The 72,089-nt window shown below is 41.1% G+C and overlaps 1 protein-coding gene across 1 annotated transcript; it reads right to left on the bottom strand.

The window, feature by feature from the left end:
* Positions 1-42,478: 42,478 nt before the first annotated feature.
* nt5c1aa (5'-nucleotidase, cytosolic IAa) lies at positions 42,479-68,826 on the bottom strand. Its single transcript, XM_026155869.1, has 7 exons — positions 68,172-68,826; positions 64,124-64,168; positions 57,929-58,096; positions 57,701-57,830; positions 51,777-51,899; positions 45,998-46,182; positions 42,479-45,027 (listed from the first exon to the last, which is right to left on the bottom strand). The coding sequence occupies exons 1-7, from the start codon at positions 68,325-68,327 to the stop codon at positions 44,671-44,673; spliced, it is 1,164 nt and encodes a 387-aa protein (XP_026011654.1). The 5' UTR covers positions 68,328-68,826; the 3' UTR covers positions 42,479-44,670.
* Positions 68,827-72,089: the final 3,263 nt, after the last annotated feature.

Genomic DNA, 72,089 nt, shown 5'->3' with positions numbered 1-72,089 from the left:
CTGATGTACACCAGGTATAATGCTCATCATTTTTGTTTATCATTGCAGTTTAGTGTCTAAGCTAGCTAAGAAGGCACACTTGATAATAAGGGCTCCTGATGCTTATGGGAATGACTTTTTATAGACAATTTTATGGACAAACTGAAGGTTAAAAAAGCATAATCAAAGGTCTGTGGACTGTCAAAAGTTGTATTCAAGACAATAGTTTTTGAATGTATTTCACTTATGGTATCCTCATGTTGGTTATAGAGGAAATTTCATTCATAGGTTCCCAAATAGATATAGCGCTTTTCTACTCTACTCACTATACACAGTCAAAGAGCTGCACGTGGGGCTGCAAGGTGTCAACGCGTTAGCGCGGTTGGCTCGTTAACGCGTTAGCGCCGTGGGGATTTCCTAATGGGGATTTGCCGCGTTAATGCGGTTATGATATTAACATCATATTAATGCTGACAGCATATATGTGTGTGTATGTGTGTGTATATAGGATAGAGAGATGGGCTGTTCATTCAGAGAACCTGGGTTACAATGTAACCAACTATTCAATACAGGTTTTAAGCACTGATATGCAGTGTGAAATGATGTGTACTATGTACAGATGCAATTGACATAAGCATTTCTTTTCAATAGAGCTGGTAGAAGACCTCCTTCAACAAGCCACAAGGGCCGCTAGTGGTACAGCAGAATAAGTGCTGGTATGCTGCTGAAAGCTCCACTTCTCTCTGTTTGAAGGGCCATCGAGGGAATCATTCCCACAGGCCGTGGGATGAGTGAGGTTTTCACCCGGGTTTGTGTGATCTGTTGCTGGAGTACTCATGCAGATGGAATAAAAGAGGTTAAATGATCAAGGCTGTTACCAGGTAGAGTTGGAAAAATGTCTGATGGTTCTCCTAAAGGACAGTCACCATCTGTCGTGAAAATCAGGCTCTGGAAAACACCTCTGCAGTGGGTCTGAACAAACTGTGTTTGCTGTGTTGATGTCTGATATCTTCCACACCTCATTTATGGTCTTATTCATTATATGTTTAAAAAAAAAGGGGTTCAAATGCTCAATCCCAGTCACACCATTTGCAACAAGATCCTATTTAAATTGCTCTAGACGATCCATAATACTGATCAAAAAAACAATGATATCCTCTTTAGTTCTCAATTACCTGAACATCATATTGCACAAACATTACACATGATCTATAATGCCATAAGTAATATACTGCATATGAGTAAGATGGTTAACACTTTGCCACAGAAAAAGAAGGAAATTATAGTATAAATCCAGAAATGTTATGATATAAATCTATGCAAAGATTACATTAACACAAGCAGTTGCCTCAGGAAGTATACCAAGATTCCAATTTCCCCTCATGTTGAGGTGGCGTATACAGTGCTTTACCAAGAGGGATAGAAATATTCAGAATTCAGAGGTTGTGTCTGTTTTATTTAGATGTTTTCAAATAAATAAAAAAAAACACAAATAAAAAAATGTAAGAAATGGAGTAAACAGACAGTGTTTACTGTTGGTAACAGTACTAATAAAGGGAAAAGTCTGATGATGTTGTGGGATCTAAGAGAGGTCCCGATGATCTTCTCTGCAGTCCTCACCACTCTCTTCTTCTCTGAGGCCCTGGGGCTGCCAAACCAGATGGAGATACAGCTGGTCAGCACGCTTTCAACGGTGCCTCGGCAGAAAGTGGTGAGGTTGGGAGGGGGAAGGTGTGCTATCTTCACCCAGTGCAGCAAGTGCAGATACTGTTGAGCCCATTTAACCAGTATTGATGCATTAATTCACCAGTCCAGTCTGTTAGTTATATGTACCCTTAGAGGTTTGATGCTTCTGACTACCTCCACAGCACAGTTGGAGGTAGTCAGTGATGAGTGGGGAATGACTTGGCGGTTTTTGTCGGAAGACGATGATCATTTCCTTGGTCTTCTTGATGCTCAGAATCATATTGTTGACACTGCACCACTCCACCAATCACTTCACCTCCTCTCTACAGGACAGGTTGTTGTTGTCCCTAATGAGACCCACCACTGTTGTGTGATGCAGTGCTGCAGTCATGTGTCAGCGGCGTGAACATTGCAATCAGGACAGAGCTCTGTGATGGAGAGTTAGTCACAAAGTGTGAAACCCAATAGATCTTTGACATTTAAATAAATCTTTTTTCTTGCATTGCTTGTGGCTGGCAGCTGATCTCTAACAGACACTCCAGGCTTGTAGGTAACACTCTAATTCATTAACAACCTCGTCAGCTATTTCAAGAATGAGACTCAAGGTACACAATGCCAAGTTGAAAACATTTCACACAAGTCAAGTTGCCCGAAATTCACAGAATTTATAGAACATGTGAAAATTTTGTGATATATATATCATTGTCGGGACGATAAATTTCTTATATTGGGATATGAGATTTTGGTCATATTGCACAGCCCTAATTTAAACATGCGAAGCGGAGGCTGATTGGCTCATAGAAGGTGGGTTAGAAGATAGTTGGACTAGATTAATGACATTAGTATTGAGACTGATAGCGTGGGAAAGCGATAGACATGAAAACAGAAAAGCAGCCGAACACCCAGGAAAGCAGGCAGATAAGCGATTACGGATCTTCCTCATTGAATGTACGCCTAACCTCATCAGTGAAACTTAGCAGTCCCTACCTGTAAGTTGAGGTCAAAGTTTAACTTAGGACCTGTTCACTTTGCATTGCTAACGGCTATTTTCTATTGTGTCCCTAAATTTCAGTGATACATGGTGACTGCTACATTGTTCATCTTTAGCTAAAGAGCTATTTAAACACCACATGATCCTGGAGGTAAAAATTGAATTTACATTTCCCAAAGAAAATGCTATGGACTTGACTGCCATTCCCATTGAACATGATCAAATGAGAGCAAAAAAGAGCTAAAGCATAAATTGTTGATAAAACGAAACATACAGTGTACAGTTTAAATCAGATAACATTTGAATTTTGTGCTAAATGTAACAGAACTCTGCTGCTCTGGTGCCAACTTTGGTTAAAAACTTCAGTGTCAACTCATTTAAAATTCTGATTTATCTCAGCTGATCTCTTTGTCACGACAAGCACAGACAAACAAAATTATATAAGGTATATGGGTATGATGAAAATAAAATTCTCAGGAATGTTTTTCTTCTCTCTTGTATCATTCAATTGTGGTGGCAGCTTTCATTTTTAGCTACCATCCAGCTATATCATCCAAACTAGACAGTTATACTTTGGTAGATTTCTTTGTGGAATCCGTCGTGTGGATTCATTTCAATCCACCTGGCCACTGGTGCTGTCTGATTTAAACTGCTTTAAACTTTCTCTGTTTTAACAGTAGTGTGACATGGAGCAGAAATGAGTACAGAAATTAGTAAATGATATAAAAAACTAAAATTGGAAGCCATTATTGCTTGCTCCGTCCTAACAGGCCACCATGATGTTCGATTATGTACAGTGGGGCAAAAAAGTATTTAGTCAGCCACCGATTGTGCAAGTTCCCCCACCTAAAATGATGACAGAGGTCAGTAATTTGCACCAGAGGTACACTTCAACTGTGAGAGACAGAATGTGAAAAAAAAATCCATGAATCCACATGGTAGGATTTGTAAAGAATTTATTCGTAAATCAGGGTGGAAAATAAGTATTTGGTCAATAACAAAAATACAACTCAATACTTTGTAACATAACCTTTGTTGGCAATAACAGAGGTCAAACGTTTACTATAGGTCTTTACCAGGTTTGCACACACAGTAGCTGGTATTTTGGCCCATTCCTCCATGCAGATCTTCTCGAGAGCAGTGATGTTTTGGGGCTGTCGCCGAGCAACATGGACTTTCAACTCCCGCCACAGATTTTCTATGGGGTTGAGGTCTGGAGACTGGCTAGGCCACTCCAGGACTTTCAAATGCTTCTTACGGAGCCACTCCTTTGTTGCCCGGGCGGTGTGTTTTGGATCATTGTCATGTTGGAAGACCCAGCCTCGTTTCATCTTCAAAGTTCTCACTGATGGAAGGAGGTTTTGGCTCAAAATCTCACGATACATGGCCCCATTCATTCTGTCCTTAACACGGATCAGTCGTCCTGTCCCCTTGGCAGAAAAACAGCCCCATAGCATGATGTTTCCACCCCCATGCTTCACAGTAGGTATGGTGTTCTTGGGATGCAACTCAGTATTCTTCTTCCTCCAAACATGACGAGTTGAGTTTATACCAAAAAGTTCTACTTTGGTTTCATCTGACCACATGACATTCTCCCAATCCTCTGCTGTATCATCCATGTGCTCTCTGGCAAACTTCAGACGGGCCGGGACATGCACTGGCTTCAGCAGCGGAACACGTCTGGCACTGCGGGATTTGATTCCCTGCCGTTGTAGTGTGTTACTGATGGTGACCTTTGTTACTTTGGTCCCAGCTCTCTGCAGGTCATTCACCAGGTCCCCCCGTGTGGTTCTGGGATCTTTGCTCACCGTTCTCATGATCATTTTGACCCCACGGGATGAGATCTTGCGTGGAGCCCCAGATCGAGGGAGATTATCAGTGGTCTTGTATGTCTTCCATTTTCTGATGATTGCTCCCACAGTTGATTTTTTCACACCAAGCTGCTTGCCTATTGTAGATTCACTCTTCCCAGTCTGGTGCAGGTCTACAATACCTGGTGTTTCCTGGTGTCCTTCGAAAGCTCTTTGGTCTTGGCCATGGCGGCGTTTGGAGTCTGACTGTTTGAGGCTGTGGACAGGTGTCTTTTATACAGATGATGAGTTCAGACAGGTGCCATTCATACAGGTAACGAGTGGGGGACAGAAAAGCTTCTTACAGAAGACGTTACAGGTCTGTGAGAGCCAGAGATTTTCCTTGTTTGAGGTGACCAAATACTTATTTTCCACCCTGATTTACGAATAAATTCTTTACAAATCCTACCATGTGGATTCATGGATTTATTTTTCACATTCTGTCTCTCACAGTTGAAGTGTACCTCTGGTGCAAATTACTGACCTCTGTCATCATTTTAGGTGGGGGAACTTGCACAATCGGTGGCTGACTAAATACTTTTTTGCCCCACTGTAAATACCCACGCCTGCCTGTGTTCTCGGCATCTTGTTTGCAGTAGGATCACTACCGCTCTGAGATTTTGGATGACCACTTTGTGCATGTACGGAAACATAAAAACTTTATTGATCCGAGTAAAGACATGTCTCAGCTCTACAAGCCTGCGCCGTGCATTTAAAACATACTGGACCCTACTGATCAATATGCTCATCCAGGACAAACACCAACATCGACTCCCTTTTTGTCAGAAGATGTGTTCAGAACTAAAGGGTCAGATCCCAAAAGGTGTGAATTTGTTGAGCTGTTTGTTTTCACAAAAAGCGAATGCGGGGTTGAAGGAGAAGCACTTAAGACTTGCCACAGATGCTTGTTATTTTTGCAGTAGCTCCCATTGTGAGAAAAAAAAATCCAGTCTGCTCTGTGGTTTGACCTGTAATTGGACTGGTAGTATAAACTCTGGCTTCTCTTGCAAGCACAGCTGTTCTCTCTTCCCCTGTCTCCTGAAGAGGAGTTGAGAAGTGTGGTTTCCTTTTTTATTAGCAAAAAACATTGCATTAAACACCCACCCCATGTAACGTCAATGATGGAGGCAACCAGCGCTTGTTCAGTTCAATTCACTTCTACTTATATAGCACCAATGCACAACAACAGTCCACTCAGGGCGATTTAAATTGTTAGGTAAAAGTAAAATAATGTCAGAGTGTGTTAATGAGGCTGCACAAAAGCTGTAGCTGTCTCGAGACTATAATTAATGAGCCACACTCAGGACAACAAACTCCAGTCTTAAAGGTTCCCGGGAAACTGGAGTGAATTACCTCTGAAAAAAGTTAATTTCATTTTGGTGCTTTCACTTCTGTACATAGTACAATTAGGGGTGTGGATGAACAGGGACATGTAGCACAGATGTGTTCAAACAAAATGAATTTCTTGACAATTAACAGCTAATTAACTGCTAAATGCTTCTCTATGTTTCCACTGTGTTTACCAGTTGATCTCTGACTGTGTCTTTGTGGTATATTTTCCTGTTTCAGTTCAGCTAGCCAAACAATGAAGAACCGCTTACCACTTAAGAGAGTAAAGGTGGACAGTATATCATTATTTTTTTTAAATAAAACTCATTGCTGCAGTCAGGGGCAGATTAAAAGTGATTGTTTTTTAGGTTTAGTCCCCTTTTTTTCCACTGAGTTATTGGTTCTGTTGGCTAGCTAGCTAACATAAGCTAATGTAAGTCAACTAGTCAACCAGCCAACCCAGTGGCGTCATGTTCTGTACTCGATGGCACTAAACATGCTCTAAAAACTGCAACTTGAAACACTTGTAGACATAGACAGTGTTAAATCTATGACCTTTCATAATGGCGCAGGGCACCATTATGAAAGTTAGTCTCTATGAATGTAGCATTTCATGTCCAATTTAAGTATCAGTATCAGTTAGTATCAGTATTTGAATGAGAAGCTGATAATACATCCTATGTAGAGTGATGCTTAGGAGACTGACAATAATGCTACCAGAGATAATAATCCTCTGAAGGTGGAACTTGGCTTGTAGTGGTGGTTACACAGAGGGAGGTCTATGCTCACTTTCTTAAATTGCTGCACCATCCATCTGTGCATTTATGCATCCATTTTATATCACTTATCCTAATGTAGAAATAGAAAATGGATAGATGGATGAATAGACTCATTGAATTTTTAGGCATATTGTGAACCAGAACTCAGTACATTATGTGTCCACATGTTTTTTTCTGAAGTCAAAACCACTGAGAAAGAATGTTTGGATCAGCAATCATAAAAGTCTGCCTAAAGGGTAACTTGTGTGAGTAAATCAAAATATATTCCTGTGTTTTTCTTTAATACCAACAGAGCTTTGATTTTCTTCAGCAGGCATTAATACCAAACATAACAAGCAGCTTTTGTGTAAAACAATGGTAGCTCGTAAAAAGTTACGCGGTTAAAAAAAAAAAAAAAAAACATCCTGAGCAGCAGACCCTTTTTCAGGCTGATACACTCTGTCGAGACCCTACTGACCTGGGTATGGGCCGAGTGTGTTCGTGTGGGTGTTTGCTGCTTCCTCACTCATCTGTTATGTTTGTGACAGGCCTTTGGCCATGATTGCACTAAGAATTTGCTACCAGGGCCCTGTGCTTCGTACGTCGCTTACTACATCCAAGATCAAATGAAACATCCAAGACCAAACCATCGCGCTAACCGTGAGCGCGCTAATCCGGTTCCCCGAACACACCTGCTGTTGACGATTAGTACAGCTGGATGAAGTAATGTGCGATCACTGGGTGCCGTAAAAGGGGATACGCATCGATAGCAGAAACAGTGATCAGCAACCCTCTGATTGGTCGGCGAAAATGTCGAAGGAGTGCGCTCGGCTCGGTATTTTTCGGCAGCAGAGCAAGAACTCCTGAGTGAGGGATTTCAGGAGTTTCAGAGTTAAATCAGAACGCAAGGGAACACTGCAAAGGCTGCAAAAGCAAGGAGAGAGGGCTGGCAGAAAGTTGCTGACAAATTAAACTCGTAAGTAATTTAATAATAATAATAATAATAATATATTGGATTTATATAGCGCTTTTCAAGGCACCCAAAGCGCTTTACAATGCCACTATTCAGTCACTCTCACATTCACACACTGGTGGAGGCAGCTACGGTTGTAGCCACAGCTGCCCTGGGGCAGACTGACAGAAGCGAGGCTGCCATATCGCGCCATCGGCCCCTCTGGCCAACACCAGTAGGCGGTAGGGTAGATTTATTATATTACACTATATTATCCAATATTATATTACATTATATTATATTGTTATATTATATCCTCTTTCACATTAGAGCCACAACAGGACCCACTAGAACATGGGAACAAGTAAAAGTGAAATATAAGAATATTCTACAGAATGGTAATATTGATCACTTATATTGCTTTTCGTCTCTTGGAAAGAGACCCTGAAATAATCTGTTTGTTTGTTCATAACAGCAACCAAGAAAAGGGCAGAGCAAAAAAAGACAGGTGGTGGTCCTGCACCCCCTCGTCAACAAGTTGGTTAAGTAAATAATACCCTCACGGGGAAATCGATATCTCTCAATGAGCACACTGTCGCGCTGAGCTAAAGGATCCTGTCTGTCCCGCAATATACGCTAAATTCTGAGGACTCTCCTTATCAATCTTGCACCTTCCGCAATGGGTGGCTCGCGTAAACGGACAGGATATGACTGCGACAGACTTCCGAAATCCACCTTGGCTTTTATAGCCGTGGTCTCTCATCTTGATTACACGAAGTAATTTACAATTACTACTCTGAAATATGAATTACATCTGTAATAATCACATACATGTAATAGAATGTTAATAGTACATTTCCCTTTTTTAGGAAATGACCTGTATGTATCTGTGTGACATCAATAAAAGGATCAGGTGCTGCATTATCTATAGTTACATTGATGTTATTTATTTATGGTGAAACAGTGGTGGAATATCGCTGTTGCTTTCGTATAAATGAAGCGGACATACCTGCGTGGCCGCGATCTAATCCTGTTTACATAAAGTGAACCTGCTCCCGAGCAGGTTTACGCTTACGGCTCTGTTGCTATGACAGCAAGTCCCGGATGAGCTTCGGGGAACCGAACGATCCAGGATCACGCGAAATCGTCAACAATCTAATCCAGCTAACTTACTTAGCGAGGTACGAAGAACAGGCCCCAGGTGGCTTTCAGGGAGAGCAAGGGATGCAGTGTAGCAGTGATGGAGTGAGGTGTACTCAAAGTTGTGTGTGTGTGTGTGTTGTTGGGAAATCAGTTTTACCCCGGTTCTTTTTTATTCCTCGGGCCTCCAGAGATGCACCGGACTCAGTAGTCATTTTCACAAAAACTTTATTCATCTTTATTCATCTTCATTTAAGCATGCATCTTCTAGAAGGGAAGACTTGCCAGGCCGGTGTCCCTCTGCAAAATCTTCACTCCTTAGTTACAGTCAGCTTTATAGAAGTGACCCCATCATAAAACCCCCACGGTGTGCTGCACACTGTGTCTATGTGCACGAGCACGTGAGTGCCTGTGTGTGCACGTACCCGTATGCCTATGTGAGTGCACGTGAGTGAGTGTATGCGCGTACCTGTATGCATAATAATAATAATAATAATAATACATTTTATTTAAATAGCGCCTTTCAAAGCACCCAAGGACACTGTACAACAGATAAAAACTGGAAATATACACAATGATAAAAATAAAAGATAAAAGTTAAAACATACAGAAATTTAAGAATAGGCAATTTTAAACAGATGAGTTTTGAGGGTGGACTTAAAAAGAGAGAATGAACTAATATTTCTGAGGTCCGGGGGTAGGGAATTCCAAAGTCGAGGGGCAGAGCAGCTAAAGGCCCTCCCTCCCATTGTGATCAGACGAGCAGAGGGAACAGAGAGAGAAAGAGAAGATGAAGATCTGAGGCAGCGGGATGGGAGCTTCATCTGTAATAAGTCAGAGAGGTACGGTGGAGAGAGAGAATGAATAGCCTTGAATGTATACAGAATTATTTTCAAATGGATGCGAAATTTGACCGGGAGCCAGTGAAGTTGCTTCAGGATTGGGGAGATGTGGTGGGTAGAAGAAGTCCTAGTAATAATACGGGCAGCAGAGTTCTGGACACGTTGGAGCTTGTTGATAGATTTTTGTGTAAGGCCAAATAATAATGAGTTGCAGTAGTCAATTCTAGAGATAACAAGATTATGGATGAGAATGGCAGTGGCGTGAGGTGTGAGGAAGGGGCGGAGGCGATTAATGTTACGGAGTTGGAAATATGCTGCACGTGTAATATTATTGATATGTGAGTTAAAGGATAATGTGCTATCGAGAATGACACCCAAGCTTTTCACAGAGGGAGAGATAGGGACCAGCGAGTTATTGATGGTGAGAGAGAAATTGTTAATTCTGGATAGCAGTCGTTTAGTGCCAACCAGAAGAAGTTCCGATTTATTGCTGTTGAGTTTAAGAAAGTTGGAGGAGAACCAAGAATTAAGTTCAGCTAGACAGAGGATGAGGGAGGGTGGAGGAAGAGTAGAGTCAGGTTTGGTAGAGAGATAGAGCTGGGTGTCATCGGCGTAGCAGTGGAACTGAATATTATATTTACGAAAAATATGTCAGAGTGGAAGAAGGTAGATGATGAAAAGAAGGGGCCCGAGGACAGATCCCTGGGGCACCCCAGTGGATAAAGGAGAAAGCTGAGAAGTGAAGGATTTTAATTGAATGAACTGAGTGCAGTCAGATAGGTATGATTTAAACCAGGCTAGTGGAGTGTGAGAGAGACCAATAGAAGCTAATCTGCTAAAGAGAATGGGATGAGAGATGGTGTCAAAAGCTGCACTCAGATCAAGAAGGATAAGGATGGAGAGGAGACCAGAATCAGCTGCTATAAGAAGGTCGTTTGTTATTTTTATAAGAGCAGTTTCAGTGCTATGTAGAGGACGAAAGCCAGACTGGAACTGTTCGTAAAAGTTATTATCAGTTAGGTGAAGATGGACTTGTGAAGCAACTATTTTTTCAAGGATTTTTGAGAGAAATGGTAGATTGGAGATAGGACGAAAATTATTAAAGTTGTTGGGATCTAGACCAGTTTTTTTCAGAATTGGGGTAATAGCAGCAACTTTGAAGGAAGCAGGAACAGTTCCAGTGGTGAGTGAAGAGTGAATAATAGCAGATATGAGGGGAAGGAGAGGGAGTAAGCAGGCTTTGACGAGGACAGTGGGGATAGGATCGAGCTGGCAGGTAGAAGGCTTTGATTTATGGATGAGATCAGCAATATCAGCTAAGGATGGAAGTTGAAAAACAGAGAGGAAGTGAGAAGGGGGAGAAGTTAGGACAGAGAAGCTACATTGAGCATTAGGGTCCAGGTCTAAGTGTATTTTATGAATTTTATCAATAAAGAATAGCATTAGAGCATCACAGAAGTTAGATGAATAGAGATGAGCAGGGAGAGAATCAGGTGGCCTGTTAAAAGAGTTGAATAGTGAGAAAAGGGTCTTGGTAGAGTTCTCACTTGAGCAGACAATAGCAGAGTAATAAGCAGATTTGGTTTGACTAATAGATTCCTGGTAAAACAGAACGTGGTTATTAAACATATCCTTATGAATAGTAAGGCCAGTTTTCTTATAGAGACGTTCAAGCTGTCGGCCTTTAGCTTTCAGTAGCCGGAGTTCAGGGGTGTACCAGGGTGCAGAGCGAGAAAAAAGTACAGTTCTGGTTTTTTGTGGAGCCAGGGAATTTAAAATACTACTAAGGCTATGATTATAAAAAAGTACCAGGTCCTCTTGAATAGCTAAGTTGTTAGAAGACAAGCAGCTAGAAAAAGCAGAGGAAAGGATATCAAGATTTATATTCTTGATATTCCGGAAAGAGATAATACGGGGATTGTTAATTACAGAGAGGGTCACGTGAACATTAAAGGAGAGAAGTAGATGGTCCGAAATTAGCAGTTCGTCAGCTGTACAGATGGAGGGGGTAAGTCCAGAACAGCAGACTAGGTCCAAAGTGTGGCCCTTAATGTGGGTAGGGAAGTTTATGTATTGTTTAAGGCTGAAGCTATCAAGGCAGGATAGAAGGTCCTTGGTAAGAGGATGGTCGCAGTTATCCACGTGAACGTTAAAGTCACCCAGCAATATTATATTAGGGGAGACAGTAGCTAGATTGGTCAGCAGATCGGCAAAGTCACTGATAAAAACAGAATAAAATTTTGGGGGGCGGTAGATGACAGCTATTACAGTTGGGGTAGGTCCTGAAAGTTGACAAACAACAGATTCAAAGGAGCTGTACGTAGGGGCGGACAGCGGCGAGACTTTCCAGTTCTCGCGATAGATTATCGCGAGGCCACCACCACGGCCGGACTCGCGAGGTTGGCAGGTGTAAACAAACCCCGGGGGGGTGGAGTCGTTGAGTTGCGAAAAGTAATTGGGCTGTTGCCATGTCTCAGTCAAGCAGAAAAAGTCAAACTTACGGTCTGTTAGGAGATCCTGGATGAGATGTCCTTTGTTCGTAAGCGAACGGATATTAAGCAGGCCGAAGTTGACAGAAATACTGTCGGACTGGATGAGAGTGTTAGCCGACCTAGGCAGACCAGTCAGAACATTGTGGTCAATAGACCTGCAGGGGTTCTGTTGAGAGCGACCAGAGGTGGACCAGAAGGACTGAATTGGTTTGGAATTATCCTGATGGAAATACCGACGGGAGCCTCGATGTACGTACTTTCGACGAGGGAGGAAGGCAATGTCCGTGTGGAAATGAAGAGCAGCCAACGGCGGAGCAGCTAAAGAGAAGCGGAGCCGGAGGAGCTCCAGTGCCGAGTCGGTAGATCGATGACATAAGGATCCAGACCCACACTGAAAGTACATAGATCCTGAAAGGCCACATCATGGACAGGAACAGCCGAGTAGGGACACCGGTGGGCCTTAGAAACAGGAGTAGGACAAAAGTCCAGAAGTCCAGAGTCCAGTAGCGTTAACGTTAGCGATAGTGGTGAGTGGCGGCCGGTGAGTAGCGGCAGCCAGTCGCGCCAGCGTTCACTCAACCGGAAATTGTGTGAGTGTAACAGTTAAAGCACTGTGTGTGTGTGTGTCTCTGCGTACGTGACTTCCTGGGGGTCATAAAAGTAACCTCACCCAAGCTACACCAAATTCCTTTAGACCACATACAAAACAGAGTTAACATATTACAAATATTGAGACCAGCACTCTGCATCCACTGGGTCGTTGGCCTCTTGTTGTCTCACATTTACAGATCAGGTGGAGAGTCTCCTGCAAACCTACTTCTAAGTTATAACAATTAGGAGTTTTTATTAAAGGTACAAGCTTCAGCATCAGCAACCCCCATCTGTTTCTTCCTGACTTCTTTTATTTATGACACCAAACCCCCAGTGTCCATAAATTCCTTTCTCTCTAAACAATTACACACACTCTCAGGCCACAGCTAAACCAAACTGAAACGCAGACCAATCCTTCCTTATTACTGTGATCTATACAAATTTAACACATTATATTCTAATAATTATTTTCTTGTACTCACAGTGTCTACAGCTAGTATGTGAATATCCATGTAAATGAATACATGCACTTAGTTAAAGTAGTTCTTTTGGAGTGACAGCTGGCTGCTTCATCTCCTCGCCTGGGATAAGACGCTGTCCAGTTCAGCAGGACAGAAGAATCACACCAGATCACAGCTTTAATCCATCCCCCGTTGTCTTTGACGCTTTCCATTTTTTGTTTTTATCTTTAAATCTGTAAACTCTGTCTGAAACAAAGGATTTTTTGGTTCCTTTTCTTTTATTAATGTTTTTATTGACCCTTAATTCTAGGACTAGAACAGCCATTTATGTTTGTGGTTTCTCCATACTGCCTCACACGGAGTCTGTAATGTTCAGAGTTCAAACATCAGGGATGTGCTTAGCGACACAGTTTAAAAGTTTGTACCCCTGACTGTGATTTGTGCTCTTGTTTAGAAGCTACGTGAGTGCATCACTGTTCAAATGCATTTCGTGTTTTGTTTCAGAAGACACATCAATAAAGTAATGCAGCGAAGTTCACACCGCCTCAGAAGGGCTGATTCTCGCATCATCTTACCTGTAACTTCACTTCAAGTTTACTTCAAGTCTCTTTAAGCCCTGGAGGTCTACTTTACTCTCTGGATTTAGTGAGTTCTTGGATTTTCTACTTTTTATCTGAGCTGTGTCCAAAGTCATCCCCTCGTTCTGTCTTCATTACCTCCATTATAATGGAAGGTTAATAGTAAAGTCACATGTGCAGTATGTTAGGAAATAAATTACAATTTCCCACCTGGCCACCACCACTGCAAAAACCACCGGCAGAGTCAATATATGTTTTTAATGCTTCTTAAAAACTTTAGTACTTTTAAATAGCGTATGGAGACAATTGTGACATTTGCATGTCCGTGAACAATAAACAAGCAAATCCCACAAGAATTTCTAGCCAGCCATGGAAAATATGTAGGAACACATTAGTTTTCATTTGACAAAAGGGAATAGCTCATCATCATTGTGTATGATGTAAATATTTGATAAAAAGAATATTTGCAGACACAGAGTCCAGTACAGTGATAAAGAAACTGAAAGCTCTTTTTGCTTGCCAAGAAATCCCTGATATAGTAATTTAATATAATGGATATCAGTACTTGTCTCAAGAGTTGTGGGATTGTGGGATATCCAGCATAAGGCATCATCATCAGGCTACCCACAGAGCAACAGTAAAACAGAATCTGCTCCAGGATTCTTATCTTGCACTGCTAGATGAATCATCACAAGGTTTGGAAACCAGCCCTGCTCAGAGAAAACTCAGCTGCTGTACGTGAGCATTGCTGCACAGAAACCCAAGTTTTCTCCAACATTAAGTTGGGATTGCAGCAAAATCGGGAAAACAGCAGCATCTGTGTGCCTAGTACAAATGGCTCTGCTAGAGACCTAGATAAGCTAAAATCAGGTGACTCTATGTCTTGATGCAAAGTAAATCCCCATAAGTTGATTCTGTTCATCTGGACGTAGTGTTTTTGGTCAGGGAAAATATTCTTTACTCATCACAGTGGTGTCTTCAGTCTCAGCTGACTGCAGGTTTCCCCAACATTTTAAACAGTATATTTGCATAAGGACTGAAACTTGTTATCGGTGGTGCTTTCAGCAGGTCGCGGGGGCAGCAGCCTAAGCAGAGAAACCCAGACTTCTCTTCCCCTAGCCACCTCCTCCAGCTTGTCTAGGGAACGCCAAGACATTCCCAGGCCAGCCGAGAGATATAATCCTTCCAGCATGTCCTGGGTATGTCCCAGGGCCTCCTCCAAGTGGGACATGCCCAAAACACCTCATCCAGGAGGTGCCCAGGAGGCATCCTTGTCAGATGCTCAAACCACCTCAACTGGCTCCTTTCAATACAGAAGAGTAGCAGCTCTACTCTGAGCCCCTCCCGGATGGTCAAGCTCCTCACCCCAATCTCTAAGGGAGAGGCCAGCCACCCTTCGGAGGAAACCCATTTCCACCGCTTGTATCTGTGATCTCATTCTTTTGGTCACTACCAACAGCTCGTAACCATCAATCAAAACATTAAATGTTTTGATTTTAAATATTAAAAAAGCTGGAAAAACTGTGTGTTAAGGTGTGTACACGTGTCAAACAGTAGACAGTGATTTCTTATCAAACAGGAAATGCATTGTGTCATTCATCGCTGTAGAGAGTACATGCGCGTAAAATCAGAAAAGACACAAAAAGTCAGAGGCCCATACTATTACTACTTCTGCCACACACACATACACACGCACACTGAAATTACTGTGTCTAATGTGTTCACATTAAGCCTATTAGAGAAAACATTATCTCTTTGATCAGCAGTGATTATAGAAGCCATATATCGGAGCTGCCATAAAGCTTTTCTTGTAAATTTAGAGCGCTTTAGATCATCAGAGGGTAGGGGACTGTTTCCTGCACCACTACAGTAAAACCTTTGGCATTCAACTGGCAAGACGGTGAATGGGCAAAGAATTTCACTTTCTGTCTGACAAACCAGCTGATAGTGAAAAGCATAGAGTGTAATTAGCCTGACTTATACGCCAGTGTTTTAGCACCAGATGGTATCTTGCTCTTTTTTCTCTCAGTAAAGGAGGTGTTGATTGACTCCATACTACTGCAAGTCATTCTAACTGGTTCCCTTAAGGACTGCACATTTAGATTTTGTAGCTATAATTGCAGCTGTGGTTTGCAATCAACAGTTCCACACACAGAAGGGACCTGCATTCATTTATTATGTTTAACCTGATTAATTTGGGATGTTGTAGTGCAGGTACTGTGGGTACAACCCAGAAACCAAAGGAGTTTCTTTCACAACTTCACCTGCTTCTAAGGTGTACAGAGAAGATGATCATATCTGAACAAGTTAAAGCTGTAACATCTTGCAGTGTATAGAACGACTTTATTGCTTGACCAAGTGTTTTGGCTTGTGGCCTTCATCAGTGTCATCATAAGGCATATGAAAACATCAATCATATGACTGCACATACACTTCTACCAGTGAAGCACCATTTAGGATGGGCCGGGCATGTGAATGTGTGGTTCAGGGTCATTCATTGTCCCTGGCAATATGGAGTACTCACTTTGGTGGTAGCTTGCACAGCCTACACTGGAGGTGTGTCTGAGGTGTGTATAGTTTAAGTTTTCCCCCAACCCACACCGGAAAAAGAACATGTTGGATTTACTTAATTTAATAGTGGAAATGGGTTGCACACAAGCGTTTTTCTTTGGCAGAAACTTAAATAACTGAGTTAAATCAATCAACACAACTTATTCATGTGCAATATACCTGTGCATATTTTGTTGGTAAAACATGATGGAAACATGTTTAAATGAAGTAAGTTGAGCTCTTGGAATTTTTTAATCCTTCACGATTTTGTCACTTTATTCCAACACTATTCAATAATTTTACCTCAATACTACTTGGTCACTTAAATACTACATTTTGTCTTCATATTACATAATATTCAACAAAGTCTAGAGTCTGGTTAACATAAAAAATTTAATGGCTTTACAACTAGGGATGGGTACCGGTATCCGGTGCCATTATGGCACCGGTTCTGACATAAACGTTAGTAACCAGACTGAAAAGCAGCGCACATTTTGGTGCTTTTTTCCCCCTGAGATGTCATACACTTTGGATTCTAGCCAATCATTTTGCCTTTCCGAGGATAGTAGGCGGGCCCAGGTACGTACGTTCTTTTAGAGCAGAGCTACAGATTAAAAATGCCCAAGGCCAAGCAGTCAAAAGTCTGGCTGTACTTCACAGCAAAAGATGCAAACTCAGTAATCTGCAACAAGTGCTTTAAGGTGATACTGTGCAAAGGAGATAACACCTCGAATCTGATGAAACACCTGGCGACGCATAGTGTTTTTTTAAAAGGCGAGAAATGCACGGCATTTGATAGCTTGCTGCAAGACCGAGCACCGAGTGAGGGTGTGGTGTCTGTTATCGGACTCGGAGTTAGCAACATCCCCCAAGACCCCGAAGAGTAGAGTCCTGGCCCCTAACCCTGCCAGTGTAGCAGAAATGATGATGGATGATGATGCGTGAGTAGCTTAATGTTGTTCATATGTAATTTATGTTGAGTAGGCTAGCCACGTTATTAAATTAATGATTTAAGATGAACTAGCAAACATCGTCGTAGTTACATGCAGCTGTCTTCTTGTTTGATGGCAGATACTCCCTTCACCCTGGCAAAAAAGGCTAAAATGACCAAAGAAAAAGTGGAAAACAGCTGAACATGAGAGGTTTTTGGATAAAGTTTGTGTTCTCCATTCTTTAAGCACCGGTTCGAGCACCATTTAAGCACCGGAGATCGCATGAGATGTCAAACTGCAGGAAAATCACTGGAGTTATAAGAGGCAGACAACTACACACACACCACGTGTATGCTATCACTATTTATTGTGGTTTAACCTGTCAAGGACAAAAACATACAAAAAATTCTGCATCAAGCCTTGAAATCATAGCTTTCCTACCTTTGTTAAGTCTGGATTGGTGGCATGGTGGTTAGTTAGTGCTGCTGCTTTACAGTAAGCAGGTCCTGGGTTCAAATCCACAATCTGGCTAGTTTGCACTGCAGTTGTTAGAGTTCGGTTAATTGGTGATTCTAAATTACCTGTCAATGTAAGTGCAAACGGTTGTTTGTGATAGGCTTGTGAGCTGTCCAGGGTGTACCCTGCCTTGTAACCTATCTTTTCAGGGTTATTTCCCAGCCACCCTGCAACCAGGATAAAGATAGGAGGATGGCAGTTGCTGTTTCATGGTAACCAGACTTTAGACTTTGTTGAACATTATGTAATATGAAGACAACATGTACCAATACTACTTGGTATTTAAGTGACCAAGTATTATTGGGGTAAAAGTTTTTTACCCCAAGAGCTCAACTTACTTCATCTAAACATGTTTCAATCGCATTTTATGAACACAAAATGCACATGTTTATTGAATATGAAAAAGTTCTGTTGATTTAACTGTGTTGTTTAAGTTTCTGCCAAAAGCAAAACATTTGTGTGCAACCAATGTCCACTATTGAATCAAGTAAATCCAACATGGCCTTTTTTTCAGTGCACAACAACAGTCGCCTCAAGGCGCTTTATGTTGTAAGGTAAACCCTACAATAATAGATACACAGGAAAAACCCAACAATCACATGACCCCCTGTGAGCAAGCACTTTGGCAACAGTTGGGAATAAAAACTCCCTTTTAACAGGAAGAAACCTCCAGCAGAATCAGGCTCAGGGCGCAGGGCCATCTGCCGCAACCAGTTTGGGTGAAAGAAGGAAGAGAGGATAAAAGACATGCAGAGGAAGAGAGCCAGAGATTAATAACAAGTATGATTTAATGCAGAGAGGTCTATTAACACACAGTGAGTGAGAAAGGTGACTAACAAGGGAGCTACCAGGAAGGGTAAACTGGCCAAATTTATCTTTACAACCAATCAATCCATTTTTAATTAAATTTCTAATTTCTAATCAATTAAAAAAAAAAAACACTTCTAACCAGGGGCGATTCCAGGATCAAACATGTAGAGGGGCTCAGCCCTCTACATAATGTCATCCAAACAGTTCCTTGCAATTAACATTAATAACAAGTGCTGCTTGCAGATGAAACCTTTTATAATATAATTAGTTGGATGATCTATTGTAGTGTCTAAGGCTAATTCAGAATGAATTATCTCATCGTTTTTAGGTTGGAACATTTCGTTGTCAAAGCTAAGGCAAAGGCTCATTCATGTTGACCACAGTTATCCAAAGCAAGTTAAAGAAAAATTGGGACCAAAGCAGATAAGAGCACAGCATTGTTCCAGTCTTTTAAACATCAAGCAATTAAAGCAGCATTATTCAGTGCATCACTGAATAATCGCACTGCTGCTCCGTACACCTGGACAAGAAGCAAACGGATAGAAGAGTTGCCTTAACTTTAAAGTTTTCAAGTTCATACTAACACTAATTTTATTGTGAAAACTCAACACAGGGCATCACGTACCTCAGTTTCAACAGTGGAGAACTGCTTTTGTTGATAGTTACAGCAAAGAGTGACAGGAAGGGGGAAGATAAGTGGCAAAGGACCGTAGTTCCGATTCAGATCCGGGCCAGCCTCTTTCAGCCTAACAGCATATGGTTGCCTGCTCGTCCCAGAAAACCCGGAAAACTTCAGTATAGTGACACCCCATTTAGAGTTGTATGAATCCTGTAATATGCTGTCATTCATGTCACTGAATGATTATAATGTAAGTAGTTATAAGAGGAAGTTGGGGAGAATTCACATTTGATAACAGCATAACTCTTATTTATATGAAATCATCATCAGTAAAGGTTGGAAAAGCAGAAGCTATCTTGGCATTGACACTGTGACTTTGACTACATGTCCACCTGTTTCCTTTTGCTCTTTGCCTTTTTGTGCGGTACAAATGTCACAAAACACATAAAACTTTATTCCAAATTCGGACCAAAGTTTTATTGCAGTCCAGAGCTTAAGTCTTTACCCAATTAAAGCCAATAATTGAAATATGCAGCTCTCAGATTTGTAAATGTTGCCTCTTATGGCTAATATGGTTATGGATGCTGAATGAACAGACTGTTACAGGAGGCTGGGGACATGTAATCAGCTAAGGGATGAGGGCTGACTGGTGAAAACTACGCTGCCACAGCACAATTATGAAATCAAATCAACCATAAAAGAAGATTTGGAAAAGGGCCATCTAATAGACCCAGAATGAAACAAAACCATAATTAATAGGAGAAGAATTGTCACGGCGGAGTGCGCCGGTGTGTAATGGAAACAGGACCCAAAAGCAGATGATGACGAGGAATTGTAATGATTAACAGAAAAGTGAACCTTTATTGCGATGACGGCAGGGAATGAACCAAGAGACCAAAACAAACAGGCAAAACACTAAGAAACAAAATACTAAACGGTACTGAGACCAAAACCTAAACTATGACTGTGGTGGAAAATAACAAGCAAAGACCATGACTAAGACTAATAATACATAACAGACGAAAACTAGAACTATGACTGAGGTGAGGTAAACAGGCTAAGACCATGACTATAACTGTAACTCTGGTGAGATTAAACAGACGAACCGACAATGGCATGAAGAAAACAAAAGGCTTAAATACAGACATGAGGTGATCAGGGGAAGTGGGAACACATGGGGGAACAGCTGACAGACATAAACCTAATGACAGGACCAGGAGAGGAAAGCTAAATGCAATGAACAAAGAACACATGACATTGTCAGAATAAAACAGGAAATACTAAAACTAAACATGACAACACAAACTTAACAAACCTAATGCGTGATGAATAATACAAGAACCCAAAACATAGAAAACCAGGAACAATAACTGCCTAAACTAAAGGCAAATAGGAAATAACACAAACTAATAACATATCAAAAAATACAAAGAAAACTCAGAGTGCTGGGTCGGAGACCCAGCCTGTGACAAGAATGATGAAATAACACTTCATACTGACTAATTCTGCTGGAATCGTTCATTTAGGGCTCTGTGGAGTTTGGGGATTGTTCACTGGGTCCCTGTTATTTGTCTCAGGCACACAAACTAGGACGCTTACAGTTTTCATGTGGAAAAACCATATAAGACAGAATGTTCTTATTCAAGGCGGAGTCATTTGAATTTTTTTTTTTCTTTTTTTTTTTCTTTTTTTTTTTTTTTTTGCCTGTCCCGTTTGGCTCTTTTGCCATCAGAATTGTTGTCTAAAGGCAAAGAAAGATGCCCAACGGATTTACTTTACCAAACTGACCATCCCAGCCTTGCCGTAATGGTCCATTTGATTCACCTTTTATTGTTTATTTTATTTTCACTTACTGAATACGGGACAGACTTGACTGGGGGAAAGAAGGGGAGAAAGAAAGAGGGAAAGAGAAACAGCTGAGAAGAGGGACGGGGGAGAAGGGCAAAAGACAAAAACCAACAGAACGGGCAGAGAAAAAAAAATGCATATATCAATCACCTGGATCACCTGCTGAGAAAGAAAAAAGAAAGCAAGCAGAAGAGAACAAGAGTAATAGAATAAACAACATCACAATGATATATGGGAATATGACAGTAAATACTAAATGTTAAACATTATTGTGCAGCACATAAGATCAACAGAACACAGTGTGCTTTGAGGTAGGAGCCAAAAAGGGTGTAGTTTGTGGGTGTGATCACCCGTGTGTACACCTGTGAGCATGGACGCGCTTGTTTTTTGTTTTTTTAAAAGGTTCCTTCATGTAATAATCTGCTAGAGGGTGTGGGGGGGCCACAGCCCCGTCCTCCAGGGCGTGAAGCAGGTGTGGAGGAGATCAAAACTCCAGACATCCAGAGGCCCCCAGAACACAAGAGACCAAGGAAGACCAACAGAGGGGCAGCTGCGCCACTGTCCCGGAAAGAGCTGAGGAGAGTCCCAGATGAGGGCTCACTCAGCAGCCGCGGAGCAGAAGCCAGGGGGAGTTGCAGTGACGCGCCCGTGAGCTCCGCCGGCAGCCAGCTGCGCCTGAGTGACCGAGCCCCAGGCCGAGAGGCCGGGGGCACCCCACCTCCGAAGTGGCCCGAGCGAGCCCCAGGCTCCAGGCCCCGATAAGCAGCCGCCAAGGAGTGAGCCGGTGTGTACCTGGACGCCCATCCCCGGACACAAAGAACCACCAACGCACCGATGTCTGAGGGGGTCCGCCACTGGCAGGGGATAGGGGGGGTAGGGGGAGATAGGCCTCCAAACCTTGGAGGGCATGAGATGTCCCCAGAGAGGTGGCGCCTGACACCCAACCTGACATATAGACACAGACATACAGGCACACACATATACAAACATCCATTCCCACCCTCATGCTCTCATATGCACTTACTCCACACTCAACCAACGTGGAGACAGACATAAAGAGACGTTGTACACACGATCACACTCCCCAAGCGTACTCTACAAACCGGGTCTAGGTGCCCCCGCCCCTGGAGGGGGGAACTGCACCCAGACCCAGGTGGTGTTTCCCTTTTCCCTGCGGTGGGGGGAGGCAGACCGCCCCGACTCCGCAGCAGCAGGAAGGCTCCACACTCCAGACCGCAGTCGGACGGCCAACTCCTCCTCCTAGTCCTAGCCCCCCTGCTCCAGCAGGTCGCAGAGAACGGGGGTGAGAGAAGACTCCGAACCTCCCTCCACCCGCTCATTGTAATGTTGATGCATGTGTGTTCTAAGGTGCATTTAAAACCCAGGAGGGCTTGGAGCTACCTGCCAGAGAGCAGCAGGTAAGCGCATGGTCCCTCCTGCTAGCCCTCAATGTCTACGTGTATTTTAAAATTGAGAGGTGGGCAATGATGCCAGGGGTGGGGTGTACACCCTGATGGTACTTTGGACTCCGTGTATCGTGCCCACCCCCAAGATCCTATATGTATGTGTAATGAGAGTGTGAGTAATGTGAATGTCTAAGTTGTGGGATAAAATTGAGGCAGAGGCAGCCAGAAGGGGACAGAGGGGGGGGGGGGGGGGTAGCCTCCTCTGCACCCTGGTGACATACCCCTACTCCAAGGCCCTGCATGTGTGGGTGGTTGTGGTGGAGCGGGAAGAGGGAGGCAGCGGGAGATGGGGAGGGAAGGAAGGGAGGGGCAAGTGACCCCTCCCTGGGGCCAGCTCCCCCGCTGACCCCAGTAGGCACCCCCATACTCCGCGACCCGCCAGGGAAAGGGGGCCCAGGCCCATCCAGACCGGGCCCAGTGCAGCAGCGCCGCCCGGCCCCACAGAGCCCGGGACAGTCCACCCAACCCCACCACAGAGAAAACTGCACCCACCCCACCATCCACTCATCTTCCAGACTACATAAGACAATAAACACCCAGGCTGAGATCTTCCTCCACCTCTCCTGTATCTCCCCCTCCTGCAGAGGCAGCTCCTGAGGAGAGGAAAGCTCCTGCAAGATGTGACAATCTCCCCCACCAGTTGAAGAGCCCCCCAGGTGGCTCGACGCACCGGCGGCACCCTGCTCCAGGGCTGGGCCCCCATGCACCCACCCGCCCACAACCCCGGCAACACACCAACCAGGACCCAAGCCCCCGAGGCCCGGTCCGGGTCCCAGCCCAGAGACGGAGCGCCCCCAGAACCTCACGCCCATCCCAGACCCACCCAGGGGCAGCCAGGCTACCAGGTCAGTAACCCACGTCCGTCAGCACAGACCCTCCCCTAGCCCCGCTGCACGCAGCTGCGAGGAAACAGTCACCGGAGAGCCAACAGAGCCCCTAACCGGACATGACCGCTACCCCGGGTTGAGCCCCCCAAGGAAGATGCCTCCGGGGAACCCCCCGACGCCCTAAGCCTGTCCCTACCCCCACACCAATCACAACAGTGAAGGCGGGACCAAACTATGACCCCCCCACCCCCACTAGGTGATGGAGCTGATCAAAGGAGCCCAGAGCAATTGATCTGATGTGGTGGCAGAGGCTGTATCAAGACTAATGTAATCTAATAGATAATTTCTATATTGGTTAGAATTAAGATTATTTTTATTTTTCCAGTTCATGAGGACTGTTTTCTTGGCTATGCATAGGGCAGTGAAAACCATATGGGCGATATTCTTTTCTGAAGTGACATTATCTAAGCTGCCCAACAAACACACTAAGGGGGAAGTTGGAATGTTACATTTCAGACACTTCGATAAGTCTTCACATATCTCGCGCCAAAACTTCTGAACTGGTGGACAGAACCAAAGAGCGTGGATATAATTGTCCGGTGAATTGGTTTGGCAGTGTGAGCAGTTGTTGGTAGACGTAAAGCCCATCTTGAACATCCGATGACCTGTATAGTGCACTCTATGTAATATTTTGTATTGAATTAATTGAAGACTGGGATTTCTAATTAGATGAAAGGTTTTTAAGCAAATCTGAGACCAGAAGTTTAGGTCTAAGTTAACTGATAAATCCGCTTCCCATTTTGCAATAGGAAGTGATATTGATTCATCTGTTTTAGAAAGCATTCTGTATATTTTGGATAGTAATTTGGGGGGTTTAAGAGTAAGAAATTGAACCACACTTGGTGGTGTTTGTAGTTCAACTTGACCCGGTTTAAATTTCTTTTTTACTATGGATTTAATTTGTTGATATTCTAAAAATCTTTTCTTGTTGATCCCATATTGTGTAACTAGTCCGTCAAATGAAATAAATTCTGTTCCTTCTAGTATATGTTCTAAATATTTGATTCCTTTATCACTCCAATCTGAAAAGTTTATCATATTATTGTTTTGTAATATGTCAGGGTTGTTCCAGATAGGTGTACGTTTGCATGGGATTAATGAAGACGCCGTCAATTTCAGAAACTCCCACCATGCTGTCAGAGAAGAGCTGATGTTGATGCTTTTAAAGCATTCATGTCGTTGGATGTTTGAGCTGATAAATGGTAGGTCTGAGATCTCTAGATTATTGCAGAGTGCTTGTTCTACATCTAGCCAAGGTTCATCTAAGAGGGTATGTTTTAGCCATCCTGAGATAAATTGAAGCCTGTTGGCTAAGAAGTAGTGCTGAAAGTTAGGCAGTTCTAGTCCTCCTTTATCCTTGGTCTTTTGTAGTGTTTTTAAGCTTATACGTGGGGGTTTATTTTTCCAAAGGAATTTGGACATACATGAATCTAGAGATCTGAACCAATCTTGTGGCGGTTTAGTTGGGATCATTGAGAATAAATAATTTATTTTTGGTAAGACCATCATTTTTATAGCGGCAACCCTTCCCATGAGTGATATGGGTAGACATTTCCATCTAGCCAGATCATCTTCTACCTTCTTTAAAAGTGGGATATGGTTTAATTTAGTTAGATCTGCAAGCTTGGGAGAAACATTAATACCTAAATATTTTATATTTCCCGATTGCAGTGGTGTAGAAGAGGAATTATGGAAGGAGCAATTAATCGGTAGGACTGTAGATTTTGACCAGTTAATTGAGTAATCTGATATTCTTGCAAAAGAGTTTATCAATTCAATCACCCCAGAGATATTGGTTTGTGAATTTTGGAGAAAGAGTAACACATCATCCGCGTAAAGGCTGATTTTATGTTCCACGTTCTTGCATTTTATGCCCTTAATTACTGAATTCTGTCTAATTGCTGCTGCTAGTGGTTCAATAAAAATTGCAAAAAGTGAAGGGGAGAGTGGGCATCCCTGCCTGGTGCCCCTCAAGAGACAGAAGCTGGAGGATGTCTGGTCATTTGTTCTAACACAAGCTGTTGGGGAATTATATAATATTTTTAACCAGTTTATGAAAGAGGATCCAAAACCAAATTTGTGTAAAGTTGCAAATAGAAATTTCCAGTTAACTCTGTCAAATGCTTTTTCTGCGTCTAAAGAGAATATTGTAGTTTCTAGGTTTTTACTGTATGAGTAGTCTATCAAATTAAGTAATCTACGTGTATTTGTTGATGAGTGCCTACCTTTTATGAAACCAGTTTGGTCAGGATGAATTAAGAGGGGGGTTATTTTCTCCAGTCTCTTTGAGAGAGCTTTGCAGATTATTTTAAGGTCTACATTTATAAGGGATATTGGACGATAGCTTGAGGGATATACAGGGTCTTTGCCTGGTTTTAGCAGGAGATTAATGTTTGCAGAATTCATATTTGATGGAAGTCTGCCCTTTTCTTTAATTTCCAACAACGTTCTGTAGAAAACTGGTGCTAGAATCGACCAGAATTCTTTGTAGAATTCTGCAGGAAAGCCATCTGGACCTGGAGCCTTATTATTGTGCATACTTATCAGGGCTTCCTGGAGTTCACCTGGTGTCAGTGGTGAATCCAGTGCCATTGCTTGAGTGTCCAATAATTTTGGAAGAGTTATGTTGTCCAAAAACTGATCAATTTCTTTTTTAGATGGGTTTATTTGTGGTGAATACAACGTTTTATAGAAATCCCTGAAAATGTTGTTTATTTGTATCGGTTCATATAATGTGTTCCCAGATGAATCTTGAACAGCACATATAGTTGTTTTTTCTTTATTTATTTTTAGCTGGTTTGCTAGAAATTGACCGGATTTATTACCATGTTCATAATTTTGTAGGCGTAGTCTTTGTACTAAGAATTTTGTTTTTTTATCAATTATCTCATTTAATTCTAGTTTTGTTTTGCGTATTTTGTTCAATGTTTCCTGATCTTGGTGGGACGCGTAGGCTTCTTCTAGTGATTTGATGTTTTTTTCTAATTCCTGAATATTTTTGTTTTCTTTTTTCTTTTTATGTGATGAGAAAGAAATTATTTTACCTCTCATCACAGCTTTCCCTGCTTCCCATAGAACAGAAGCTGATGTTTCGGGAGTGTCATTAAAGTCTAAATATGAAGTCCACTCTTTTTTAAAATATTTAATAAAGTCTTCATCTTTAAGTAGTGATATATTAAATCTCCAGTTTTTTCTTGGCGTAGTATTATTCTTGTGCATTAGTGTTAAAGATACAGGACCATGATCGCTGACAGCTATAGGGTGAATCTCAGTGTCTGAAATGTCGTTCAGCAGTGAGCTGCTGACCAAAAAATAATCCAGACGAGAGTAGGAGTGATGGACATGTGAGAAAAAAGTATATTCCTTACTGGTGGGGTGAAGGGAGCGCCATGCATCGCAAAGACCAAAGTCGCTCATATACTGTTTGATTATATTTGTGGACTGCCAATTACGCTGAGTTCCCGCTGTATTGAGCCTATCCATGTCTTCATTTAGTCCAAGGTTGAGGTCACCTCCAAGAACAAGTGTGCCATCTAAGTGTTCAGAGAGTGCACTGAAAAAACCGTGAAAGAATGAAGGATCATCAACATTTGGACCATATACACTTGCAATACATAGCTTTTTATCACGTATAGATAGTTTAATGATTAAGAATCTGCCCTCTGGATCTATAACTGTATCGAGTACTGTGAAATTAATATTTTTATGTATTAAAATTGCTGCTCCCCTTTGTCTAGAATTATAACAAGCTGAGAACACATTGGGAAACTCAGGTGTTTTGTTTTTTGAGTTGTTTAAATATTTTTAACCTCTTTTCTCTGGAGCCAGCTCCATTTATATTCCATGTAATGAACCTCAGTGTACCCATAGATGTTTGTGTATAACTAGGGATGTATGCTGTGTGCGTCGCTTAGACAGGTGGAGAGAATACGTCACTTGTTCATAAATAAAGAGAAGGAGAGAGAGAAAAAATGTGTGGCGAGATGCTCCCTGAGTCTGACTTTGTGTATGCATAGTTACTAATATGAGTAGGCTTGGCTTAAGTGTGTGTGTATCTTATATGACTGTGTGCGCTGTCTGACTGATGTAAATGTGCTGCCGTTGAGCGCATGGTGCGTATGTGTCGAAATAAAGGATGTTTGTGGATGAGTGTCGAAGCAGGTGATCGAGGCAGTGAAAGGAATAAAGAAAGAAACCAAGGACAGGGGTGAGCAGCATAAAACCAAGAGGGGGAAAAGAGAGGAGGAAAAAAAAAAAAAAAAACGAGAAGAAAAAAAAAACAGAAACAAAACGTAAACATTCCAATTAAATCACTGACGGAGAGTGACGGTGTTAATTCTGCTATGAAATCACACTTTAAGATGCGATTTGATACTGGTAAGTTAAACAGATGTTAATGCAAGTTAGTGTGAGTGGATAGGGAAATGGTGTAGCTGATTCTTATCTGGTGTGAGGTTAATACAGCTACGGAGTGATGTTGGGGTCGCGGTGGAGCTGTCCGTCCACGTACAGCCGGTCCACAGCGATGACAGCGCGGGAGCCCTTCTGGATGAAGCCGCGTCGGATTGGGAAGAGGACCCTGCGTCGTTCCAAGATCTCTTTGGGGAACTGGTCGTTCACGCTGAAGTCCGTTCCTTTTAATTCCCTGCCGCGGCTTTTCACATGTTGCTTTTGTTTGAAGTGGCAGAATTTGGCCACGATAGGACGTGGTCTCCCGGCCGTAGCCCGAAAGGGGTCGAGGCGATGTACCCGATCGAAGACGATGTTCTTCACAGTGTCCTCCGGCAGCTTCAGGTGGGTTTTGATGAAGCTTTTTACCGTGGTCTCCGCATCCTCTCCAGCGGCTTCTGGAATACCAGAAAATACCAGATTATCACGCATGCTACGAGCTTGTAGATCGATAACTGTTTCTTTTATTTTTTTATTTTCTCTATTGAGCTGGGTAACATTATCTGTGAGACATTTCACCGACTCCCTTAGCGTGGCATTTTCAGCAGCAAGCGTTTCCACCTGCTGCTGGCTGTACTCCAGGGATTCTCGCAAGCATTTAAATTCTCGGTGAAGAATCTCCACCAAGGACAGCCTTGCGTCGAAACTGGACAATCGCTTGTCGATTGACTCCAATATGTCGGCAATATCTTTGCCGGCTGGCGATGTTGAGCCGGGGGAATCTGCCGGGCGTTGTCTTTTCTCAGCTTTGGCCGGGGAAGCTGCACACGGGGTCTTCTTCATCACGAGATCCTGAAAGCACTGATCGATGTAATCTTGGAGAGTCTCTAAACTCTCCTCGTTGTTCTCCAGGGTGTTGGAGATTATTTAGACAAATAGTGTTAGTTATAAGACAATTGATAAGTGTATTTGGTAATGCTGAAGCTTAAATGAATTTGTTCAAATCTAAACTACCATTTGCTTTAATTTTCCGCCAAAATCTCCGGCGTCTGACGTCAGTTACAACATGAGTCGCTTACCTTGTCCGTCACTTACTCACCTGCCCGTCACTTACTCAACATGTTCTTTATTTCAACTGTTAATTGGTCTTGTTTAGAACTTACCTTACCTCTTACCTCATTTGAAATATTTTAATGCATGACTGGAGGCAGCGTTTGCAAAGTGTTCTGCTTTAAACAGCAGAGAGAAACTTAACATTGTGTGACAGGGTGAAATTTCCCATTACTGTGAGGGTCCAAAGAAATCTTGGGTTGGGTGAACAAAAGGTTAAAGCCAATTGGCACAAAAAGCCTATCCATACTTAAAATCACATACTGCACCCTGGTATGAAAAACTGATGTTTGACTGTAAAATGGTTCTAAAATATGAAGTTTCTCTTTGAACAGCAGGTCCCTGTTTTTCCAGAAAGCACTCTTGTGCAGTAGAGCTGGGCGATAGAACGATAACGATATGTATTGCGAAAAAACTTTTTCTCGATAGAAAAGTTAAACTATTGCGATAGGCCTCATCTCTCATGTCCTCTTAAAAAAACAAAAAGAAGAAGAACAGCCAATCCAAATTAACTAGCGTACTCTTTCTCACTGTTCCTCCCCCCTTCTGTTTTTCTTTTCCTTCCTCTTTCTTTCTCCCTTTCCTATCCCTCACTCATGTCTGTCCCGTCTGTAACAACTGAAAATAAAATAGAATAAATAATAAACACAAAGGTCGATCAAATGGACCACTATGGCAATGCCACGATGATCCATTGGGTATGCTTGTTGGTCTTCAGCCAACAATTCTGACGGCAAAAGAACCAATTGGGACAGGCAAAAAAAACCCAAAAAAGCCCCAAACAAATTAACTAGCGCAGAGCCGAACCAATCACAGCCGCAGCGTCACGTCAGGTGACTTGTTACGTACAGCACAAGTGCCAAGCCGCACATGTGTATTTGTTTGGGAAGCAACCACCGCCGTGCCAACGAGGTAATGGAGGAAATGAGTGTGCTGACTAGAGAAAAATCAACCGAGAGCGTGACCGAAGGTTACCGAAGAGAAAACAGATGATGGTTCCAATGCCGGCGAGATTGTCGAACGGAAGAGCCATAGAAGTTCCGTAGTGTGAAGGTATTTCGGCTATTTCAAGTCTGACAAAAAACAGAGTAGCGCGCACTGTAAATTGTGCCGAAAGTAAGTCTGGAAATACAATAAATCGCTTTCTGACAGGAAGCGCTAATTCATCATTCGGCTTTTGTCAGACTAAAGTAACTGTTAAAACGGTTTGAAAAGCTAAGCTATACAACAAGGAGAGATTGAGAATTTTCTTTTAGTTCTCAGTTTATTTGATATTGACAAAAGTTAGTCAATTTTGACTGTTCTTCTGTAAAACAAACTAAGATTTATTTTTAGAATAAATATTTTGTTTCTAAGTGGAATTGACAATTTAGTCTGTTTCGTTTGTTCTATTTTGAAACTTAAACGCTTTAGCGGCTGTCTTTTGTGTAGTTTGCAATATTTGCCTTTATTTATCTGAAAAAGTCTCATGTTCCTTAAGTACATCTACCCTGTTGAACTTATTATGGGAAATAAATATTTAAATAAAAACAAGCTGCTGATTATTTCACATTTTACTTGTGAGCAACGGCACATTTAAATCTTACAAATATAGTTATTTGGCTTATATCGTGATATATATCGTTATCGCCTGAAATGAAAAAAACATATCGTGATATGAAAAAATCTTATATCGCCCAGCTTTATTGTGCAGCCAAGATGGAAGAAAACACTGTCAGAGTATCAGAACAACCTGTGCCGGAGTGGACAGGCATTGAGTGATAAACCGCTGCATTTTCTATTCCCTTTGGTTTCTCTTCAGGTGCTGTTCTTTTGTTACTTTGGGTCTCAGTGCAGGATTTGATGACAAAAAGCCAGAATATTACCATTGAGTATAAGTTAGTCAGATCATGCACTCTCCACAATGGTTCTAGATATACAGTCGTGTGCAAAGGTCTTTAGTCACCCCTGATTTATTTACATTGTGTTTCTTTTTAGCTTCTTCTTCCTAAATGTATCTTTTGCTTTTTGTAAAAGCACTTTTCTAAAGCTAAGTGAGGTTCATGGTTTTTCATATTTTGTAGCTTAAATGGGGCAGTTTTTGGAAGTTGTGACACACACCTTTCAAAATGTTGAAAATAGCTATTTGGAAAAGAACCCACTGAATACCTCATTGTATTATATGGTGCGTGTTGAACCTGGTGCCTGATTTGTATGTTTTGCTTCAGATAGTTGTATGCATGTACATGTATGCATATATATATATATGCAGGACATTGCACTGTTTCATCTTCTATGTAACAAACATGAAGCCAAAAACAGCAAAAAAACACTAATCACATGCACTTGATTAACTAATCATCAGCAACTGTGGGCACCTCTATAAAAGCAGACGTTTCAAAAGACTGCAAATCCAAAGCATTCGGGTGTGTTAACACATTTCCAAGGAAGACAGACTGATCTTGGACCGATTTCTGCTTCCTATAAGTCGGTGTGTGTTCATCTCCATCTCCGAACAATTTGAAGTCCATCATTCTACAGTGAGAAAGATTATTCTGAAATAGGGCTGCCACGATTAGTCGACTAGTCACGATTACGTCGACTATCAACATCGTCGACGACTGATTTAATAGTCGACGCGTCGTTTGAAGCTTTGTTAGATCCCAAAAGACGCAGGGATAAGTAGTAGGATTTAAGAGTATAATAACGGACTGAAACAGAAGATGGCAGCACTGCATGTAGAAGGATGCCAGCTGCCGTTATACCCCGAAGAAGAAGAAGCTGTGTCCCAGAATTCATAGCGCAGCCCAGCTCAGTTTCCAACAATGGCGGCAGCTAGTTAGTTCTAATATTACTCTTATTATTCTTTTTGGGTCGCAAAATAAACGTTGAACATACTTTCAGGCGAGAATGTAACCGTGTAAACCTCAAATATCTGCTCAGTTTATCAAGACACCACATATTTTCAAAAGCGCTCTGACATTTTCGGAGATGTCGTTACCCACTAGCTCGATAGCTAGCCGGGGGCAAGGCTCACTAGAGCCCGTGAGAACACCGGACACCCGGCAAATCGTTTTCAAACCCACTGCCGTCTTTTGCTACTCAGGTTAAACACATATAAGTCACTTAGATAACTTAGAAATGTTATTGTTTGGCTTTTTTTTAGTATTTTATTTGTTCCTGAGTAAATCGGTTTGGCTGATATTAAAGTTATAGTTTTTACACAGCTGAATAAACGTCAAGCAGACAACTAATTATCAGAAATGTGAGATGCTCGAGAATATACTCCAGTGTCCTGTTATATTTTAGATAGCAAGGAGTTTATTAAACTTCACCGAAACAATTGCAAATTTCATTAAAATTTAATAAACTATCATCTTGTCTTTATTTTTAGTTAGCACATACCTTAAACACTTAAAGCTGTAAGCTAATGATAGATATATAAGAGAAGAGGCATGCTGGTGCAATAAGTTGTACGTCCAATGGATGCATGATCTGATTAGTCGACTAATCGCAAAAATAATCGTTTGTGGCAGCCCTATTCTGAAATGCAAAATATTCAAGACAGCTGTGAATCTTCCCATGAGTTAGCGTCCCATCAAGGTCAGACCATGCAATGCTCAGAGAAAAAACTAAGAGCTACATCTCAGAATCTACTGGCCTCAAATAGCATGTTAAATGTTAAGGTCTGTGACGGTACGATTTGAGAATGACGAAAAATGTGTGGTTTCTTTGGAAAGGTCACCAGGAGGAAGCCTTTTGTCTCTAAAAACAACATGGCAGCATAGCTTAGAATGGAAAGTCACATCTGAATCACAAAACTTCTGGAATAATGTCCTTTGGACAACATCAGGATTGGTGAAAACCAAACAACATACCAGCAGAAACATCTCAGACCAACCATCAAGCATGATGGTGGGAGTGTGATGATTTGGGCTTGTTTTACAGCCACAGGACCTGAGCAACTTGCAGTCACTGAACAATGAACTGCACTCCAAAGTAAATGTGAGGCCATCTGTTTGACAGCTCAAGCTTGGCTAAAATTGGGTCATGTAACAGAACAATGATCGATGTAGGCAGTAGCATCGGTGCGCTGCAATGACTCAAAGTCTTGACCTCAACGCTGTGGTGAACCTTCCATAAATGAACACCTGCAAACCTCGATGAAGGTGTGTCGCGTCCCTTTGAGGCTACAGGTATTTGTTATTGTTTTTTCCATCTTTCTCGCGCTCTCTCTTCTCCTGGGCAGAGCTCATTGTGGGCTCCCGCTTTCGGCCAACACACCTGAAAGTGGTTACCCATCATCCTGCTACTCCTGGGCACTGTTTAAGGCAGCGGCTCAGTTCTTCTCATCGCTGGAACATTGTACTACTCATGTCAGTGTAGCCCTGATTCAACCTCATCTCGTGTTTCCCTTAGCTTTTCCTTGTTTTGATCTCTCGTCTCCTTTTGACGGTCACATCCTCAATTCCTTCCCTTCGATTTCCCGAATGTGAGTGAGTTTGCAGAGTGGACTGGAGTGAAGAGGAGTGTAGTGCGTGGCCGAAGAGGAGTGAGGAGAGTGGTCCAAAATTCCTTCCCAGCCATGTGACAGACGGATGAAGTCATAGAGAAAACAATTCCTTCAAGTTATTGCTGTTAAAAAGTGGTACAATGCTATTAAATCATGGAGAGTATTTAGTTTTTCACACGCTGTGTCTGTAGGCTTCATTTTAATACCATGACCTAAGACCTAAGAAACAGCTGACTTTTAGTATGTACTTGTAGGCAAAACCTTAGACTTGAAGGAAGGCGCACTGTCTTTTTACCAAAACTGTAAAATAAAGTCATTTCTACCATGAACTGATACAAAAGTGACCATTGTGGATTGGTTCAAGATATAGCAGTTGACTTGAGCACCTGACTATTCTGACTTCCTCTGGATGCTCGCATATCCATTTGATGTACCAAAATAAAGATAGTATAAACTCACTAAAAAAATAAAGACCAAAATCCTGTAAGTGGAATACAGTAGTATCCTGACATTATTACATTTGATCATTTCTGAATCCATGATGTTCCAAGACTTTTCATTTTAGCCACATTAGTTGAATTTCCCCCGACATAGCTACTACTAATGCAAGTCATGCAGTGCCTTAAATAGAGCTTCAGTAAAGTGGCAGCTTTTCATGGTGAATGCGTCTCACTGTGATTTATTCATATTATGTTCATTTCCCATGTATTTTGGATCTACCTTTTATCAGACTCAGTCATTTGTGTCACTCTGGTGCATTTGAGAGCGGACAGGCCAAAAAATACGACAGAAGCTCTGACTCTGGAATTTCTTTCTTTCCACAGACTTGTTTTCCCGCTGTTGCCATCACCTCTGTGACTGAGTTGCATCCAGGGTTCACGCATTAATCAGAAGACACACTTCTTAAAAAGCCAAAAATCAGCTGTGCATAATTGACGCACAATTGGAAAGTAAAGCAGATATTATAAAGCAAATACAAACAGCACTCTTTTACTCCCGGGTTGTCACATTCAGTTTCCTCTGTGCACATCAGAGAGAAACAAAGTAGGGCAGACGTGATTTGATTTCATGACATCTGCTTCACTAATTGCAGCAGTATGTGTCTACAATTAATGCTGTGCTCTTCTTATTGTCATGCAGAGTATTTGTGCTTTTAATTTAGTTTTAAATTTGGTAAAACACACTTGGTTTTTAAGTCTTTTTGCTGTGGTGATAGAGCTGCGAGTCTATATACGATTAGCTACACATACAGTTTCAAGAAAGAGAAAGAAACCCTAAATTAAGACTTCTACACTGATTTTTCATGTTCTGGCGTACATCGAGGTCTAATTACAGTCAAAAATAAAAAGGTTTGTAATTGTGTGAAGCTGAGCAGTCAAAGCCGAGCACTTTACATGAGTTATTTTGCATATTATTAAATGTACATAAGGAAGTATGAGAGATCGAGTTCAGCAGAGTTACAGCTTTAGGGAAGCTGTGTTTCAGTAACTGCACTGGTTCTCATAAAGCTCTTTTCTACTGCTTAAGTGTTTTCTATCTAACATCCACGCACATTCATAATTCGATGGATGCATCAGAGAGATCCCTGGGCTGAGTATCTTGCAAAGGATATTTGGCATGTGGACTAGAGCAGCCAGGGATCAAACAGATGGTGTCGTAAGCTTCAAACTTTTTTTAAAATGAAGCTTATATGTGTCAGGTGAACCTACACCAATCCTTAGTTAAACTACTATAGGTTTATTGTACTTGGCTATCGGTTGCAGCAGATGGCTGCCTCTTCCTGAGTATAGTCACTTTCCTGTTAAAATAGAGTTATTCCTTCCCACTGTCACCAACTGCTTGCTTGTGAGGAACCGTGTGTTTCTCAGTTTTTAAAATTTTTTTTTTTTTTTGGTGAACACATTTGCAACTATTAAAAGACAAATTTGCTTTTATAAAATATTTAAATGGTCTAAAACCTTGAGTGTAGTTGGAAACATTTATAGAAATGTTTGTTGCGGTACTTGGCTGTAAGCTCTGCTCATATGTTCGATGAGGAAAAATCCATCTGTGTGATGAAGCGCTCTGAAATAAAACATCTCTGGCAGCCATCTACTCACGATCTCCCCCTCCAACTGTCTTCCCTCTTTCATCCCTTCAGCCCCTCTTTTCGTTCACACTTCCACTGCCTTTATCTCTGAGGGTCCGTCGGTGCTTAGCAACATGCTTCACCTCGCGATCACGAAAGTGTTCCTCACTGGTGCGCACACACTTCATGTGACACTTCTTTTTGCCTTGTTGTGTTTGAATTCCCTCAGCTGTCTGCAGACAGAGCATGTCTTTGGTGGATTTTGCATGAATGTAAGTACAAACAGTGTGTTAGTAACAGCTGTTTTTTCCTAAATACTATCTCTGCATATCTGCTATTTCTTGGCTCCCTTAGCCCTTTTATTCATCTTCACCTGCTTTCACTCTCCTTTTTCTGGTGCACAAATACATCCACTTTTCCCTCTCTTTCTCCTGGCTTCATCGACATCCCAGATATGGTAGCCATGGAAACGCATTTGAGGTGTGTTATTGAATAGATTTTGTAAAAGCAAATCCAAGCCTACCTGATGTAAGCACACACACTAGAACTTTCTGGTTGCCATCTCTTTTGTTATCGCCACTCATGGTTAGATTTAATCAGTTTTTATAGATGTCTTCATGTCAACTATAAATCAACAATTAAGTGACTTAAGAATCATAGTGAAAGCAATTTAAAGTCAGTTCCAGTCTTCTCTGCTGCTCAGGCCAAGTGCAAAGCTGAGGGAATGGCACAAGCGGTCACATCAGAAGCACTCCCAACTTGTCACTGCTGATTGTGAAAAGGTCATCACATATTTCCAGCCAGCGGTTACCTCTCTCTTTAAGTGTTATATTTGGACATACGTGTTGCTTGATATCCAGTGATTTACTAGGATTTTTTATTTTTAATGAAACAGAACGAGGAGAAAGTGTGTGGGCTTCACAGATTGCACTGTTCCCTCAACATACCTCTGATGATTTGATATAAAATTGTGTAGCTAAGGTGATAAAACAGCTTGTTCATAAAACAAATGATCCATGAAATATTTTATTTTTGAGTTTTTAATAGATTTTATAACCAAAATGATGTTATTAACAAATCCTGTGCAGTTTTACAAAATAATTACACCAGTAGGTCTGGTCACTAAATTGCACTGTCAGTGCTTTCTTGACAGCTCTGAAACGTGATTAAAGCATATTGTGGTGTTTTTTTAAATGTATAGTTATACTGGGATTTGGCAGGTGAGTGGACCCAAAGATTAGGCATAGGGGTTGTTAAGGTTCAAAGATTGAGGAGGAGAGTACAAACAACCATTGGTCCAGAAGATCTTGGTCAAACAATTGATTTTAATGAATACACGCGTGGGAAGACCACTCTGTACGCAGACAGGGATTGATCTTCGACTTAATCAAAGCATACACAGATTTTTATAGCATCAGGGTTTGAATTAATGACGCCCCTTCATATGTCACAGACAGAATATATACACACGTCAAATCAAAACCACAATGACTTTTAACACGGTTTAAAAGAACATTGTCTTCTATCTCGTCTGGAACACGAGCCCCACATCCTGCCAGACGCTGTTCCTCTTTCCAGAGGCAAACATGACCAACTTCTCACCTATAAATGAGTCTAACTAATGTGTGTGTGTGTTGACCTTACATGCTCTCTCATCTCACCCGTTGCACTTCTGACCTTTTACCAGAACTGAGGCTCATCCTTAGGTACAATAACCTAACTGAAACTATATGTACTATGTTGAATAAATGTTTTAATCAAGAACCTCTACTAAAAGCTTAATAAAAGAATATAAAAGTATAACAGACAATTTGAATAACCTAGTAATTCAAATAGCCTCATCTAACCTGCTCCTCAGAATAACTTAGACTCTGCTTTCACTTCTGCTTTCACTTCTGCAAACTCTCTGCAACTTCCTGTCAACTCCTGCCTGCAACTTAGTCTTTCTGAAAGACTGCACTGTTTAAACCTCTGAATACAATATCAATACTGTAAATTATATTATTAATGCAATGGTAATGATGATGATTATTTACCAATAGCAGTAAAATAATTTCCCTGATCCACAGGGTGCAACACAAGGAAACTAATTACTTAGACATCAGTCCAGTAGCTCATTCTTTGTAAAGAGACTGAAGAACTGATTTCCAGCCCGTAGACACTACAAAGCTAAGATAAAGAGTAAAAGTCAGTGAGTAAATCTAATCATCATCTTAAAAATAACCTATCAGTAGATGTAACCATAGTGCATCACTGTAAACTTTGTCACAGTACTGCAAACTAACCAGTTTGAACTGCCCGGTGTTTTCATGCAACCTTTGAATAACTAAAGAAGTCTCTGCACGCTCATAAAAGGAAACAACAGAAAATATAACATGACCTAAAGCTGAGCGCAGTGGTATAAAACAGGCAGCATTCATTCTAAATGAAATTAAATGAAACCAAACAGCTGCAGTATCCTTAATGTCGGTCCTTGCATTAAGACGATCCATTAAAAAAGCATTAAAGTCCATACTGTCAAAAGCTGGGCTGCTGTCTAAGAGAATGCAAAATGTGGTATAATGCATACAGCATAAATTGTTCCTCCATCATGTTATGTTGTATGCAGTTTATGTCATCGATGTTGAAACAGGAGGATGTGCTTGACAATGTGGAACATTATAGAAGGTACTTTTTTGAATCAGAAGCAGTTTTTCTTCATTAATATGATACTTAATGTCAGCTGTTTTCTCATGACAGAATAAGTTGCCTTGCTGCCTCGCAGTTAGCACAGTGAAACCGGTGTTTATACTCATTACACTTTGACTGTTCAATACCTGACTGGCAACCTCTCACATTATCTTCATTCCTATCCCCAGCTGCTGCTCATGCAGGAAATAGCAGGCTCTGTGAAATGCAGCTTGCGAGTTAATGAATACTCAGTTACTGAGGCCACACAGACTCACAGACTCACATTCTGAAGCAGCAGACTATTGATTTCACCAAGGATGCTACGCATTACAAATCTGATAGAGATTTAAATAAATCAGCTTACTATCCACTGACTCCCTATTCAGTTTTATGAAGTGGCACTGTGCAATAGTGCTTGCCAAATGTGAAAGATTAAATATTTTTAATGGCTTCTTTTCCTAGTTTGATAGGAGCTGAGTCAGCCACCAAGAAATAACGATAACACCATATAAAGTCCAACACTGGAAAAAGCTTTCAACTTCTCTCTCCTACCCTGCGTAATGTTACCAAATGTAAAGTCATCCATCTCAGTGAAACTCACAAAAGTACTGAGTTCTTGCTTTAAGAAGTGCAGGGAGATGTATGCTGCAAGGACCAAACTAAAGAGGCCAGAGGAAGCCCGCAAGAATTCAGTGTAGAATCTAAGGTCTGTGGATCTTCCAGTGGTTAAGTACGTGAGACAAAGACGGATGCTGTGTTGCTTAAATGTAATGAGTTGATCCAGAGTGAAGTTACAGGATAAGGTGGTGCTCCTGAACAAACTGTGTTGGAGTGTTTCAGACCAGTACCGGTCCGTGAGTCGTGTGGTACGGGCCGCGAGAGTTGAGGCTCGGTTGTGAAATTTATGGTTTTCAGGGTTTTGCTGTTAACTCGGTTTCCCTGGGTTTTCCGTGTTGTAGTTGTGTCTCTTATTTTAAAAGAAATATTTACGCATTACCATAGTGACCAGGGAGTATTAAGGGGCAGAGAGGAGGATGTTACTCTTAATGTTGTTGGCACATTTCAGGAGGACGCTGCTAATAAAGTTACACAATTACACAGTGAATTTGTGTTTGTTATTATATTTACTATATTTATAAATACCACAGTTTTTGTCTTGGTCGTATCATTTTATTTTGTTGTATTTATCCGCGACACCTTAAAGGCGCTCCGTGAAAATATTCTCTGACAATAAACCGGTCCGTGGTGCAAAAAAGGTTGGGGGCCGCTGTTTTAGAGGGTTGAGCATGGTAGGCATAATGAGAATATCGGTGACGTAGTAGCTCAACCGGCTCACGATCCATCACAGCCCGCAAGTTATCGTAAGAGTGTGAAGTACATAAAGAAAGTTTTCTTGTCATTGGTTGAATTCAAATCCACTGAGAAGTCAAAGAGGCTTGCAAGCAGTTGTATCAAATCTGACCACTAGAACTCTGGGAGGAGTGGAGATTCCATAAAACAACAAATATGACCTTTACCTCGAGCACACTTTGGGTGAGACCCATTATGTGATGATTATGAGAAAACTTCACAAAAATCTAACACTACTCTAGGAGGAGGAGTGATTGTTGTGAACAGGCAGACACCTCACCGTTGCATAAACACACTGCTTATTCAGCCCTGTCAGCTAATAGTTGAAAGACAAGAGAGGAGACACAGGGTTGGAAAAGATAGTCACTGAGTCTACAATCTAGCAGTGAGAACAGCTTTACAAGTTGCAAGAGGTTGCAAGGGATTAGATGGCAGCAGAGTCTGACCCCTAGTGCACCTGAAACCACCTCTGTAATCAAAGGCACAGAGAAAGTGCAGGGAAGAGAGTGCTTAAATGCACTTAGGCATGGAAAAAAAGCACTTGTATGAATGTTTGTGTGAACAGGTGAATGAGGTTTGTAGTAAAGAAGTGCTTCAAGTGCTCAAATAGAGTAGAAAAATGCAATACAAGTTCTATTTGCTGCTTCAGCTTTCAGTATGTTGTGCATTTAGAGATGCTCTCCTCCATACCTTGATGGTAAAGAGTGATAATTTGACTTGCTGTTGCCTTCCTATCAGCTTGAAGCAACCTAGTTATCAACAAGGCATTTTCACCCAAATAACTTCTTTTTAATTCAGTGTAAACAGTGTAGAAGTTTCTAAAATACCCAGACCAGCCAGTCTGGTGCCAACCATGGTACATTCAAAGTCACTTAAATCATCTTTCTTTTTCATTCTGATGTTCAGTTTGAAGTTCAGCTGGCAATAAGAAGAAATGCAAGTTTAAAGACTTCTGGAGGAGGCAAAAAGTACATTCCAAAAACAGTTTCATTGCTGAGACCCAGTCTAACTAAACTGAAAATACAAACAATAACTAAACAGGAGGGAAACACAGCTGGGACAAATCAGGGCTAATGAGACAAGGAAAGCAAAACCAGATACATTAACATGAGACACAGACTTTCAAAGTAAAACAGGAAACATAACACAGAAACGCGGACTTGACACGGGGATACAGCTGACAGGAGAGACAGCAACTATGGAACACAGACAGAAACCAGAAGACTAAAAATCTAACATTAGCCACACAGAGAACCTAAACTTAGAACAATCATATAACCCATTAGACAAAGAAAGCTAGAATATAATGAAATAAACAAAGTCAAAGAACCAAAAACACAAAACACTGGATTGATGACCCAGGCACCCTAACAGGTTTGATTTTTTAGATTTATTCATCTTTTATTTACAGTCTATGGAAGTAATCTAAAAGTAGCTGGAAACATTCCAGTAATTCCCAAGGAGGGAAAATCAGTCAAATCTGAATAAAGTATGTTAAGTTTCGACACTCTTTATATTTAGAGGGCACAGTTTCACTATACAGTGAAGAGCACAATGACTCTCCTGGAAATAGCACACAGTGAAAAGAGCTTCCTGTTTTCACTTTCATTCCTATTTTAAGTATTTGCAGCACTTTTAGAAAAGTCTCTATTTTAAGAATTGAACAGAATATTTTTTTAAAGCTACAAAGACAACAGAGACATAAAGAAGCGTGTTAGAGGAGATCGAAAACACTTTATGGAGTGGTCTCTCACTGCAGACTCCCTCTGTGTCTGACCGGCATCTCAGCCAAGACAGAGTGACTCACGCATCCTTTCTCTCCATGGGTGCCTGCTCTGCTTTGTAACCAAGCAGAAGGAAAACAACACTCTTAATATCTGTGTCTTTGATGCAAGTGCTGCTTTCCACTCCATCTGTTTCTATCTTTAATGCTGAGATTTTTTTCCTGTCATTGTCATAGTTTTTTGCGTTGTTATTTGAGTATGATAAAAGTAGTCTGCACCCACCCAGGTTCCTCCTGCTCAGCCTCTCTGCAGGAGGTCACATCTGACTATGAGACAGCTTATATTTGAGCTTAAGGGCTGTTAAGCTCTACATTTGGTCACCCCTAGTAGTGAATGGTATCCCTGTTTGAAACAGCAGTCTTCTCCACTCCGATCGTTTCTTTTCCTTACATTTACATCTGCATGATTGTCCTCCCATCACTGCACTGCTGAGCATCTCAAATGAAAATATATATCCTGGCAAGTTCTCTTTACACTCAACTTGAGTGCCTCCCAGAAGTTACCTATAAGGTACAGGACGTCAGGTCGTTATGGTCATTTTAGTCCACAGCCATGATCTCAGTCAGGCACAGCAGAGCACAGAGTCATCCTCTTTCACTCGTCTCCTTCCACGCTGATGGTTATTGTCTGTTTATGAATACAGCTGGCAGCCTTACACATGTGTCATTAAATGTGCATAGACTTTGCAGTGTGTGCCAGCTGGCCAGAGAAATCTGTCTGATCTATCTGTCCCTACTATCTCACCAAAAAGGTTGCCAACAACATTGTCTCATAGCTGATTTGGAGCTTATAAAATCCATGTCGATGTCAATCCGTCAGCGTTCACCTGAGCCCATCCCTGTGGAGCTGTTAGTGATATAGTGCCAGGTAGTCCAGTGCTGGATGTTGGCTCTCTGTGGCTTTTATCACTCTGCTGGAAAGATCAAATTCAGCTGGGTATGAACCATATTGGGAATATTAGCACATTTATCATAGATATGTGGATGAAAGTGTGGGTCGTAATGTGATTCTGCTCAGTGTGAAGACTGATAAATTAGATGGAGAAAGGGAGGATTTGTCACAAAAAGATAATAATAAAGGATGCAAAGATTAAAAAACTGACATAAATTAGGATAACTTTTATGTGCATGGAGCTGTCAAATCAAAGCGAAGTGGTCGCTTCTTTCCATCTTCATCATTACGCTGAGTGAAGAGCGGTTGCTGCTGCAGCTCATCAATCATTCCACCGTGGTGCGATGCTGCCACTCCATGGTGGACTGAAGGAGTGCATGCCACTGAACAAACAGATCCATGTAATCTATATCAGTTTTCACAAACAAATGAAAATAAAGCCAATACTTCAATTGTAATCTTTATTTATTGTCCATTTACATTTTCTTAATCTTGCAAATCCTTCAATAAAGCAGTTATCAAAGTGCTGTTGAATCTGTTCAAGCTGAAACCGAATGTCACCCTGAAGCCCAGAGTTCCCTGATTAGCTTGTCGTGCTGAAACTTTATCTGCTCACAAGTCAGCAGTTGTTTTAGTTTGCCAAGAGACACATCTGTTTAATTACTGTATGTGTGTTGCCTGTGAGGTTAAACCTGCGGGTTGCTTGTCACTTTTCTGAACCCCGTGGTACTCAGAAGACTGATTGAGCGTAATGATGCGTCTCTAATTATACACTGGTTACAAGTAGAGTCATGTGAAGTAGACTGGCATTTTCTAAAGGTCACTGCAGGGATTTTGTCTATAATAGAAACATTTATATTTTTCTATCAAACATTAGCAAGATTCTCTAACTACAATTTAGAAATGGATTTATGATGGTGAAACTTTACACCATTAAACAAAGTCACCTGGGTATACAAGACAGAGAATTCAACCCAAGATTGACGGCTTATGTCTACCTATAACGTGTGTGCTCTAGTTGGAATATTAGCAAAAGATCTAGCTTTCAAAAATCTCTTAGGTTAGCAAACCTGTAAAAATATGACACTTGCTCCACTGGTTAAATATGAAGGTAAAACGCAGGTTCATTCAGTTAAGTCAGTGTTTTGTTAGACTAAGACCTCCTTAGGATCACATATTTGTGGGAACATTAGCATGCTAGCACAGTAAACTTTAGCATGCTAGCATGGTAAACTTTAGCATGCTACATATCAGCTAAAACGGATCAAAATTCCATTTAGCTATGCCATGAACTGTGAAAGCCTTAACAAGCTTAGGTTTTAACATGTAATTGCCAAGTTTTACTTTGGTTTTCTGTCGTTTATGGGATTGCATAAAACGTCATGGAAGCCATACAACATAACTGGCTGTAAGTTATACATTCATTGAAACTAAAGGCAACTTCTAGAGCATACAGCCATAGTTTGCAACTAGAAATGTAAATAACGTGGTTTCTTCGCTACAGTAATATATTTATAACACTGTGTGGTCACTATTGGTTAAGTTGCATACCACATACATTACTTGTGACCTGTCTGATTGCAAGCAGGGGAAACTTGTTGCATATCTCATCCATCTCTCTTTTCCATTGTTCTTTTCTCTCTCCAAAAAAAAAGTTTAAAAAAAAAGACACAAATCTTTAAGAAAAAAAAGAAAAGAAATCAATCAATATAGCATGCTAATTACGTACCATTTGAACCGCTCTGAGCTGCGAAGCATCATGCAAAGCCAAAGCTCCCACGAGTTTCTCGTATCACTCCACATTACAGTAGTTCAAATATTGTTATAGTTAAAATACTTCCAAATACAAAGGAGTGGAGGGTATTTTGGATAAAAACACATCACAGTGTCTAAGATCCTGTCAGGTGCCACGTGGGGTTAAAACAGTTAGAAACATATTTCACTGAAGTATAAAACAAACCGTCTGTGCCCTCCTGCCTGTGTTCACCCAAGAGAACTATAATTCCACTCCTAAGGCACCAAATGGCTTTCTATATTTGATTTGGATTTTGGAACACAAGAACAGATGGCATTGAATGCTTCAGTAATATACAACACATTTTGTACAGCTGCATCCTAATCTTTTTACATTTGTGTGTAATCAAACTATAAAATGTTTGACAAAACTTTAAATTATTACTTTCATGCTATAGTACATCACCATAATGGTTAACAATATAATATCTCTGCATTGTGCTCACAGTTCATTTATTAACATTCAGTGCACTGTTACATATATATATAAACAATTCAGTTGTTCACTCCTTGTCTTCGCTATGAAGACAAGGAGTAGTAAGAGAAATACTTAGTCAAGAACCAAAGCATGATTTAATGAAACACTTGTTTTTGGACACCTTGGTTATTGGGTCATCTCAGGTTCCAGACCTCTTGTTGACCTTTATCCAGATTTCTTATCTGACTCCTAAAGTAGTAGCACTAAGCCGAGGCAGTAGATACTGTGGTCAAGCAAACATGTACTTCCATACAGTTAAAAAATAGAAAAAGTTCATCATCTGAATTTTACTTTAACAACTTTTTGTTTTGTCCTAAGATAATATCCCCTCCCTCTACCAGGTCACCAACATCCAAAGTCCTTTTGTCTACTTCCCTGCGCTGGTGTTGTGCTTGGAGTTATGTTTCTGTGCAATGCCATAGGGAACATGTGCAGCGATGGTACCCATCTCTGCCGCTCCCTCTATGTGAAACATTTGATCATCGAAGTAGATGTGTGGCCTTATCTTCTCAAGCATAGGGCCCTTTGGTGCTCCTGCAAGGAACAAGGCCTCATCGATCTCCAGCCCCCAGGCCCGAAGTGTCTTGAGAGCCCGAATCCCAGAACTTGCTGCACTACGAGCTGTGACCAGGTAGGTGCGGATAGGGCAGTCCAGACGCTGGCCTTTAGCGTAAAACTTTTTCTGGAGCTTCCCCAGTGCCTCTAGGAAGCCCTTCAGGGGACCCTGCCAAAGAGGAAAAGCTAGTGAGGACCTGCTATCTGTTTTCTTGTATATATGTTAAGATTTGACTCATCTTTGACTTGTCATGCATCAGCTTTATGTGTATGTAACACATACAAACCCTGATTGAGCTAGCACCATTTTATTGTAATGTAGCACAGCGTGAGGTATGCACTGCTAATTTCCGAAATTGCTGGTTGTCAAGGAGAATGACATGTCAACTGACAGTCTTTAGAAACAATTTATTATTTCATTTAATTTTGCATAATATATTCATAGAATAATCAGTTACTGAAATGGATTTCATGTGGAGACCATATGCACGCTCATCATTGAGGCTGCTTGGAAAAGATAATATTAGGAAGAATATAATGTTTTTAAGGATTGCTACACTCTTTGGAGTCATCTCAGTATGGGATATTGTGTGTGTAATCTGCAGTTAGTTTTTCTTTTCTTTTTCTTTGAAATTTAGCCTCAGGTATTAACCTTCTAAGCTCCAAGCTAATTGCTAATCTTATTTTAAAGAAAGGCAAAACTGAATTTTCAAGGAAGAAAATGTGAAATATTTTTTGTTGTGTCACCTGAAATTTTTTTTCTTTCTTCTCTGATTGCCTTGAAAGAACAATTTAACAAAAACAAACAACCCTATTCTGATAGGGTTATGGGTTGTGACCAATGACCTCGGAGGGTTAGGGTGCAGGATGTACTTTATGTTGTCACCAACACCACGGATCCTGTTAAGAGAAACGTATTAACAAAACACCCTGCCTGTCTTCTTGTTAAAAGGAAGTTTTTCTTTCCCTCTGTCACTAAAGTGCTAGTTTAAACTGTTGTTGATGTTTTCTCTCTGTTATTGTAGGGTCTTTACAATAGAAAGCACCTTGAGGTCACTGTTGTTGTGATTTGGTGCGCTATAAATAAAACTGAATAGAATAAAAATCAATGCAAAGAAATTCAATTAAAGAATACCAACATGGTCCAGTAGCCTGTCCTCATTTTCCTTCTCATGTTCGAAGAATTTGTCCAGCCCATGGGCCTTGAAGATGCGTTCTGATTCATCTGAGAAGAGGACAGCATCGCCATCAAATGCCACTCTTAGCTGGGACTCGGATACCTCTGTCATCTTCTCCGGCATGAACATTGTGGCTGCTGCGATGCCTGAACACAAATGCATAAGACAATAAAGGGCTCAACTATCACTTAGCTAATTACAGCTAAAGAGAAGTTGTGTTTGTACACTTCATTTGTTTTTAACATTAGTACATTATGATTAATTCCTTCACTTCCTGCACTTAATTCTGAACTGCACTCTCTGCATTTCTTCTTTAGAGGGAGTCAGGAGTTGCGTTCCCTATCAGATATTTTGCCCTGCTTCCTTTACTTCATGTTTCAGTTCATGGCTAGTCCGTTTTCCTTTCATTGCAGCAGCTCAAACTGGTACTGAATAGTGTGTATGGTCCCCACAGGCTCATGGGGGATGTTGCTAATAATATGATGGATGGTGTCCTGGAGGATCTCCCCCAAGATCTGGATCAGAGCATCAAAGAGCTCCTGGACAATTTGAGGTAAACTGGGGGCCAGTCAAGGATATCAATTTCTTAATCTTTCAGGAACCTCCTGCATACTCTCACCACATGAGAGCAGGCATTGTCATTTGCACCTTGAGGAACCCAGGACCTAGTGTACCAGTGTAGGGCCTGACAAAGATCCAAGGGTTTCATCCTAATATTAATGGCAGCCAGTCTGCAATTACCTAGCCAGTATACCTGCCATGGATATCTCTCTGCAGACCATCACTGAAAGACCAACGATGTTACAGACAGTATAACGTTTTCCACAGTTTTTCCAGACTCTTTAATGTCTGTCACATGTGTTCAGGGTGAACTTGTTCTCTCTCTGTGAAAAGCACAGGGTGCCAGCGGTAAACCTGCTAATTCTGATATTCTACAGCAAATGCCCACTGGGCTCCGCGGTGCCAGGCAATGAGCACAGGATCCACTGGCTATCAGGGCACCCTCATAAAGTCTGTTTCTGATTGTTTGGTCAGAGACATTCAAACCAGTGTCCTGCTGGAGGTCATTTTGTAGCTCTGGCAGTGCTCATCCAGTTCCTTCTTGCACACAGAAGCAAATAACAGTCTTGCTGGTGGGTTAAGGGCCCTAAAGTAACTGTCTGTCTCCAGGAATCTTCCCCATGCTCTTGAGACTGTGCTGGGAGACACAGCAAGGCATCTTAATTTAGTTGGTGCTACACTCGGATTAAAAAAAGTGTTCCTTTAATTTTTCTAAACAGTGTTTTTGCATATTGAGTGGTTGAGAATCAAGTAAACAGAGACATCACTTGTTTAGATAAAAATCAGCTTTTAAACGTCACTTCAGTTCACAAATAAATCTTTTGATTTTCTAAGGTGCAAAAAAGCATCTTTCACTTCATTCAGTGCTCTCTTTCATTTCCTGCCAGAAACAGAACAAATCAGGAAGGTTTTAACTGTCACCTTCATAGCCGCAGTCCTTAAAAACATGCTCTAACACTCAGAGGAAGTATTAACAAATGGATTTACAGCTAATTAAGAGCTTTCAAGTAAAATGTCAGAACCACTTCCTTTGCTTCACTGCTTATGTGCTCTGTGTTTTTGAGGAGCTGCCTCCCACAGAGGTGCGGCATTACTGGCACGAAGCTTGTAAATGACATGAAGAAAGTCCCTGGAGATGCCTTGACAGCTACAGATGGTTGACAGTTAAAGGAAACCCTTGATCCCTTTAGGTTGTATTGTTCTGTGGCCTTCCCAGTCATCAACGTGGCATGCCCTAAGTAGCATGTGTGTGCACATGAAGAGGGTGACGTTTGCAACAAATGACCAATCACAAGCATGCACAGGTCTCCTGGGAAGCAGAGCGGATATTTTACAAACAAAACGAAAATTATAACGTGAGGTTAAACACAATACAGCTGAAAGCTCTACACCTTGTGAAAACCTGCTGTATTAATATGTGAATGTGACTGTAGTGCAAAGTGCTTCAAGAGGTCAGAAAGACTGCAAAAGTGGTGCATAAACGCAGTCCATTTACAGACAGCCCATAATTAAGTCTCAGATAAAATTCATGAATTCTTTCAGCTGTAACCCAGCAGGGTTAAAACTATGTGAGAGCAAACAAAGAGCAAAGATAAAAACAGAATTCAAACCAGTAAGTGGGTTTATCTGCAAATTTTATATAAGGTCATAAAGTGCATGGCTTAGACCGTCCTGTGTTGGGATTACATTTCTATGTTAAGGCTGATAGAAAAATAAAACTGATTTGCTACTTGAGGCCAACGGGGAAAAACAAGCTATGAGTAATGTTGCTCCTGAGCTATTATATTTCCTCTCAGTGCTTGTTGGGAAAGAAAAACGTCTCACTATCTTCCAGAAATGGTGATGCGATTTTCTGGCAAACTGATTGGTCAGTAGTAGGGATGGGTATCGTTTAGGTTTTATCCGATACCGGTGCCAAATCGGTACTTTTGAAACGGTGCCGGTGCTCAAACGGTGCTCAAACCGGTGCTTAAAGAATGGAGAACACAAAATTGGTCCAAAAACCTCTCATGTTCAGCTGTTTTTTGTAAAAATATAACAATGTTAGCCTTTTCTGCAGCTATGGGGCATATATGGTATCACTCTTGGCTGGAAGCAGTGCTTAAACAATGGAAAAAACACAAACTTTGTCGTAAACCTCTCATGTTTAACTGTTTTCCACTTTTTCTTTGGTCATTTTAGCCTTTTTAGCCAGGGTGAAGGGAGTATCTGCCATCAAACAAGAGGACAGCCGCATGTAGCTATGATGATGTTTGCTAGTTCACCTTACATGCATTAATGTAATAACGTGGTTAGCCTACTCAACGTAAATTAGCTACTCACGCAGAGAAGAACGGCTGCTGCCACCATCATCCGTCATCATTTCTGCTACACTGGCAGGGCTAGGGGCCAGGACTCTCCTCTTCGTGTTTTTGGGGGATGTTGCATAACAGGCAACCCACCCGCAGTAGATGTGCTCGGTGTGAGGTCTCGCAGCAAGCTATCAAATACGGCGCATTTCTGGGCTTTTAAAAAAAACGCTATGCGTCGCCAGGTGTTTCATCGGATTTGAGGTGTTACCTCCTTTGACAGTATCACAGTATCAGCTTAAAGCACTTGTTGCAGGCTGCTGAGTTTGCATATTTTGCTATGAAGTAAAGCCATTTTAATCTGTAGCTCTGCTCTAACAGAACGTACGTACCTGGCCCCGCCTACTATCCTCGGAAACGTAAAATGATTGGCTAGAATCTAAAGTGTATCACAGCTCAGGGGAAAAAAGCACCGAAATAAAGCACCGAAATGTGCGCTGCTTTTCGGTCTGGTTACTACCGTTTATGTCAGAACCGGTGCCATCATGGCACCGGACACCGGTACCCATCCCTAGTCAGTAGGCACTCATTTTGCACTTGTGGATTTCTTACGTGCTCCAGAGCAGGTTTACTGTGCGACAGAACTTAAACCATAGCCACTTGAAGCTTTACACAGCCAGTTAATTTTCCTTAAATTTGTCTCAAGTTTATACACCCAGTGACACAGATTGTGTCACAAAAACCTCCTCTGTGTTGGCTGCAGTAATAATGCAGCATGAAATTCGCTGCACAGAAGGGATTTAAATCGTTGGATGTGGTTGTCACCTCAAGTCCCACAAATTTTCCATCGTTGCATTTTAATGGATCTTATTTCTTTAGCAGAAAATGACCAGTGACTTCAAATTGTGACACAAATTAGCCAAAGCTACAACAAATAGGATGTTGGTAACCCCTCACGGTGCCATGGCACCATGGAAACCATCAAATAGAGTGCAAAGACTAAAGTCACAGCAGCACTGCAGAAGATGTCATTGCTACTTCTTATGCAAATACACACACATTACACAATGTACACTCCTAGCACAGTGTGTGTGTGTGTGTGTGTGTGTGTGTGTGTGTGTGTGTGTGTGCAGGCTGCTTTGTAGTTTTTCTATGTATGACATGGCATATATTTGGGGATTTATGATTTAGGGATTAGATCAGTTTTTTATTGCTATGAATTTCAAATCATACTTGAACCTGTATATTTCAAAACATTTCTATCTGTGTCTGAAAAAAAGGAAAGACTTTCAAAAACTAGTTTTTGTTATCCAGCTTGGAAAAGGTCAAGTGTGCTGAAACTACATGTAAATAAAATGCATGCAAATAGGCCAAAACAACTAGTGCGGTTACATGACGCGTGCTTTGAAAAGAATTCAAGATCAAGCTTCCTCAGAAGGACGATTTAATTAAATGTGAGGCACGAAAGCTTCCTGAAGGCATTCCTTCGGACACATTTCCCTGATCAAAATAAAGCTGAGTGTGTGAGGGCCGTGTATGACTTGATGCTACTGGTTTGCCTTTAATTTGTATGCTAAACTGCTTCTGTGAGACTTTCTAAATGTCTAAAACATATAACTGGATTACTCCATTTAAATTACTCCGATCTCTAGGAGGACACCAGGATACTAGCATGAATAAATATATTTTTTTATTGTGGCAATGCACCCCATATTTGGAGGCAAATACAAGCACGATCACTGCCATCTACTGTTCTCAGATCTGAATTCTTTTGTCTTCCACTATAGTCGGATGGTAATTATATGAACATAAACCAAATGCTGTACTAATGTAATCCTCTCTGGTGATTAGTGGTTATTCAGTAACCCATCCTCAGGAGATTCCTCAATTTTCTATTCCTGTTTTAGTTGTTCCTAGTTTTTCTGGTAAACCAATCATCCCACGCTCTACGACTGGAAAATTAGGTTAATGCTGAGGTGACAAAATCTGCAGTTAATCTAAGGACTACAAGAGGCCCCGTTCCAAAAGCCATTTAATCCCCAATAAATCCCATCTTAAAATGCAAAAATAAAAAAGCATGTTGATAGTCCTGTGTATTGGTCTCTGGTCCAATCACTGTTTATTAGACCTCATTTTACTTTAATTCGAGTTTAATTTTTGTGCTGTTTGCACTTTTTAATGGAATTTAGAATATTAATTCCAATATGATCTGCTGTGTGGTCCAGCAAGACGTTTGTGCTTTAATATTTGCAAGATAATTTTCTAGTCTTTTCTTTATCCATCACTTACTACCAGTTAGCAGCCATCTTTGTGTGTTGCACTCGTACATTTTATGGTTTATGTTTAGGTGGTTGGTTAGGCCCTTTGCCCCTCCTGGAGCAAAGGTCAACTGTTTACTAACACTTCCACCATTTATGGATGCCGCTTGCTCACCAAGCTGACAAGCTTTAGCTGTCAAGCTGGTTCTCCGTTTCATGCAAAACTTCTGACACACACACACACACACACACACACACAAACAGAGACACAAAAAAATGGCGGGGGAAAAAAGCTAGCATTAACGCTTCAAAATGAGCAATCCAAAACTAATAAAGTACGACACAATGGCCATCTTTTATATACAGTCAATGAAAGACAGCAGGTTTAGAACTGTGCAAAATACAGAGTTACGAGGTAACGATATACTTCAATAACACTGTGTAAACTCTTTTTTTAAAATGCTAATAAACAGATATTTATTAGCTTGTAAAAGTCCTGTGCTACAGCTTTCAATCATTATTATATAAGAGTCACATAATGCAAAAAAAAAAATCTGGTGTGAAACGTAGAAAAAGCTGTAAACTTTAGTAACTTCTAAGTATTTTTCAGCTTTGTGGCAGGACTGGCCTTACCTTCAGTCAGCGCCTCCCTAACCTTGTTGGCATCAGCAGACAAGTAGAGGTTGGTTTGCCAGGCCTTCAGGTAGCCAATAGGACTGCTCCCCCCCGTCATACAAAACCTCTCAATGAACAAGTCTGTGGATGAGAGGAACAAATAGCAACAAGGTTTTTAATTTCAGTACATCATCTGGTGTTAAATGTCAGCATTCAGTCCATCATCAGCATTACAGATCCATTACAGTGTTGATAAATGCATCTATTTGCATGTTAGCATACCAGCAAACACCGCATGACTTCAAAGAGTCGCTTATATAATCTATATTTGCACTAGAAGCTGGGGCTCTGACTGTCAGGGAGTTCACGAAAGGGTCACTTCGGGGGCCGTGGACGGCAAAAAGGAGCGAAGATGTTCTAAAGACATGGTGAGAGGATAAACTTACAAGTACTTAAAACATGGAGAGGGTCCAGAGAGGGGGTTAATAGAAGGGCGGGAAGACGGAGGCTGTGCAGATGAGAGGAGGAAGCGAAAAGACTTGGTGGGAAAGTGTCTGTTTACATTTTGGCTTGGGAGGCCTTTTAATTCGCTGCTGTGGACTGATCCACCGAGCAGTGGACAGTCGGTATGTGGAAAATGAGAAGAGACTGATATTAGGTAATTAGATCCACGAGTACAGATCTGCGGATTATATCTGTGTCCTTGGGTAAAATGAGCTGGTATTTATGAGGGAAAAGAGGATGGGGGGCTATTAGAAAGGGCACGGGAGTAAAATAGAGTAATATCTGGTGATGGATTGAGTTTGATTAGAGTTGAAGGTCATAATAGAATGAAAAGGTAGGCGACACCTAAGATATATGGAGATGAAGTAAGAGGAGGAGGTTAGTGTGGACGGGAGATTTATAAAAAGAGAAATGTGAAGGTTATTCCAATTATTTAAAGCTGCAATCGCCGAGGCATGAATTTATCTTCATCCACAATAAAGGTCCACTGGCCTTTTTTAGCACAGGGCTTCCACAACGTTTGGGAACTTAAAAGAGGCAAATAAAATATCAGAGTACATTAAAACTCCTACTCCATGTAATTTGCTTCTATATGTTGTAAAATTGTCATTTTAGAGCCTAAACTGCAGCAGCTAATGACCTTCTGAGACTGTAACGCTGCAAAGCTAACTGTTATTCCAGTCTACGCTGTACTCACTGACCTTTAGTGTAAAAAGTCAGCTGCAAGTGAAAACACACATTTGATTTGCTCTAAAGCAGATGATATGGATACAGTAATTGGACAGCTTGAATATTAACTGAGTTTGTGTTATACTCTGATTAGAGAGTTTCCCTTACTTTTTTTTTCCAAGCAGGGTATAATCTAAATGCTTATATGTTGTAACCGCTCCAAAAATAACAAAAGATGGCTTAAAATGTTCTCGGTACATGCTGCAGCAGGGAAGACCCGAACTCTTTCGTAGCAAGCATTTTTAATTTCTCTTTGCTGTTTGGGCTGATTGGGACCTCATGAATGTAAAAACAAAGAATGATGTTTTTACCTGATTTTACTCTACAAGGGCTTGATATCCACATTTGAGGACATTCGTTTTAAATTTTGATAGAACAATGGCATTATAATGTCCCCGTAAGTGCATATCAGGCCCAAGTAGAGCAAAATTTAGTAATCTGGTCTAGACAACCCAAAATGTGATGTCCACATATATGGACGCCAGGTCCTAGGAGGTTAAAGCTGTGGTAAGTCTAAGGCAGCTGTGTCCATCACCAGGTCCGGGTGCCAGAAACGTCCTATGAAGACTTGGACTTTTAATTGTATTTTCACAAGTTTTTTACCTTTTCTTACTGATAAAGACCTCCCTCTTGGATATTCATACAGCAAAGTAATTAGGTATCAATTAAACAATTTGATGACAGAAAAGTCTCTGGGTTTTTTCTCTACAAAAATTTCTATTGGTGTTTTTTGACTATCTACATGGCCCACGATGCTAAATGAGTTTGCCATCCCTGGTCTAAGGCCTCAGTCACACAGGCCTACAGATCAGTTGATAACACCTGGGCAACTTCTATTTTCTAGGTAAAAACATGTATCCCCCAATAGGTTGGCAAGTGGTTGCTGGAGGTTCCTCGCTCTCAGGTGAAAATTGGGCACAAAACAGGTGGCAGATCAAAAACATTTTTGGATTTGTTATAGATGCTAGTAGACTGATGCAACACTCTCAAACTACTCTCCAAGCAGTCGTTAAACTGTGAAAAGTGCAAAGCAACGGTGAACATTCTCCCTTTCTGGTTTGCTTGTAAACCTTTCTTTTTAAATAAATTTTGCTTGGAGACTGCCAGCAACCATCTGCCAACCTGAGGTTAAAGGATATCACCGATCCATCTCCGGGCCTGTGGAACTGAGACCTTACAAAAACACAAAACAACTGACGTCCCTGTACATGAGCAAATAGATGCTCTTTCTTGAGTTTTCCATTTTTTCATGAGTCCAAGCTGATAAGAAATGTCTGTTTGTTTGTTTGTTTTTTAGCTGGATATAAAAAAAACTTTGATCAAGTTTTGCCTCAATGTATTATAGGCTCAGTAAGTTTATCCCACGTCATTCCAAAGAACTGGGAAAATATGTGGGAAAATATATACCCCACTGCGAATAATTTGCAGAGCCCACTGTCGACTATAATAATGTAATATTAATATAGGAGTAAATGCTGAGGCAAACCAGGCAGGTGCAGCTCTGTGCTGAATACAGAACATACGGACAAGCAGGCGGACAAAGCGAATATTCTTCAGGCTGAAACAAGCAAAGTTCGATATTTTTGTGCAGTTTGGTGGCTACATTTGTATGTATAAACCTTGCCTGTTGCTGTTCTGGTAATCAGTTCAAAATGTGAAGTTCACTTTTAAAGACACATGAAAGAAACAAAGGCAGATAAATGTAGTGTGACTCATAATCAGGCTCTAGGCAAAACGAGCTGGACTCCAGAAGGAACAGAGGAACTGTGTTGCTTTAAGCCCCCTGAGTAATCTCCTCTCAGTTACTCAAAGAACCAACTGTCCTCTGAAGATTTTCTTAATGGTTTATTTAGCTTTGTAGTCAGACCCTGGTGAGTTTGACCCCCTCCCCTTTCCCTACGCTGTACCGCACCTCATCCTGTGTTTCAGACTGGTGCAGGAGCGTGGGAGTCACTCGAGGGAAAATATGCTTGCCATTGACGTTCTTGTATCTTTTTCCCCTGTCTATTAAGAAAAATGTTTTCATCTAGCTTCTTTGCATGATTTATTTGCTTGTTCAAAACATCTGAAACATGGTAATAAAACAGGAAATCAACATGACTGAAAAGACACTGCAGAGCACCCAGAACAAGCTACAAGCTAAGGTAGAATTCTGCCCCTATAGAAGTCAGGTGTATGCCTGCACACGTCCATTATTCATAGGTGTATAGTGCAGGAATTTAATACTTGATTCTGCCTCGAAAAACAGTTTGGGTGCGCTGATAATCAAAAATAAACACGTCCAGTTCGCACATCCAGTTTCAAGCTAGAATAAATGATCCTCAATCTTTTTAACACAGCTTTGCTACTCAGAGAGACCCACTGCAGGAAAGATGCTCATGAAACACTTATCAATGTTATCAGAGAAGCCATGTTTCCTTTAAGTGTGCAGGAACGCTCAGAGGTCAAGCGACTGTTTGAATGCCTCACATAGAGCCACCAGAGAGGATCTAACATGGCGGCATCTGGAAGGCCGAGTGTTGCTTTGGTGGCTTCGCTCAGACTTGTTTTTGTTTCGGGCCTCTTGGATTATTCTTACATCCCAAAGGGAAATAAGCTTGAACCCACTCCCGTCATGAAGCCCCGAGGATCTGAAAACATTAGAGCAACTGAACAGGAAGTGGTCTGTGAGAGGGATGTCATCACGGGGTCTGAGAGTTTCCCTGGGAAGGATCCTGTCAGTCAGCTGTTCATACACTCCACTGTTTGTCTCTCAGCTGAGCCTGCGTCAGATTCTGGATGATGTATGGATGCTTTTGGGTGCTGGGTTTGGACGTTAGTGGGAAAGCGTGCACTTATTGGAAGCATTAAATTGAGAAAAAACCCCAGAAAAAAGCAGATGCATTTATAGACTATTTTTTTTAAGTTATACAGGGATTACCTGCTTCACTTAGTAAAGTTGTGATTGATCAGCAGCAGCCCTAAACTTATATTTTGGAGGAAAACTAAGTATAATTATTTAGCTTTTTGTCACGTCAGTATTTTTTCTTTTTCTTTTTGTCCCTTGGTTGAACTAAAGATTCTAACTGACACACATCAAATGCTATTTATTTATTATTTTTCTTTTCTAAAAAACATCTTCCAGCGTACCTCTCATCATTGATAATAACTTCACCTCCCAGGAATGTTGTTAACCCTGATCATGCTCTAACATTTGCTTCTACCATCCACACCTTTTTACTTTCTCAAAGTACTCTATAAAACACCCATGCACTGTCTTCTGTGCTTTTAGGTAAACGTTGCTCCATGTGTGCGCACTGCTGAGAAAAGACAGAGACAGCAACTACCATTCACACTCCGATGCAATGGAGTATGAATATGATCTTGCCCAATGATATCTGGCATGCAGACTAGGGGGAGCCAGGGATTGAACCACCAGCCTTCCGATCAGTAGATGATGCTCTACCTCCTGAGCTACTGCCACCCTGTATAAATGCCCTTGCTTATCTAACTGATTAAGAAATTTTAAGGACACATGGTTGTACATTATCCAGATTCCTTGACACACAATCCCCTCGAGGCCCTCAAATGTCAGAATGTAATCCCCTACAACCTTTCTGTCATGCCCACTTGAGGTCTTCAAAACGTGATGCAGCTTTGAAGGTAAATGTCAAAATACTCCAACATCCTCACTCCTTCTTTCCTAATTATAACTCAGTCTTAGGCCTCGGTAACAGCAGAGTAAAAATAGAGTTGCAATCTCTGTACAACTGGGACAAGCTGGTGGGTTAGCAGATGAACATTAAATGTTACTGTTCTTAAGAAAAATGTTCTTTAACTACTTGTCAGAAAGCAATGCTAAAAGCAAAGTAATGGTAAAGTGTCCTTTCAGCCTTAGCATCAATCTGGGGATTTGCTAGCTTTCGTTAGCATTGTTAGTGTGCAGATGTTTGCAAAGAGCCGAAGTTGTGTTAGCAGCATAATGTACTTGTTTCTGATGTGGACACAGTTCCCATTATTTTCCTCCTTCCTCATGCAAACTGAAAACGAAGAAAAATGGCCTGTTGTTTGACCTTTTTTTTCCTTTTCTGCAGATAACTGAAAAAGTCAAGGCATTACTGTGACTGTAATTACAGATTCTGATTGGTGCAGTAATGTGTTATATTACTCTGTTACTGAAAAATTTTATGTGATAACAGTAACATGTTGCTTTGGAACGTGTTACTGTTATTGCTAATGAGTCACACAAACATGGAGTTTGCGCGGAAACAAAAGTCAGTTTTGGTCCAAAATTCAAGGATTGCAGTTATTACCTATGATATGAAGAGAGGTGATTCCAATTCCTGTGTCAGCACTGTCATGGACATAAAGAAAAATGGCTGATAGCTACTTACTGCATACAGCAGATCTGAGCACATTATATTTTTTCTCCTGATTATAAACCAAATGAGGTCTTTAAAGACTCTGATTTCAAAGACATGATGTGGGGGGCGGTGGGCATAGTTCAGATTGGCAACATGGAGAGTGTGATAATAAGCTTGTCAAACTGATAGTGTCTGTGTGGGTGCTTGAAATTTCAGATATATAATTGACCTATCAATGGACTGTTATCCCATGACAGGAAGCTATTTAAACTGAGAACTCTGTCTGCTGCATAGCATCTTTCAATAGTGCCACGTAGGGCGAGTAATTCATTTTCAGTGGCGTACACTGACAGTTTTTAGGCTTACTGTGGTGGTTGATGGTGTTGATGAGCCGGATTCCAACGTGGGCATGGTTATATGTTACTAAAACGATGTCGAACAGTTCTTCACTTTGGGGGTACAGCTCTCGCAGACGAGCGTTAACCGCCTCCAGAGCCTGTCAAGACAGAGAAACAGTCAGCTGAGAAAAATCAAGACCAAAAAAGAATTTAAGAATTAAAAAATAACATCTGTGTGTGCTTGTGTGACTTTAACCTTGACAAAGGGGAAAGCAGGCCCAGGAGCAAAGGGTTCGTTCTCATGTTCAATTTGGTATCTCAGATATTCCTCCACACCTTGCTGCTCAAACACCTTTTGCTCCCGCTCAGTCCGGAACAGGACCCGAGAGGAAACAGCTACGGTCACTGCGTTCTCTGGCTTCGGCTGCAGAAAACCAAAGTCAAGGTGGACAATGGAAAGATAAAGATGAACAAAAAAAGAGAACACCACTGAACAGTAATGATAAGGTTAATGGGAAACACAGAGAGGAATGCGTGCCCGTTATTTAAAGAGTGCGTGCTGTTTTGGTCTATTATTGTTATCTTCACATCAGTGTGTTAAATGCTATCGATGTTAACTTCTTTGAATGCCATTACATTACAGGAGTCATTTCGAGTGATAGAGAATGAAGGCTATGTATATTCAGAAACTCAACTATGTAGTCTCACAAAAATTGTTTACAGGTACAGCATTAACTGTTTATGAATTAAAACCATTTTCAGAGGCTGAAAAGTAATCAGACAATTTCATGACTATTGAATTAGAGCTGGAAGTCTTCACTTCAATCACATTGTGACTGTTTGAGTTTATGGAACTGTCTCTTTTGAATATAGATGAAAGAATGTGCTATCTTGGGTGAATTTTAAAGCTGTTTGATATTATAATGTAATTTCATAGAATAGAGTATCTAGTTGGCAAAATCCCTTTATAATAGAAAAAGTACAAACTGCAGTTAAACTAAACATGGTGCACTCATAAAAGCAATTCTAAATTAAGAGTTACTAATAACAATATGCACATATGAAGTTAAACTTGCCAATGTAGCTTGCCATCACCAGTGTGTGAATGTGTGTGTGAATGGGTGGATGACTGGATATGTAAAGCGCTTTGGGGTCCTTAGGGACTAGTAAAGCGCTATATAAATACAGGCCATTTACCATTTACCATTTAAACTAATAATTTCAACATTTATAGAAAACAGTTTAACATACAGATATAAAAAAGCAAGAAATTGGGCTTAAGAGCACTGAGTATATATAAAAGTGGATGTGTATAATCTCTCGTATTAAAACCTCAGACTTTGGCTGTCACCATCTTGAGCAAGAAGTGGAAATCTGAGAAATCCAATAGAGTGCATACCTACTGTAGTAGCTGTTACACAACTTCAAGGGACTGTCTTCTAAATAAGTGGGCAGGTCACATGTGAAACTTTGAAAATCTCAGCTTCGAGCCAAGCGACTGAAATGTGTACCAATGAGAACACAGGATACAGGTGATTCACATATGACATTGCAGTTAATGCATTAGGGTTAACTAGAGGCTACCAGAGCCTGGTATGTCCACCAATGACCAAACAGCTTTAATGCGAAGCCTGATGAGCGAATTACTTCCTGTGTGGCTGGAGCTTTAGAAAGCGTGTAGGTTTGAAATTCCCTTCTCTTTTCATACACATGTCCATCTCTCATATACAGTCCGTGATTACAGCTTGTTGTTAGCTTTCAATATCACCTCAGCCTCATGTGGCTGTAGTAATTATGAAAATATTGCAAAGATCAGATTTAGAATTGTGCAGAAGCAAGAGAAAAATACAAAACACAAAATAATAAAAATATAAAAGATATATTTACCATGGGACACAAAACAATATTAAGGAGAAGTGGTAAACACAGACCTCCTGAATTTTCATCTTACAAGTTCCATCCTGTGTTTACCCTCTAGAATTAAAAGAAACACAATTTGTCCCTGCACTGTCAACACAACGCAAGCCTGTCCTTGAGAACCTTTGTAGGGCCAAATAATCAAGCTCCAAATGGATTTTTAGGCATTTAATTTCGTAAATATATAAAAAATTCAAAATCCCCCCCCCCCCCCCCCCCGCTCCAAAAAAACCCTTACAACATTAATTATGACCAAACCAAAGACCAATATTTGTTTCTACTGTTTGTTGTTTGTTATTTTTCCATATTTCTGTGACTCTGAGTGACATATGTTAATGTAACCATGGTGACAAAGGTCTAAATCATAAATCCTAAAGTGTTTTTTAGCCTCAAACACGTGAAAAAGTCTAACAAGAAAATTTCCCTGCTCATGAGCTCCGTGGATAAACAGGCTTTACATGCAGTGCAAAAAAGACAGTCAAACAGCGTCTTAGTAGAAGTTGAGGGAAAATGCACAAACGCACCAATTTAATTTGCTTTTGAACTAAAAAGTACGTTCTAGTACTGTTCTTAAATACAAATCCACTTGGCAAGCGGTCAGGGAAACCACATTTCTCCCTAGCAACCTATAGTTACTAGGATGTAACCTGACCCCTGACGAGTGTCTAAGCCTGTGTGAGTGGGGCTTCAGTCATCAGTTTCACAGGGACTACGAGTCCCCTCGCAACTAGCCAAGTATTACTGCTTTTACTTTTTATTTTTATTGGAAGTCACCAACTGGAGGGTAATGTTTGAGCCGCAGTAGAGTAAAAACCTTCATATGACTAGGAGAAAATAGACCAATGGCATTCAGAATTTGGAGGCTTGCAGATCATTGCTGCTTTTTAAACGTAGGCAGCAGTCTGAGCCAGTCTGCACTGATCAACACAAGTCATTTGCAATGTGTCTCCTTGCAACAGGGAGCTCGACTCAACAACTTAACTGGTTTCCAAGCTGTTGTATTCCAATCATAGTCCTATTTAATAACAGTTCCTATCAGTATCTCTATCATGCAGCAACTGTGTGACTACTTGTGGAGAGATTCCTGAAATTCTGTTGTATGAGCTTCTGGCTGGTCTGTGAATTTAACTAGTCAGTGTGAATTTCAGTTTAATGTGAATTTCTTGTATGTGGATGGCAATAGATTCCTAATTTTTTGCCAGCTTATCACAGTTAATCACCATATTATCACAAACAGTTTGCACATAACAGCCAGCTCGAGCCCATTTAAACACAAACTGAGAGCAGAGTCACTACATTTATTGTTGTTTTATCAGCACCTTGATTTACCAAAGTCCCAGACCTAGTTCCTGTCCTCAAAGAAACCTCTTCAAAGGTAACAAGACTCCAAGTTCTTTGCACATGGTCATAAGAATTTAATTTGTGTGGAATCATACTGTTTTATATGAATGGCAAAAATGTCAAACCTTCAGAATACAATGTCAACACTCCCGTCCTGTTTCCTCATGCTTTTCAGATTCTATACATTTAAAAAAGGAAAAACAACAATTTTATATTTCACTAAATAACAGAGAGGTCCATTTTAACGAGTCAGTGTATGTAGAGCTCTTTGGAGCTTTGTCTGTACATGTGTGTTTTGTTTCCATGGTCTCAGATGAACTGCTAGATGGCGCAGTGGTGTCATATTGTGTTCATGTTGCCCAATGTGTGTGTTTACACTCAGGCCTGTGTGTTTAGGGGTTGACGGGGGGGGGGGAGCTGCATTCCTCCTGGGTTAACTGGCAATAATTGCCCACAGTGGGCAGAGGAACTCGTGCCTGTGTAGTGGGAAGAGTGGGGTGAAGGGGCAAAGTGTTTCAGCCAATGCAGAGAACACTAATGTGCATGTGAAAGTGTGAAAGTGTGTCATGTGACACTGGGTAAATGGAGTGTTGCTTATGGGTTTTTTTTTTTAAATTTACTGTTCTGATGCAGTATTGATTGAATCCGATGCTAATTATTTTACTGTATATTTACTGTTGTTTATACAGTGCTGTGATCTTCAGCTGTTTTCAGTGCGTCTAAAATTGTGCTTGTGAGTCAGTATGTTTCCACATGGATGAGTGAGGGGTTGGATTCTGTGTATTGAGATGTTTGCCTGTTCTCATCTCAGCCTTGACGCTTGTGTACTTGTAAATAGGCCACAAGCCGACATGTGCGCCGTGCCATTGTTCCTGCATTTAGCCTCTTTTCCATCACAACCCTGCTGCTTGCTGACCTGTTGCCTACTTACCTGTTAACACACACGTCACCTGGCTAGGCTTAATCCCACATGGGAGTCAGATTAAAGGATAGATTTGATGAAACACTATTTAATTTTGACAGTTTCTATATTTCTGTGTCCACTGAACTGAAAAACATGTTTTCCGTGCATGCATATCATAGAAAAATATCATTGTTTTCTTCTTTTTGTTATTAGTCGTAATGCATTTCTGATCCACATATGTTTCACTATATGAAACATCAACACTGACTGCGAAGCTCAATGAATGTGATAACAGATGAATTACACGACTCTAAACCTGACGCCATCTTGAAGGATTTACCTACGGCAGCGTATACAAACACAGGCATACGAGTTCACGAGTTCTGACAATTACAGCCTGTCTTAGCAAAACTAAGTAAAAAAGGAAGAGCAAGAGTGCAAGAGTGGAGTGACAGTTAAAATAAAACTGCATAAAAATAGACAAAATGTGGAGTGTTATTCTTGCTGACTTAATAAGAGAAGAAAAGTTTAAAAAAAATCTGCTTCATGTTTTAGTCAGAGTGAAATGTATCGTTAGGAAGCAGAAGGTCTGCATCAATTTGGCAAATGTCTTAAAAAACTAGTCATTAAGAAGAAAGTTGGCTCACAGTGAGGGAGAGGAGCTGAAATGGCATGTTACACACACTAAATAGACTGAGGGGCTAAATAAAGATTCTTTTGAACTGTGAATCATGCAACACTACTCTAGTAGAGTCCAAGAATATAAAAATGAAGCTGGAAATGAAGCAGAACTGTCCGCGTGTAATAGATCAATCCTGCGTAGTCTGCACTTCAAAAGTGCAGCTTTCAGCTTGAATCCAAGGGGTTTAACAAGAGGTTTGCATTAAATAATCCTTCAATGAAAATCTTTTGCACTCTATCTGAAGTGTGGAACCCATGGACATCACCAAATGCTGTGTTTCTTCCACTGAGATGCTCTGCCAGGCCTGAATCCACCTTCGATAGCTCCATCTCTCTGGCAAAGTCTAACCTGGCCTTCGTCTTAATGTGTAACCAATGTTTTGCACCTTAGTGTAAACCCTTTGTATTTCCATTCATGAAAGTGTTTCTTGACTCTAAACTTTGTTTTTTCAGCCTAATAATGGGGTCCCTCACTTTGACCTTTTATTTAAAATTACATTGTAAAGCTATAAAATGCAAATTTAACACTTCTTTATTTATCATATGTGTGTGTGTGTGTGTGTGTGCGTGCGTGCGTGCGTGCGTGCGTGCGTGCGTGCGTGCGTGCGTGCGTGCGTGTGTGTGTGTGTGTGTGTGTATAAAACAAGGGAAAGATGGCCACAAAACTGCTTGTCAGTCAATTATCTAGGGGTTTTCAGCCTCTGAAAGTGAGGGTGAGGGACTATGTATAGAAATATTTTCTATTCTTACATAGATTTTGTTAAACTCCTTGAATCAAAGCTGAAAGTCTGCACATCAACTGCATATTGTTGGATTTAAAAATCTACGGTAGCAGTTTGCAGAGGTAATGCTGCAAAAGAAAATCATATCTTTGGCCAAATTATAGACTGTAATTTTACTCCTTAAATAGTATTGCCTATAATATATCTTTTTTTTATAATGTACATGTCTCTTTGTTTTGTTGGTTAGCGTTGGATGTAGCACAATCAGATTAGCAGTTGCCAGCTCAAGTTGTTGTCATCTCGAGAAGCTGTAAACACGAGAATCTTTCCCATCAGTACCTCTGATGTAACACGAATGCCCACTGGGAGATGGTGTTAATTAAAGGCCACAAAGAATAAATATTTAACAAACTACAATATTAGATCATTACTTCTTTTTTTTCAAACAAATCCAGTTCCTAATAGTGAGCCACACATGATACTGTTGAAAAAGGCTGGATGTTTAGTTACTGGCGTAGTTACAAATGTCAGTAGGTTTGTGACTTGCTAAAACAAAGAAAAAGCTTCATATGCGCCATGAGAGTTGCTTCAGAGCCTGCAGGAGAGGATGTCATCTAAAAACTGCTATTATTTTTTCAAAGTCACCAAAACATTCAGTGTAGTGAAGGGTGAGTATGAGACTGTATATTCCTTCGGCAGCCAATACGGACGTGAAGAATGGATCGACATGACAGCACACGTGATGATGCGTTAGGTCAGCCCGTTGGTTAGTAGAGTGGGCGTATCCGTGATCATGCAAGCACATCAACAGCCATCACAGGAGGTTCAAACAGGGTGAAAGGTGTGGCACTGACTGGACACCAACTTTCAACTGGGACATACTTACGAAGAACACGCCTCCCTCCACCTTCCGGGCTCGTCTCCCTGTCACCTTAGCAGAATGACAGTTTTTATTCATCACAAAGCTTTTTTTCAGCATCACAATATTTCCTTTAAATAATGTCCTGCTATGCCTGACGCATAATTCTACATATTTCTAAAAGCTATGGAGACAAACGAGAAATGTGATCAACGTGCACAAAATCTCAGACAGTTTTGCAGGTGTACCAGACTTTTGGTACACAGTCTACTCTATGAATAACGTGTCACACAGTCTGAGAGTGATCCCAGAGCAAGACTCCGGTGCTTTGCTGTGATTTGATACCAGTAGTGTTAACTGCCTGGCCTCTCTGAGCGGGCCTCCAAACCCAGTCATATGGCTCCTCTGCACTGGGGACTCAGAGTAACTATAATCACTTCCAACCCACTGATGTCTGTGATGGCAGAGGCAACTGTATAAATAAAGTTGATGGTGATAAAAAAAAAAAAGAAGGAAAAAAAGGAAAATCCTCAGTGTGATTCTGAAGTGGTGCTCAGCTTCCCCCTTTATATTTTAATCCCGTTAGAGCTTCCCAGATCATGGATACCCCGACTGGTATCCATGAGTCATGTGTTATTTACATATTACAGCCTGAGAGACATCCCTTCTACCCACGGGGAGCAGGGGTGGGGAGAGAAAAAAGGTGAAAGAGGGTGAGAGGGGGAAGCGGTGGGAAAATAAAAGCAGTGAGAGTGTGAGCAGAGACTGGCAGGGTGAGGCGATCGGGGGGGTGCAGATATTTATAGATAAGGTAAAGGCCAGTGATGATGCAGTCTGTTCCAGCACCGGCAGATATGGTAACATGGCAGAGTGACCGGACACTGCCAGAAACAGCAATGCTAACACAGGGTTTATGAGGTTTGGTCTAAGAATCAGGCCAGTATTATCACCCAACTGAAAATTATGCATCATGAAATAACGTGCACGGTATTTGGTTAGTGTTTGTGCATTTTTTATGCCACACTTTGGGTATGATAGTTGAAGGTTTGACAGTATAATTACTCATTTATGATTTATTTTGATCTTGTCTAAGATAAACGTGTAAAAGAGGCTTACAGGAAGTCACGGGAGACAGTGACACAGACCAGCCTGGCATCACTGAGTAGGGTATAAATAACACAGACGTCTTTTATGTGTCGTCACTTTGCATTTTTTGTAAGTTGTGAGTCATTTTACATCATTAACCTCACACAACCTCTCACCACAAGCCTAATTTTAGTCTTTTAACATAGGGGCAGGGGCGTAATTTCCAGACCCAACCAACATAACCCCCCCCCAATAAAATTATGAATTATCTTGCATAAATAGGCTGCTGATTTTCTTTACTCATTTCAGTTATTACCAGCAAAATAGTTGCATGTTTACTCATCTGCGAATTTACCCAGATGTATTTATTTATTTATTTAGACAGAGATGAATGTGAGCACAAAGTTACGCTGATGCAGGGTGTCAAACATCTCTGGGACAAGATCTGACCAACCAAAATGTCCAATTTATCTCCATTAATAGCTTTGCACAGAGCAAACATTACAAAGGAGGGAATTTTATACTATTTTGTGCATGTTGCAAATCCGTAGGAATGGATTACATCCTTAGCATAAAGTCCAAACTGCTAATTTATTCAGTTTTACAGCCTCCTTGCTGACAGATGGCACCAAACTGTGGTTGTTAAGCCCAAGAAGTTGGACTGATTTACTGCAGTAGCGTTTCTTTATACTGAATGTGGAAAACCTATGATGTGTGGTTGAACCTGAACATCATTGCCAAAAACTATTTCATTGTCAGTTTGCTAGTTTGGATTGTTTTTGTTATTTTGATTTTTTTTAATGTGAGCATTTTCAGAATGTGCTTAAACGTCTTTACAGTAAAAGGAAACAGCAACAAAAAGTTTATTAAGCTGTATTTTTCTGGTAACTAGTAAGATAAAAATTGGACTGTGTGTTTCCCACAAACTAAAATGAGTTTGACCTTGCTTTATGATCTATAATATAGAAAAACTAAAGGTATAAAAAGTGTAGAAACTGTGTGATATTTACTTGCACAGTGATACATCTTTGTGTTCATACAATACTGGAGGATTTAAAAATTGTTTGCAGCATTGCTTTAGACCTTCCTGTATTTTAAATAATGACAACAAGTTAAGATAAAACCTGTTCACCACATTTAAACTGTTTTCAAATGGATTAGGGTTGAAAAAAAAAACCCCTCATTACCTGCCTTTGGACGTGTTCTGTTTCAGCATAGATATAATGAAAAGGTCTATCAGTGCTATTTGGTTACACTTGTCAGACCATTTAAATTATTTAAAGAATTATTTAATATGACACGGTAACATGGCTAAAAGTGCATGACTAAAAAGAAGTAACACCTTCCAAATATGACCCTTTATTTGTCCTCCTATATATGTTCTGCTTAAAGTTCATTTCACTGTGTTTGATTACTTATCACACCACCTGATGGAAAACGAGATCATAACCAGATGGTGATTTCTTTTGTTCAATTAGAAAGTTCATTCATTGAAATAAACTCAGTGTAATCTATTCGGTGCAGTTCCTATGATAAATAATCACATACAGTTTTCTCTAATGCTGTTATGTAGGTATGTGCTCTTTCAGATGAATGCATTACACGGTAATACGATGCGGTAATATTTAGACAGATAGCTAAGCGCTATCATTGGGACACATGGGGATGCATGTTTACAGTCCGAAAATACACCGATGTGGCCGCGTTAATCTTCGAGCAGCACAGATTACTCGGCTTTTAGACACTTTTAGCTGAGTCCTTTCACGTTAGCTTGCATTTCCTGTGAATACATAACTCAGTCTTTAATGTTTTTCTTCTTGCCCTTATTCTTCTAATCGTACGAGCTTACTAAATGCTTTGTTAGTTACATTACAGTTATGCCCTCTCAGAGTCACTCGGATTAGTTTAGCAGCCTGGTCCGTGATTCCCTGGAAATGGTACAGTATGTTCTGTTCAATATCCTGCAACGCTATAAACAGAATCAAAACCTTTGCCAGTGAGTGTGATCTGATCCCTTTTAATTGTAAGCTGAGATCCAAGCTAAACATTTACAAACTGGAGTTTTCATCTCGACAGTTTAATATAAGTCCAGCCTGTGGACCTAGCGATCAAGTATAGCTGCAGTCTGGTCAAGCAAACTTTGTAATATATTCGAATTGTTCATTAAGAGATTAAAGCATGTGACTGCTGGCTTTCTGTGTGATTTCAGTACAGTACATTTGTTTAAATCTATTATATAAAACATCCTCTTGACATCTACCAGGTCATCATCAGCCCATCTATGATTTGGGTGAAAGGTGCGGTTCATAAAATCTTTGTCTGTTAGGAATTCCCAAATGGAAACGCTTTGAGCAGAACAACTCTAATTATGTGTAGGAGATTTATTTTGATAGGTCGTATCTTCTAGTTTCTTAAAATGTGCCTATGTAGCATGTGGCAACTGCAACCCTAATGTTAGACAGGTCGACTGTGACCTTAGATTTATTTGGAAATACATCATTACAAGGCATCGTGTGTATTGCTGTCATTAAATCTTGTGTAAATGAGCCTGTGCACCCACGTCCAGTGAGTGATCATCATTATCAGCTTGCCTGCCCAGCTGCTAAACTCTGGCAGACACAGAAGATATTAGTTTTTTCTTCAATTCATTCATGACCGAGGCAAAGGATGAAATAGACTCTGAACTCATAGTCTGTGGACCCCAAAACACAGCCAGACTCACAGTTTTCCTGTCGCTCCTGATTCCCAGTCCCCCCCTTTTTATAAGGTGTGCTTAAAACCGCACGTGGGCAATGTCAACAGCTGACTCAAGAGAATAAGCTGGGCGTGGGGGGGCAGCAACAGGGTGGAGAGAAGGAAGAGGAGTACAGAGGGTTGTTTGGTTCCATGTGATTGTCTCAACCGGCAAGGCCTTCGCGCTCTTGTGATCTGGAAAGATTACATAATAAAAGTGGGACACATGCAGTTCTGGGTGGAGAGTGAGACTTACTGGCTTTGGCTTGGCAGTGAGGCCCAGGTGGTCTTTGTCAAACTCTCTTTTCCCCTCCCATGATCCTGCGCTGTCGCCGTTGGACGAAGGGGCAACTTTGAGCTCGGCGACCTGTCCGCTCATCACCTGCACAGGCTCCAGACTCATTTTCACCATAGAGGATCCCTCTGTCTGCACTCCCAAAGCTATCCAGACTACTCTACCTTTGGTAAAGACACTGTCCTCCGCTCAGGCGAAAAAAACAAAGAAAAATGTTTAAAAAACACAAGCAATCACAGAATATGTCCCGCCTCAGTCTGTAGCATTTACGGAGACTCTTCTGTCACGTTCATTGGTGATTGGCTTACTAAAGTGGTTTGTTGGTGTTGCACCTGCCCTGAAAGTAGTCCGAGTGTGAAGAGCGAAAGTGTTGACTCTTCACTTGTCTGTATCCCTCGTTCCCCCCACCCCTTCAAGAGAATTACTGCTCCTTGCATCCACTTCCACACAACATGAAATACTCATTCACAACCGTGCTCCTCTGTGACAGCGTACATGCACACACGCGCTGTCACACATACAGTCTGTCCTCGGTAAGTATGTTGCGGGCTGTGCAGCAATCCATCTGCTGCTACCTCTCTGCCTGTCTCTATCCCCTTGCTCCCCTCTCCCTCCCTTTCCCCTTCCTCTCTGTCCCATTCAATCACTCTCTCGGCTCCCTGGTGTCATTCGTTCCCCTCCTGCCGACCAATCACAACCCCACTTCCTTATTCAGCGCGGCCCCTCCTCTACACCCCCCTCCCCGCCAACAACACCGTCCCTCGTGTGTTGACGATGCAGTTTGCCCCAGAGGCTCATGGGATGCTCAGGCACACGGTAAGTACACAGCAAAAAATAGCCTAAGTGATGAGCCATTTTATCCAGTGGCGAGCCAGCCTGCTTTTTTTTTTTTTTTAACCACGTGACTTGATTGGTGAAGGCCAATCAGGTGAAAGACTGGACAAATCATTAGAGAAAAAAGTGGAATTATCATATTATAACACCAGCTAACTCTGTGTTTTTAGAAACATGTAAATAGATTTCGACTTTTTAAACAATAACTACTGGGGTATAGCGAGTATAAGAGGCAGTGAGGGAGGGGGTGTTAAGGGAATGGGGATAGATTAGCCTAAAGGTAGCACATAATGGATGTAACCTTCATTTAAACCAAGGTTGCACACTCAGTAAAATTCAGGCCCATTAGTGGCTGTACTCCTAATAACACAGCCCAGCATCGAGCTCAGTGCTGCTGTGGTTTGTTGCTGTATTTTACACACACACAAAAATTACAAGTTCATAAATGTTTTAGGCTAAATGTAAAAAAACAAAAAAACAACCAAAGTATTACAGGTTTTAACTTGGATTTAGAAACAAATATTACTTTTTTTTCTGAATTCACAAAAGACTAACAAAGAAAGTTCACCAAAATTTTGTCACACAGGGCCAGATTTGTGAAACCCCCAAATATGATACCTCACAGGTGACTTACAGAAGTTTCACTGTTTTTTAAACCCAGGTGCTGTCACTTCATTTCAATATCAAGCACAAAAAATAAGACTTGCTTTAAATATAACGGAAATGCATATGCAGCAGGGTCAGAGTCTGAGTTCCCACCTCGTAGATGCAATCTTGTCATTGCCTTGGGTTAGATTAGGTGGGTAGGGTTTCCGTAGTCACCAATGATGAATTACAGTCATCCCTCGTTTATCGCGGGAGTTACGCTCTAAAAATAACCCACGATATCTTTTACAATTATTATAGATGTTTTAAGGCCGTAAAACCCCTCACTACACGCTTTATACACTTTTCTCAGACAGCCATGAACATTTTCACACTTTTCTCTCTTGTTTAAACACTCAAACCTTCGTAGGTCCAGAACATGGGAATAGAGCAGCTGCGAGAGAATTCAACATTAATCAGTCAATGGTACGGAAGTAGAGGAAGCAAGAAGAATGAGTTGAGTAAAGATTGACTTATTTGACTGTTTTGTTTCGCTTCATGTGCCTTATAATCCGAAACATACGGTAACTTCTACCTTCCTTTACCATGTCCAGAAGTCCAACTTTTTGTGCGATGGTTAGCATCTTCCTCTACCTTTTGGGTGTTACTGCAGGCGATGGGGCGGTGCAAATGTTTAATCGACATTTTTGTGTTTGTTGGGGACTTACAACTTACAAACATACAGTACAGCACTTCAGAGTCACACTGCTAGCAATGAAAGAGTCATGTAAATTTAACAAGATGAATGCCTTCCGTACTGTAAGGAGACACGGCAGGAGAGTGATTGACAATGGTCTACAGCCAATCAGAATGCAGAACACGATGCGCTGTGAAAAAGGGTTAGGGTTAGGGGTTAGAAGAAAAAGCATGCAAAGTTGCACAAAAAAATCAGTGAAACAGTGGGGCTGCCAGTATAAGAGCTTCCAGCTTCATCCAGAGGAAAGACCGAGAGTATGGAGGGACCCGGAGTATAGGTGATATAGAGCAGAGCTGTACAGTACTCACTACTGTTTCTGACTCCTCATCCTCGCCCTCTCCATTACGTCACCTCTTCAACCTCCTCATCCACTTCAAGTTCTCAACTTACCAAATGGTCATCTGCTCCTTGTGAACTCATTCTATTGTAGCCTTTCCCTTAGTGTTATTTAACCTTTGCATTAATACATTTTGATCCAAGAAATCGGTGTTGCTTACTCCTTCTTTAACACTGTATACTAGTCAACATGTGGTGGCCGGTGTTCTAGTGATACCCGGACCAGTGATCACCCTTTAACTGAATAACTGGACATATGGCTGATGGGAGACAGAGGATGGAGGGACAACAGCTGAAGGAGTTTTCTTCACAACAGTCATAATAGGGTTTTTATAAAGCTGAATACCATGTTATATTAGAAAACCCTAACAATGAGACAAGTGAGTTGAAGGGTTGATGCCAAACTCTTAAGTTTAATACGTGTGTGAATATTTCAACATGTTCATGCTCTGTCAAACTATCTAACACTTGCAGATGTTGCAGTTATACTCTGTAATGTGAGCTGGACTTATAATGCAACTTGCTGTGAATACGTATATTAAAAAAGCACCAGTGTTGCTCTGTCAGTGCTAGTATTTATGCTGAAAGGACGTAGTAGCTCTTTTTTCCTCTCCTCATCCATTCCGGTGCACTCAGGGCCATCCGTGCACAACACGACAGAAAGTTCCTTGGCAGGCCGGTCCATCTAACCGGTCTCAGGGTTGTCAAACATAAGACCTTGAGGCCAGAATCGACCCGGGAAGGACTCCAATCCAGTCCACTGGCTTTGGAAAATGTGAAATGAAACAATGACCTTTGCGTGGTCTTTGTGAGGACTTTCTTTTAAAATGTCACCGACATGCTGTTAGGACCTCAAAGCTGACTTGTCTCACAGCTCCATCTGGTGGCTGCTCAGCAAACTGCACCCCCCCTTCACCGTGACCTCTATTGCTGCAGTGTGATTCACGGTTTCTCTGCTGCTCCCAGCTTGTGTGTGTGCACATTTGGGCTGTTTGGCTTTCCACTGAGCTGAAGCCTGATGCAACAAGGCTCAGAATAGATTTATATCGATCCGTGATGGATGGCTAGGGAATGAGTGATGGAAAAAAAAAGGGCCAAGTAAGTGGAGTTTAAACCGAGGAGTGAACCAAAAGCAGAGAGCTGATAATATCGCTGTGATGGGTTTCTGGGGCTTCTGTCTTTATATGTTTCCACAAATACAGAGTCCTGTAAAGATACAGGCACTAAAACAAGCGCATAAAATGTGTTGTTTTTGTGTTTCCAGGTCTTACAGAGAGCAATCCGAAGCTCAAATCTCATGAGTCATTTCATCGTGTTCCATTATTTGTCCTCGCCATCCAGCTGAGTGAATGAGAGTGTGCGGATAC

This window comes from Astatotilapia calliptera, chromosome 22 (assembly GCF_900246225.1).
Source record: "Astatotilapia calliptera chromosome 22, fAstCal1.2, whole genome shotgun sequence".
Classification (NCBI taxonomy): domain Eukaryota; kingdom Metazoa; phylum Chordata; class Actinopteri; order Cichliformes; family Cichlidae; genus Astatotilapia; species Astatotilapia calliptera.
Note: the sequence above shows the minus strand (reverse complement) of the source record. Positions and strands in the feature narration are given on the sequence as shown.

Coding starts and splice junctions, on each gene's coding strand:
- nt5c1aa (XM_026155869.1), bottom strand. CDS start 68,327: ATGGTGAAAATGAGTCTGGAGCCTGTGCAGGTGATGAGCGGACAGGTC. Junction 51,900..57,700: donor CAACACCATCAACCACCACA/GTAAGCCTAAAA, acceptor TCTCATCCACAG/ACTTGTTCATTGAGAGGTTT. Junction 46,183..51,776: donor TAGGGAGGCGCTGACTGAAG/GTAAGGCCAGTC, acceptor ATTTGTGTTCAG/GCATCGCAGCAGCCACAATG.